Below are 72089 nucleotides of genomic sequence, written 5' to 3' on the forward strand. Positions count from 1 at the left end.
CATACACACACACACACAAACACACACACACACAGAGAGAGAGAGAGAAAGAGAGAGAGAGAGAGAGAGAGAGAGAGAGAGAGGTTGCTGGTCACTTATCTGCAACTTCTCTGATCACTCAGGTTCTTACACTGATATCTGATTCCCAAGTCTCAAGTTCAGTTTATAAAATATATTGTAGCATGGCCATAGTAGACAGAAATGGAAGTATGAGGCACAAATTGGCTAGAGATATAAATGAGACACTTAGTCTTACATCACTGTAATTTTAATAAGAAAAGGAATGGTGTCACACTGACACCTGCAATGTTATAAGCATGAGACTAGGAAGAATGTATGGCTGGTTCATTGTTCTCAATATGGCTAGTCTTTTTTTTTTCTTGTCCTTTAGGATTGCTGTTCAATTTTAGCTCATTCAAGAAGATTTCCTTGACCCTGAATAAGCCTGTTCCTTCTCTATCAGAATCATAACTTTATCACGTCACACAGGAACTTTGAGTACATGATTTACCATCCCAAATCAGCAAGTACCTGAAGATGGAGATTGATGCCTTGTCATTGCAAACTTTCTGTGTTCAACCCTTAGTCTAGTATTCATCAACACTCAAGGGTGGGTATATGGATATAGGGTGGATGGTGAAGATGTGTGGATGGATGGAATACTATTAGCATGCCAAATGAAAAGGGAAAAATGTCAGCATGGAATTAAAATGTGGGTTCAAAGAATTTCAGGAGTTTAATTAGTTTGTGCTACAAGGATGTGGGTAGAAAAGTAGCAGGTGACAACCACTGGAAATAATAGGTGTCAGTGGTTTGAGAGGATCTTTCAAGCCAGGAATCAGACTCAGGATTTAATTGACAATGGAAAGCATATGAAACCAGAAGAACAGGATGAGAGGCAGCCAAAACTGTATATTAAGGATGCTAATTAGGAAGGCAGGTTTTCTTACCTTTGGCCAGAAATTTTATCATTATAAATTAGTCATTAATTAACAATATTAATGAACAAGGAGTTATTCTTGTGGTGTGGGGGTTAAGCTGCCTATGCTGTAAACATCCCATCTACCAAAAGAACCCATATATATCAGGTAATATTGTCTTGAAGGTTTTGTTAGAACAACCTCATAATTTGGATGTTATACCTTGAGATTATCCAGGCTTCTCCCTAAGGCCCATCATGAGCTACAAGCAAATGTTCAGACATAGTAAGAAACATCACTACCAAATTCTAATTAAGATTTTCTTAAAAAGCCACATATATGGGAGGACAAAGATTTCAGTTGTTCACTAGAAATAATTTTCAAAATAAAATTTGATTAAGTGTTTGAGAATTTCATACATGCCTACAATGTATTTTGGTCATATTATCCCCCTTCCTTCCCCTAATACCTACTAGACCCACACTCCACTCCTATAGCCCCTCCCAACTCTTCTTAATTTGCTATAATCTGAGTCCAATTTGTCCTGCCCATATGTTAATGGGTATGGGACCATCCCCTGGAGCATGATCTACCTATCAGTGTCCTCACCCTTAAAGAAAATTATCTCACCTCCCAGAATCCACTAACTGTCGATAGCTCTTCAGCTAGGGATGTGGGCTGGTGAGCCTCTCTCCCCACCATGCTGGAATGGTGACTGGTTTACTCTTATGCTTGATATATTTTTAAATAATACATTAATCAAAAAATCTTCCAACTATATTGAAATAGTTTTATGTTTGATATGCAATTAATAACAAAATTGAAACACTACAAATTAAACTATAATCTTTTGACAGTTGCATGTTTGCATTTTAATGGCCATTAGCCAGTTCTGTAACAATGTTTTTATGCCAAATAAGCAAAAAATAATTTTAACCTATTTCTCTTAAAAGTATAAAGCGACATAAGCATCATCATTAAATGTGAGTCAGATTAATATTTTGTTTTTGTAAGTTTTATATCTTTGATTTACTGAATTTAATGCTAATTAGAAAAATCATTACAATGAATACAAGACTAATGAGACAGTATTACTGAGAGAAATGGTAAGGAAAAAGTAGAGTCAGATACTAACCAAATGGGCTTCTGTTTTTAACTATATAGAGACCATCTGTTCAATATTCAACATGTCAGAAAAGGAAAAAATGACATTGCAATTAAAATATTTTGAATTTAAAAGCAAGCCACATCATTACAAACAAATCATCTTCTACCTTTGTCTGAACATGAAAATGAATTATCAAGTATATATAAGCTTCACACATAATTGAAAACAAAGTTGACATATGGATTTTCATTTTCTATATTGCTCTATGGCTTGAGAAATCATTTTTTCTTTCCTAGAATGTAACCCTGTGAATGAAAACCAAATAAATAGACAAACACAACAAAGCAATGATGGATAAAGAAAACAAACTCTCTCCTTTCCATACTTGTAATATAAACTTATTTAATGATTATGATGGTTATAATGAAGAATGCTGGAAAGTATTCAGTGATGGATGGATGAATAGATGTCTATCTAGAAAGCACTTGTATGCACTGGCCTTCCAACACGTGATCAATTTTGAGTTTTTCCAAGGCTTGCTATAAACTTCCCATTAAAATTTAGGTAAGTCCATTCCATTTATCTGGTCTAGAATGCTTTTTTTAAAAAAAAAAATCAGTAAATAAGTTTATGACTTTCCCTGATAAGCTAGTCATCATGGTTTCAATTTATGCTGTAACAAGCCAGCAAAAGAAATCTCTTCCAAGTACTTACAAGTACTAAGCTCACATGAAAACAGCATATTTGGTCCTGTTATTCCTCTGCAGCTGAATGTATACATGCAGTTTTAGACTATCCAAATTTCTATAAGTTCTGGTTGCAACATATTTAACTCATATGCATATAAACACATGGAGGCCATTAAGTTTCATGTCAAGGAGACTGAAAAGATGTTTATAGATAACATAAGCTGTATAACCAAAGGGTACATTATCTATCGATATATATTATTTTAAAAAACATCTCTCTTAAAAGTTTTGCATACTAATCCCTGGTCTAGGTAAACACTTGCCTCCTTTGCCATAGATTGTTACCATGTAATCTACATACAGCTGGGCTGGCATCTCAACTCCCTTTGTATTTATTTCTCAAGTAGAGGAATGATTTGAAACTCAGACATGTTACAACTTATTCTCTTCTGGGAAAACTTGGAGCAGGATCATATATTGCCTCAAAGAAACTAATCTGTTCTCATTAATAGCTGAAGAAGAAACTGGATTTTATAAATAAAAATTTATCAATTTTGTTGATTTTAGTTCCCATAATCCAACTTATAAGAAGAGTCCTTCACATCAAAAAAAAAAAAAAATATCTTCTAAGAATTTGCTAAAGCTTCTATTCCCAGGGAAGCTTTCAGAGCAGTAGTTTCTTCATTTCTTTTATTTCATGTGTATTAGTGTTCTGCCTGCATGTGTATTTGTGTATAACATGCTAGCCTGTTACCTAGAGATGTGAGAAGACAGGATTGGTTCCTGGAATTACAGTTAGGAACAGTTGTGAGCCACCATGTAGGTGCTAGGAACTGAACCTGGGTCTTTTGGAAGAGCTGCTGGCACTCTTAACTGAGTTATCTCCCTAGCCATCACAGCTGAACTTCTAACAAAATAGAACAATTTATTTCAGGATGAGAAAAGATTTCCTGTGTCTGGCCCATGTGGTTTTATTTAATGTAAACTGAAGCACGAATAATAAAAATCACCGAGACTGAGATTGGGGTTTAAGCTTCAAGCTAAAGATCAGAAAAGCAAAGCAGCCAGTAGATCTTACCTCTACCCACCTGAAATAGCAATCCTGTCTCCACAAATCTTCAGAGGCAAAAGGCTCTGAATTCCTGTCTCCTCCTTCTTTTGTTCCTTTTCCTGCCCAGCCATATCACTCCTTACCAATGCTGGGATTAAAGGTGTGTGACCCCAAATGTTAGGGTAAAAAGGCCTGAGCTCTATTACTGTTAACTCTTGTGAAGGTCAGGGTGGCCTTGAACTCATCATAGAGATCCATCTGCCTGTCTCCTGAGCCCTGGAATTAAAGGTGTGTGCCACCACGGCCTACTTTCTATAGGTAACTAGTGTGGCTGGCTTTGAAAACTGATCTCCAGTGTCTTAATAAATGATCTAATAAGATCACAAACAATATATCACCACAATAAACACCTAGAATAGATACTAATTATTTAAGAAAAATATTCATGAGACATGCTACTACCATTTTTATAAATTCTGCTTATTTGTATGCTTTACTTTAAAATGCTAATGAATTAGTTTTCAATTTCAATAAAAAATGGCATTTTAATCCATGTTAAATGGCATTTCACAGAATGAGATTTCATTCACGACATTAACCTTACACTAGTATGGCCACCAGCTAATAATTTCCCCATAGTAGTAAGCAGCTGCTTCAGAAGCAACCTGAAAGGAAAGGTTGAGCCAGGCCATCATCAAACTCTGCATGTCACATGGGACTCCTAACTCTACTCATCCAGAACTGTGGACACTGTGGTGTTGTTGAGCTCACTGCTCACAGAAGCTGAGGTCAGCTGGATGCTCCTGTCTACAGTGGGGATTCTCCCGCCAACAGTTTCCTCAGTGTTCCTCTTTGGCCTCAGCAAAATAATGAAGCACCTGGGAAGAAATATGCACCCTAACAAGCCATAGCTGGATGCCAAAATGGCAAATATTTCCACGGCCACTTTGAATTTGCCTTTGGTGCTCAAGTAAGCAGGGACAAAAGAGATCCAGACAATGAAGAAGACCAGCATTGCAAAGGTGATGCATTTCCCCTCATAATAGTTATCTGGCAGCCGGCGAGCCACAAAGGTTGTAAGAAAACACAGCAAGGCCAGAAGGACATCAAACCCAAATATGGAGCACAGAAACTCTATAGAACCTTCATCGCATTCAAAGATGATTTTGACATTTTGAGGTTCAATGTTCTTGTACACCCTCGGAGGCTCCAACAGCAAGTAAGCTGAGCATACACCAATCTCCCCTAAAACACAGATCAGCACAATGAGTTTTCGAATACTGGGGTGCATGGATATAAGCCTAGTTTTGGACTTGGAGATCCTGTAGGCAAAAAAGAGTGAAATAGTCTTTCCAAGAATGGAAGACAGACAAAGGCAAAAGCCTACTGCCAGAGTGACCTGGCGGGCCATGCAGGACCAGTTCAATGGCTTGCCTATGAAGAGCATGGATGAGAGGATTGTGATGACCAGAGACATCTGAATGAGGAAGCTCAGCTCCCGGTCATTGGCCTTTACCAGGGGAGTGTGCCTGTGCATCCCATACACCACGGTGACTGTCAAGACCACAAGTGCCCCAAAGATGGAGAGGATGACTAGGGTGAATCCCAGGGCCTCCTCATAATCAAGGAACTCCACCTCCTTTGGCACACACTTGCTCTTCTGTGCATTGGACCAGTCATCTTCCCCACATGCATTACATTCCCTTTGACCTATTGAGAAAGAGCAGAGAATTGACTGCAAGAGAATCCAGTTGTCAATTTTAACTGTGTACAGTCCAGGACAGCTAAACACTTGAACAAGGTATCTCCCCTTCCCTTTCTTTCCTCTTTCTTCTCCTCTCTCTCTCTCTCTCTCTCTCTCTCTCTCTCTCTCACTGTCTCTGACTCTCCCTCTCTCTCTCTTTCTGTCTATCTATTATGTTAAAATTAGCAATGAGATAATCGCCTTGGTGTCTACAGATGCTGTGACAGATTGAGAGTTGTTTTCAATTTTAGGAATTGAGCATTTCTTCCCAATCCCAACTTTCTTGAGTTGGTCTTTTCCAGTGATGTTTTCCGTTCTTTCTCCTCTACCTGTCTATTGAGGAGAGAGGCATGTGTCCTTATTAACTCCAGAACCATGCATCAGTGAGAAATTTACAACCACTGAGTGCTTAGATCTTTAAGACAAGTGGGTGACTCTTCTCCAACTGTAGTTAGTGTTGAGACTATTTTAGAAACAATAGTTTTAAAATTTTTATGAATCTATTGATATTTCACATTTTATGTATATTGTGTGTGTGTTCTTGTGAACTTCATGGCGGTAGTCTTTTTTGACACCAGAAGTGAAAACTAATATTTTCCCTTATTTATACTGTATATTGGATAAATTTAGGGGTTTCATGAATTTTGTTGTAGGCTGTTTATATATTTTTATAAAATGATTTCATGGATCTCACTGACAATGCTCCGTTAATCTAATTGTGTTACTGCCCATGAGAAAATGACCTCCTCTACCTGGTTTCTCTGACACATATCCATCAGCACACGGGATGCAATCAAAGCAGCATATTGGTTCCCCATAGCGAATCCCCTTCCTGGTCCCTGGAGGGCACAGTTTTGTGCAGACTGACTCTGGAAGCTAGCAAAGACAAAGACAGTAGGTAAAACAAAACCTTATTTGTGAAACCATGAAAGTTCTCAATTGTATTTCCAGGGAAACATGTGTCCTTTACATAAAGGAGATGAAACTAAGGATAGTGAGTGAAGATAGAAGATAATCATGACCATATGGGGAGCCTAGAATTAACTGCTACTGAAGAACAATCTTGTTATTGACTGTGGAAATGCCTCACTAACTCTAATGTCATTTCATTGTAATCATGTTGATCAAGACCAAACTAATATACCATTACATGCTGGATATGGGTCAGTTTGCTAAGTCTATTTTTTAAAATGAGGCCTATTTCCCTAATAGTTATTGTCAGCTCCTGAAAGATATTTATTGTCAATAAATGCATCCCAAGATTTTTTTATTATTATTATAGTTAGACATCTATCATAAGTAGCTGGTAGAAAGGAAGATAAGTAAGTCTGTTCCATGAGACCAATCATGAAGGTCAAAAGATAATATAGAGAGTGCATATCTTGGAATGTTTTCCTGCTACTTATATTTAGAAATTTCAGTACTAACCACAGGTCTCTATATTTTTATATTTTACATTGATATGCACCTTGAAATCCAGAATAAACCCAACATTTGTTAATCAGTTACATTTTAATCTGAGTAAATAATTATTTATAGGACTGATAAAATATGTTTTCTAAGCCAAACATAATGACAGCTTGACTTACATAGTAAGACCCCCAGCTAAAAAAGAAACAACAAAACAAAAACCTAGAAAATTTAAAAATACAAAACCATATGACACATTGTATGTATTTTTGGTGGTATTGGTAAATTTAAATTTGTTTTGATTTGCCTATAAACACCTTTATTATATAAATACAACTTCATTTAATAGATAAAACAAAACTATTATGTTTCATTGAAATATTCACAAAATACTAATGCATTACTAAATTATGTTAAAATTGTCATGAATTTGGGTGTAACAAGGATTCTTTAAACTCTAAATAGGAAAACAACATCAGTAAAGAAACTGATTTGAAATATAACAAATACTTTAGCTGCGTTGCATTCATTTAGTACCTGAAAGAAAATTCTCTGTATAAATAAATAGAAAAAATATGGCAGACCAACTAACCCTTAAAGATTCAGTGTTCCAAAATATCACTGAATTATTTGGAAGAACAAGTTCAAAATTTGATTGTTGAAATTTGTATTCTCCAACCTTGACAAAGATGATTTCGCCAGTATTATCTAGCTGCCAGTTGAGAATATCATAATATCCACTTTCCAGATCTCCATTCCTATTCCACTGTATTTTTTTTCCATCATGGGTAGTAAAATTCACCCCCCTTAAGTAATACAATAGCTAAGAAAAAGCGGGGGAAAAACATTGTTATAACCATTTTATTATTTAGAAAAATAAAGATTTATAAAGAAAGTATGTAATTATGGAATTTTATTCTATTTTTGTTAACATCTGTGATAACCTCTAGCCACAGGTATCAATTCAAACACAAAATTTGCTTTGAATTTAATATGTATCCTGGGTTATAAAGATTTAATAATATTGGAAACTGCCCCATTAATAATTTCACATTATTATTTTAATATTATGACAACACATCAAATTATGATAACATGTTAAACAGTATTTAGAATACTGAATTAAATAATTTGCTTAATTTAATTTTAGTCATTTTTCTTAACTTTGGCCACTGGGCAACTTTAATTTATCTTTAATGTATATTTGTTAGAATAATGTAAGACTATACTAAGGCTTAGCAGTATTATATCTCTATATTAAGAGACAGGAGAATATTATAATATTTTTCATTCTCTTTTCCCGACTCTCCCTGTGTAATGTTGCAAAGGTCCACAACTATAACCTTCCTTTGAAAAATTTCAGTCTTGTGGAGAGTCTAGACCATGAGGAACACAAGTAAAATTCAACAGAGTTTACATCTTTATTGTGTAACAGGGTCCCCCCACCACTGCCACCAAATTGAAACATTTCAACCTTGTAGGTAAGCTCCTTAAACTGGAAGGTAAACAACCTTCTGGGGAGTCCCAGAAACTGACAAGATGCACTAGCTCCCTCTCTGCCAGAGTAAGCAGTAAAAACTGAGAGTTCTGGTCAGACTACTTGAGCTAAAGTGTAAAGAAGACTCCAAGAAGCCAAGCTGCAAAGAAGACTGTCCAGTCCTCCTGCCTGGAAGAAACAAAATCCAGCTGGGCTGCCTGGAAGGTGTTTAGACCACTTTCAGAAGGACACCCCTTTGTGCTGACTGAACGTTTTAGGATATTTGTACACTGTGTGAAATTGTATTGCTGTGATTGGTGTAATAAAAAACTGAATGGGCAATACATAGTTAAGAGATATATGCTAGATTTCTTCAAAGAGAAAGGAAAAGGAGGAGGAGGAATCTAGGCATGCAGGAGATATCAGGAGGCAAGAAGAAGAAAGAGGATATGCAAGATGGAAGAGCGCTAACACCTCATGATAGAATGCAGATTCATTTAAATGGATTGATTTAAGTTATAAGAGGTAGTTAGGAGTACACCTAAGCTATAGGCTGAGCTTTCATAATTAACTAGAAGTCTCTTTTTTTTTTTTTTTTTTTTTGTTATTTTGGATTTGGCTGGCAGGACAGATTAAGATGTGTTACATTTGGTGCCAAATGGGGTGCATGTAAACAGAGCTGTGGCTCTATTAAGAGGCCCTGCTATGAGAAGTTAGCTGTATTCTGTAGCAGGAGAATAGGTACAAACACCTGTTGCAGTATTTACCCTGAAACTTCCCAGAGCTGGAACAGACACACAAAGTTCCAGGCCAGGTTGGTGGGCATGAGACTCAGCTCTCATTGATTGGAGGGAGGTGCAGAACCAGTGGCCAGGGATATGTGCTGTAGTGAAATATCCACCCTGCCCACACTTGTTGTATTGACCATGTCTATTGGGTCATGAGGACAGATGTGGGTTTGACTAGTGGAGTCTAGGTCTGGGTCCTAAAGGATGTGCTCTTTTACTTCTGGGTTGGGGACAGAGAAGATCCAAGGACATCCTTGGAGAAGGAACCTGTGGTAATCATCTGTTTCTGTGTAAGTGAATTCTCCCCGGATAAACCTCAATCAGCCAGTAGTGTGTCCCAGAATCTTATTACCCACTTTATCTGGTATCAGGAGTGGGATTTAGGTTTCACAAAGCCAGAAGTCTGTACCGTCACTTCCCATTCCCCCATGCTGCACTGAGATTGCTGCTCCATAGCCCCAGGCTTGTGCTGGTTCCTTTCCTCAGTGAGGTTCAGTGAGTGACTTTCAGGCACTCACACACGCCCACTTCCCCACCTTCTAGGCTCCAAGGGCTGCTTCCCTGGTGATGCTGGCAGCTTGGCACCAGCAGTTTGAGCTCTGATTTGCACATGGCAGCAGAGCAGACTATTCATGCAGTTCCTTCGGCTTCCTGGCTCAATAGGTTACTGTGATTCACACAATTTACCTTTCTCCTTTTCGGACAAAATTTCACTCTTTTTGAATTTGCCAAAATTTTGCTTAGAATTTATAGGATCTAACAGATTATGAGCAAGTCAGTTGGAGAGCATCTACCGCGGACCATGATTAGCAGTACACCTACCCTACCTGTTGGCCAAACATAGTTACTACAAGCTAAGACCTACAAGTGAAACTACAATATTGTGACTAAAAGAATACAGGTTTCTACTTCAAATAACTATTGCATTCTTTGCATTTTAAGTTAGTAGTAATAAATAGGTTTAACTACTGTATACTAATGGCAGATAATCTCACAATGTTTCCTATAAGTATGGGGTTTTAGAAGAGGAGTATGATCTACCCACAATGTACATATTCTTGATAATGGTGATTAGTTTCATAATCCATATAATATCCTTAAAGAAAGGGTCTGAGAATAGAATCAGGAATATGGAATTTGGTTAAACCATACAAATTTTAGAAAAGCTGATTAAGAATATTGAAAATGGCAACAGATATCTAACAAACTGAATGCAAAACATAGAAAACAAAAAGGGTTCAGAAGATTGAAAATGGCAGTGGAGGTCTGACAGGCAGAATGCAAAAACATGGAACATAAAAATAAGGAACTAGAAGGCAAAATTTGTTCCGTGTCCACTGCTTCAAGGACCAAAATAGAAGCAATTCATGATAACATTAACATACTGGCAGAAACAGCTGATTACTTGTTTGCTGACTCGAATAATATGATAAAAAACCTGGAGCATCAGATGGAAAACTGCCAGACAGCATATGTTCCATGTCTGAGGATAATGGCAAGCTAGTAGATAGAACATTGTTTCTGGGAGACAGTTTACATGCCATTTAGATAATATCTAAGGATGAGAATATTAAATGCATAGAATCATTCGTAGTTAAAGAAAACAAAAGACTAACTGATTCAATGAAGTTTTTGGAAACTTATGTAGCTCAAGAAGTTCATACACTCAGAGAAACAATGGTGACTGGATTATAGGCCTTAGAAGACCTTCTGTCTGATACACCAGAAGAAGAGGTACAAGTAATAGGGGAGAAAAGAGACTTAAAATTGCCTCCACCCTTCAGGATCTGGGAAGACCTACCTAAGGTCATTATGCCATCACCTATGGCTTTCCCTGTAGCTGTTACTGAAAATCAGCAATGGAAACACAGCCAAAAGGTTTCAATATGTATCAGTGAGAACCAATACATATGAAAAATGTAAAAGGTATAAAGGAAGCAGTAATCTTTTATGGACTGCACTTACCATATGTAAAGTAATTAGTAGAGTCATGGGCAAAGATTAATAGAGTGACTCCTAACGATTGGGATCAATTAATATCAGCTGTCTTTGAAAATTCATGTCAAATAGGATGGCAGGCTTTATGGAAGGAAGAAGCAAAAGCTCTTGAACTTCAGGGCTTAAAGAAAGGTTATAAAGCTCCCCAGCATAAAATTCTTGGTGGCGGTCTTTATGATGATCAACAAATTCAAGCTGCATAAAATGAACACATCTTGTATCTATGCAGTACAGCATCTTTAAATGCTTGGGATAAGGTTCATGATCCAGGAGAAAGGATAAACCAAGGTGAGGCAGGAACCGAGAGAACATTTTAATACATTTCTACAAGGAGTGTCTAGAGCAGTACAATTAAAGGTAGCAGACCTAGAATCTAGGTGAATACTCACAGAATCCTCAGCTTACGAGAATTCTAAGCCACAATGCAAACAGGTGCTTTGGCCCTTAAAAATCAGATCAGCAGCGTTGGATGAATGGGTCCTGTTTACAGCCAATATTGGGTATAAAGACAATGACACTGAAGCTTGGGTATGAGAAGAGATATTCAAAGGTTTGAGAAGACATCAAAATACCAAATGTTTTAATTGTGGTAGAACAGGATATCTAAGAAGAAATTGTAGGCAAAGCATTCCTAGAAACAACATTCATTATAGGAATGAAACAGAAGGCATCAACCTTCTGGATTATATAGAAGATGTGACAAAGGCTGACACTGGACCAGTGAATGTAGATTGACCAGAGATAAGCAAGGAAAATCCTTGGGGTCATTTTAAAGACCCCCAGGTCAAAGTAGTCTGGTCATTCCCAGTCATTGAGGAGGACAATCTTCCCCAGGGAGATTAAAAATCAGTCTATCAGAATGCCTCTGTTACAATTTCCCCAAAATTCTGCATGCAGAACAACTTTAAAGCTGCTAGCTGAGATGCTCCAGCCTCACACACTACACAAGCAAGGACTTCAGATAAGCCTTGCACTTCCCCATTACACTGAGAGTGGGCAACAAATAATGTTGCTACCTGTCCCAGGGCTCGACCATTATCTCAATTTTCTCAGGGTCCATTAAAGATGCTATTGCTCCCACAGAGCATGAAACAGTGTATAGAATATGAACCTCACATTCCCAAGAGTTGGAATAGGTGGTCTTTGGTCAATTTGTGAGTTATGGATGTTTGTCATCACTTAGGGGAGTTAATTTCACATTGTTATTGGTAATGGTCAGAAAAAATCTGAACAAAGACATTAGATTTAGGGATCTCTTTCTGAAGGGAAAAGGGGGGTGTAGTATAGAAATGATGGATAAAAGGGAGAACTTTTGAGTATTTTTAAATAACCACTAGTCTCAAATATATTATGTTGGTATGCATTTTGTATATTGGTACAAATTTAAGGTTATTTTTATTTCAACATACTGTATATATGTTTCTACTGTGTTTAAGATATCGTTCCTATTCAGTTCATTTAAAAATGTAAGGTAAACTTTTAATCCTTGAAAGTTATTTAGTATAATAAGGAAAGACAAGTTAATAGTCATTCATAACAATCAGAGTTATCATATTAGGTATGTTTTCAAGGTCAAACAGAAACATATTTTAAATAGATTGTCTTCAAACAATTCAAAGACCAACAGCATTGGCATTTAAAATTTTTTAACAACATAAGGCTTTTCATGTCAGTGAGACTTCAAAAAAGGATGATAAGCATTGAAGAACCTCCATATAGGGTGCTTTCTATGTGACAATGTTATGCACTGGTCAAAGAAACTGTGCTTGCCTCCCCTGCTGACATAAGGATATGCAAACTGGACAAGCAGGACATAAAAGAACGTGACTGCCAAATATTGCCCAAACAAGGTAGCACAGTCCTTCAAATCTCCTGCTTTACAATAAGTCTGTCAGATATTCTAGGCCTGTAGGCTGAATATGTGTATCCAATTTTTAAGAGGAACCTTGGATGATGATCCAGGCAGACAGGTGCTTCTTTCATTTCTATTGTTTTTAAAGTTGATTGCTAGGACTTCCTGTTTACTCAGGTAATATTATATCCTTCTTGGATCTTTGATGGGGTTGAAGAGCAGATTGTTATAGTTACAGTTTTCCTTGTTTCCAAACTCAGAAAAGGGACTTACATAGGAGATGTAAAGCTTATAAGTTTGAGAAACATAAAGGCTTAAGTTGTTTATCTAAGAAGGCATTTTAAGGTGTTAAAAGGTACTTTTAGGATGGTAATAAAAGTTATGATAGAAAATGGTTTAGATATAAAACAATGGACTCACTAAAATAGGATAGATAATATAATATTTTCTCTAATTTGCCAAATATTGTGAATATAATTCTTGCTTGATACTTGTTCTTATTGAATATAGATTTCCTATGTTAGAGTTAAATCTTACCTTTGTATTTATGCAAAAAGGAGGGAATGTTGTGGGACATTTGCATACTGTAAAAGTGTATTGCTATGATTGTTATAATAAAAAAAGCCAAATGTTTAATAGCTAGGGAGTAGGGACAGGCAGGATTTCCATAAAGCGAAAGGAAAAGAAGGATGATTCTAGGCATGTGGAAGATGCCAGGAGACACAGAGAGGAAAGTGGAGGTACAAGATGGAAGAGAGGTAATGCCAGGTGATAAAATATAGATTAATATACAGGGGTTAATTTATATTGTAAGAGCTAGTTAGGAAGAAACCTAAGCGTCCATAATATAACAAGTCTCTTTGTCATTATTTGGGAGATGCCTAGAGGGACAAACAAAGACTCATTACACGTGAGTGCTGTGCCATATGCTCTAGGTCCCTATTTTTGTGAGTTGTCAGCCATGCTGGGGTAGCCCTTGGTTATGCAATTGTCTTTGTGTCATTTCTGCTCCAGTAAGCAACCCCTCACCCATATTCCCTTAAAAAACCTTGGTAAAATTCATTAATTCACTAAGTTAGACTTTGGAGATATCCATGCTCTGGTCTGTTGTGGGCTTCCTATCTGGAGTGAGTAGATCTATGTGTTACATTTCCCCAGGAAAAGTTTTTTCACACAACAGTTGCTACTGTAGAAAGAATGTCTAAAGGACATAGGGCGAGACATTGACTAATTAACTTAGGAAATTCTTCATTTCTCAGTAAGTGTTCAGTGTAGTTTGGCTACAAAAGTTTAGTAGGAAATTGCCTTGAGTGTATGTCTCTGTATTCTAGGGTTCTATAGTGCAGTAAAGGACATGGGCAGTGGTACAGCAGTTCATGGAATTGGTGTTAAACCTACAGGGTCAAAGATAGACATTGGCAAGAATTCTATGAGAAAATAATGTTTCTCTAACTCAGGCTTTACCTTATTGACTTTGGGTCGATAATAACATGCTTTCTTTAGCATACTTGTAGCCCATCATGTGGAGCACTTGGATTTCACATGGGGCCTAGTGTTGTCCCCATATCTCCACAGACCAATATGTCTGCAGAAACTGGAAGAAAAAGCCTGGATGATGGTGTCTGAAAATCTGATGTCTGTTAGTTCTCTTAAACGTCATGACCCTAAATAAGGCCATATACTTATTAAACATTATTTTGCCTGGTTTGTGAAGAGAAGATAATTATTCTTCCCAATCATTGTCATAGAGATTAAAGCTACATACCTGAAAAAAATGTATTAAATGAATATACTAAGAAAGTGTTTTAGTCATTCACCCCATTCACCCATGGGGTTACCTTATGTCAACTATCCTCTAATTTCTTTTCCTGTCTATTCTTCTCAATTCCAATGAAATGCATATCAGAAATTATGAAAATTTGATTTTTACTGCCAATTTCATAAAATATTCTCCCCTCCCATCATAGATTCAAGCAAATAAATGGCCAAAGGCTTTCATAGTTTGACCATTTCCTAGACCAGCCTTCCCTCAGTTTCCCTTGTTTGTCATTTTTGTATGGTAGGACACATCTCTTACATCATACATTTCTCAAGAATTTAGAAATGCCAGGTGAATATTGGGCACACATCTAATCCCAGGTACTTGTCTCAGAAGGAAAAGAGGGATGAAGGATCAGAAGAAAAACAAGGAGAAGATTGAAGACAGAAGGACTTGGGAATGTCCAACTAAATAACAGGTTTTTTTAGTCATGTCTGTTGGTGTACAAGCTTTAAACATAAGTAGACTGTATATTTCTTTTGCTTTTGTTAAACAAGTACTTTATATTGACACATTTACTAGGCTTTTCTGTTTATATATTTTTCTATACTATAAAGGCCAAATTTATTTAACTTGTTGACATATGGTTCTATGGAAAACCCTTGCTATGGACAACTAGTGACTTTCATCTCGACACTATGTGGTCTGTAGATCATCTTTAAATCTGTTTCACTTGTAATAATTGTCTCTTTGAGCAAATTTAAATTTACCATTCCAGTGTTCAGGTAATCTATTGCATCACCATTCAGCATGCAAGAGTATTATTTATCATGACAAAGGTACTTAAAGAACTGTAACATGGTATCTTTGACATCTAAAATATAATGTAATTTATCATTGGATATTTATCACATCTTTCTTTGTACCAGTGAACATATCTGTTGTTCTATTGCTGTGACAAATATCATGACCAAAAGCAATTTTGAGGAAGAAGAGTTATTTGATTTACATTTCCATGTCACAATTCACAGTTGATGGAAATCAGGTTAAGGACCTGGGATATGATGAGTTTATATTACTTATAAAGTTCAGTCTCACCTGCCTGGAGATGGTACCACTGAAAATGGACTGAGCATTCCCACAAGAACCATCAGTTAAGACAAAATCTTGCAGATGCAGTGCAAGTTGATCTTGGAAATTCTTCAATGGAGGGTCCCTTTTTTCAGGTTATTTTTTGTTGGATCAAGCTGATAATAAATTCTAATCAGCATCCCTAGCATCCAGATCCTTCTTTGTTTCCAAGTTCCATGATAGGAACTGAAAACAGCACACACTACTAAAATACCTGGCATTAAAGCGGGAGTAGAGGAAGATGAAAAAGGCAATATACAGCAAGCCAACAACCAACAGCAAACTAAATGGAGAGAAACTCAAAGCAATTCCACTAAAACCATGAAAAAGACAAGGTTGTACACTTTCTCCATATCTATTCAATATAGTATTCAAAGTTCTAGCTACAGTGATAAGACAACAAAAGGATATCAAAAGGACAAACTTTTCCTGTTTGCTGATGATATGATAGTTTACATAAGTGACTCCCAAAATTCTACCAGGGAACTCCTATAGCTGTAAAGAACCTTCAGGAAAGTGACAGGATAAAAGATTAACTACAAAAAGATCAGTAGGTCTCCTATACACAAATAATAAGCAGGGGGAAAAAGAAATCATGGAAATACCATGCATTACAATACACACAAATATCATAAAATATTCCATAGAAACCTAAGCAAATGAAACAACTATATGACAAGAACTAAAGAATACACCAGAAAATGGAAAGATCTCCCATGCTTTTGGATAGGTAGGATCAACATAGTGAAAATGGCAATCTAAAAGAAATCTACAGATTCGATGCAATCCCCATCAAAATCCCAGTACAATTCTTCACAGACCTTTAAAGAAAAATACTCAACTTTATATGCAAAAACAAAAAACAAAAAACAAACAAACAAACAAAAAAAAACAAGATAGCAACGATCCTGCACAATAAAGGAACCTCCAGAGACATCACCATCCCTGATTTCAAGCTCTACTACAGAATTACAGCAATGAAAACATCTTGGTATTGACATTGACATAAAAACAGATATGTGGATCAATGGGATTGAATTGAAGACCCTGATACTAATCCACACACTTATGAACATCTGATTTTTGACAGAGAAGCTAAAATTATAAAATGGATAAAAGAAAGTATCTTCAACAACTGGTTCTGGCATTACTGGATGTCTACATATAGATAGATGCAAATAGATACATAATTATAGCCATGCACAAGTTAAGTGGATCGAAGATCAATTACACTGAACCTGATAGAAGAGAAAGTGGAAAGTAGCCTTGGATGTATTGACACAGAAGACTACTTCCTAAATATACACTAGTAGCACAGACACTGAGATGGACAATTAATAAATGGGACCACCTACAACTGAGACACTTCTGTAAGGGAAAGTACATGGTAAATAAGATAAAATGACAGCCTACAGAATGGGAAAAGGTCTTCAACTCCACATTCAACAGAGGGCTGATTTCCAAAATATACAAAGAACTCAAGGAACTAGGCATTAAAATACCAAATAATTCAATGAAAAAGTGGGGTACAGATCTAAACAGAGAATTTTTAACAGAAGACTCTGAAATGACCGAAAGGCATTTAAGTAATTGCTCAACATCATGTAGCCACCAGAGAACTACAAATCAAAACATTCCCAAGATACCATCTCACACCTGTCAGAATGGCTAAGATCAAAAACACTGATGACAGTTTATGCTGGAGAGGATGTGGAGTAAGAGTAACACTCCTCCACTACTGGTGGGAGTGTGAAGCTACTTTGTAAAGCTACTTTGGAAATGAGTATGGTGGTTTCTCAGAAAGTTGGGAAGCAATCTACCTCATGACCCAGCAATACCACTCTTGGTATTGGGAATGTACCAAAAGGATGCTTAATCATACCATAAGGATATTAGCTCAACTATGTTCATAACAGCAGTATTCATAATACCCAGAACCTGGAGACAACCTAGGAGTCTCTCAGCATAAGAATGGATAAAGAAAATGTGGTTTACTTATACAATAGAGTACTACTCAGAAGCAAAAATAAATAAATAGATAAATAAATAAACAAAAAACAAAAACATGACATTTTGAAATATTAGGCAAATGGATGGAACTAGTAAAAACAAGCCTGAGTGAAATAATCCAGACACAGAAACGATCACTCATAAGTGATTATTAAGCTTAAATGAAAAGATAACTAGACTACAATCCATAACTCCTGAGAAGCTAGGTAACAAGGACTCTAAGAGAGACATGCATGGATACTTATGGAAAAGGAAAATAGATAAGATCTCCTGAATAAATTTGAAGCAGGGAGGCGGTGCAGAGGGGGCTTGGTGAAGGGAAGGGGAGGGAGAAAATAAGGGAATGGGATGTTTGTGTTGGTGAAGGGACAGAGAAGGAGAGCAAGGAAAGAGAAATTTTGTTAGAGGGAGCCATCATGGGGTAAGAGAAATCTGCTGCTAGATAAACTCCCAGAAATCAATAAGAATGACCCCAGGTAAGATTCCTAGCAAGAGGGGAGAGGGTGCCTGAACTGAACTTCCCCAGTAATCATATTGATGATCACCCTAATTGTCCTCACAGAATCTTCATCCAGTAACTGATGGAGGTAGAAGCAAAGAGCACAGCTAAAACAGGGCCAAGTTCTGTAAGTCCAGTTGAAGAGAGAAGGAGGGTTATGTTAGCAAAGGGGTCAAGATCATGATGGGTAAACCCACACAGACAACTGACCCTAGTGGGATCTCACTGACTTTGGACTGATAGTTGGCAAGCCTGCATAGGACTGGATTAGGCCCTCTCAATGTGGGTGACTGTTCTGTGTCTTGAACAATCTGTGGGGCCACTAACAGGATTTAGCCCTAGTGCCTGACCTGACTTTTTGGAAGTCATTCCAATGGAGAAATACCTTGCTCAGCCTTGATACAGCAGGGGAAGGTCATTGTACTGCCTCAATTTTAAATGCCAGACTTTGTTGGATCCCTTTGGAAGACCTTAACCTTATTGAGTAGTGGATGGGGGATTGGACGGAGGAAGATGAGGGTAATCACTTGGAGGGTAAGTAGGGGGAATTGTGGTTGGTATGTAAAATGAAAGAAAAAATTAAATAAATATATTTTTTAAAAAAACCTAGGGCAGAAAAAGTACAAATGAAGCTGTATTGTTTAGAAGTTTCAAAAATAGGTAGTTCTTAGAAATAATAGAAGGAATTTCAATAAAAAGAACAAGATCTGATTCAAAGTAATTTCCAATAGTCAAACCTGTGAGCTCTTGGCAGAAAAATAAATAACACTCATAATGGAAATTTGCTTGAGTCTATCTTGATATCCAGAATTTGTAGAGGAAAAGTAGAAGTCCAGATAACATGTGGATAGAATAAGGAAAATGACAAAAAAAATTGTTTACAAGCAGCAAAGGTATAGGGGTTTAGAGCAAGAATTATTTTAAGTGGTTGGTTTAAAAGGTGGGAGAAAATAAGATGAAAAGCAAATTAGTTTTACAACTGAAAAATACTCTCTGGCAAGATAATTACTGTTGTTATGTTGTTTTGATTTTTGAAAGATGACTTTTCTTGATATCTCTGGTGCACCTATAGCTAGAACTGAAGCCATGGCAATACTGTCTCAGATAGAATAGATGCATGAGTCACCACACTTGATTCCCACAAAATAACTATTAAAACAGGAGAGAAACTTATATTTATCTTGAGAGAAAAGTGTTAACATCACTCAACAGCAATAATGAAAGATAATTATATCATTTGAACTCTGATATGAAATATTTCAAAAGGACACAATTAGAGCTGGAGAAATATCTCAGATATTTATAGAACTTGTTTATCTCAAGGATGAGCAAGATTTGATTCCTAGAGTTGACATGGCAGCTCATAATTACCTATACCTCCAGTTCTAGGTGATCCAATGTGGTTTTCGTGGACAATAGTAGGGATGCATGTAGTATATATATGTATATGCAGACAAAACATTGAATCCCCAAACAGACATATTATCATCTCTGTTATTTTTTCCAAACAATGTATATATGTTCAACTTAATCATGATAAAAATTAAGACACAGCCAAATTGAAAAATCATTCTAAAAGTACCTGGTCAATGCTAAAGTGTTAAGGATAAGGGATTGGTATTTAAGAGCATTTGTAGCTTTTTAGAGGTTCCAGGTTTGGTTCCAAGCACCCACATGGTGCTTCCCAATCATTTGTAACTCTAGTCCCAGGGGATCTGAGCTCCCTTTTCTGACCTCTGTGGGTGTAGCTATGCTTGTGGTGCACTTAAATGAACATGGGTAACCACTTACGTGCATTAAGTAAAGTAAAATGAAATACCACTTTAAAACAAAGTATCAAGGATAATAAAAACAAATAATAGTCACAGATTGGATGACCACAGCTGGAGGACTAAGAAGAGCTAGCATGTAATGCAGTTGACCAATTTGAAAACGAGTCAAGGGGATATGCAAGGGTCCCAGCCACTGTGACATCTGTTAATTTGATAGCATGTAATACAAGAGTAAAGTGATGACGATCAGGCAAGGAAGAAGGGACAAGTTAGAGATGTTAAGAGGCTTCCTACAGGGATAATAGGGCCAGGGTAGGGAGGCTCAAGCCCTATGTTTCTAGAAAGAAGTTCAGGATGGAAATAAGCAGGGAATCGTCCATGAGACCACTCAAGCTACTGGAAACCAACATGAGTTGTTTGATAGGAGATGAAGGATGGGCAAAGTGGATTTGAACTTCTCAGATAACTCCATGTGATCTTTACCCCCAACTTCCCTGTTTTGTGTGGCTTCTCCTATATTGTACAAAGAGTTCATCTTCTATTTTTCCCTTTAAAATAGATATGTAAGAATAGTGACTAAAACAAAAGTTGCAGTGTAAGGAAAATTGTTTATATGTCCAGGAATCATCATAAACTAGAGGAACACACATGTATTTGCCCAACAAGAACATGATGTTTTGGAACCCAATTGTTATCTTAGATTACAAGTCCCATACAGGGAACAGAAGAAAAAAAATGAAGAAAACAGCCAATAAATAGTGTTCTACTGCTAGGTAATTTTAAATGTAGTGTATGCAAGGAAAAAGAAACTATTTTGTAAAAGGCATTACTATAATTTGTTTTGTGGGAAGGGTTTTTAATTACTGACAACAAACCTAATAATTTGGTAAAAATTGAGGATGTAAAATGAACAATCAAGCCATTCAGACTGTAAAATGAACAATCAAGCCATTCAGACAAGCCATTATGCTAAGTGTTGCTGCTCTGAAATTGTATAAAAGGAAATCAGCAATTTAATGGTATCAACTTGGCAGCAAACCCTTGATTGTTCTTCATGTTAAATCATAGGCTAAAACAACTTACCTCCTGGGGCTTAAAGTTAGGTATATGTGGACATTGATTATGTGATTTATCTGATTCCTGTTCATCACATCTGCTGAGATGATCCAGGGCATAAGCCATAGCATACACAGCTTGTTTGACATTGTTTGTGGTTCTGAGTTGAGATACATCCAGATAGGTATTTTTCAAATCTTGCAGGTTCTCCTCTCCAGTGCAGAGCTGACCAGACATGTCATACAATCTGTCTTCTTTGCCAGTCATATTCACTCTGTGGTCCACATTGTAAGGCACACTGCTATTGGGCCAGGTACAGTTAAAAGCAGTTTGCCAGAATTCAATGGTCAAGACATCATTTGGATCCTTGCTAGGGTGTACATCATGAAGAAATTCTTTCAGTCCTGGTATAACTGTTCTTGGTATTGCAAATCCAATAGTTCCACCAAAATGTGGAAAGTACTTGGGTTTTGCAATGAGAGCTGAGGTAATCCAGGCTTCGCTGGCTATCCAGGTCCGGTCAGTTATGTTATGGTGAACCATTTCCAGCACAAAGGGGCTGAGGTCAATGTCAGAGGTATAAAGCACAATGATTTTGGCAGTGGAATTCTTCACTGCATTGACAGCCTTTTGCATTTTCTCATTGGAGTAGATTTTGGGAATGGTTTCAGAGAAAGCAACACAGATGTTGGTATGTTTTATTTTTTCCTTAAATATTTTTACTCCATATTTTCCATAATCATCATCAGCTGCAATAGCACCCACCCAGACCCAACCAAAGTGTTTGATGAGATTCACCATGGCCTCAGACTGGATCATATCACTGGGTATTGTGCGAAGATAAGATGGAAACTGGTTGCTGTCACTAAGAATTGGGCAAGAAGAAGTATAACCCACCTATAATTTAAAATATTTATAGTTATTAGGAATCTAGCACAGAATATTAAATGACAGTTTCAGAATATTCTGAGGAGAAATCTGATCAATTCTCTCTTGGCCCTCACATCCTTCCACAAACAAGGACTTTCTATGGGTGCTTTTTCCTGGTGGGTGAGAACCGTTCTGGGTAAAACTTTGGTTACCCTATCACCTTAAAAGGTGTCAGGCCTTTAAGAGGAAGACCACCAATACAATTTTTTGGAGGGGCACAGCATTGTTAGGGAGGCCACTTCCACTTTCCTTTATCCTTCTAGACATTGGTGGCTTCTCCGGGTCCGGATATCAGGACTCTTCATCAGCTTTAGCATCTCATGTGCAGAGATGATGGACTGAATCCATGTCTTTGTCTCATGTCATCTCCTGCTCTCACATCTGCTTCTTTACATCCCTTCTGTTCTTTCTACTCTCTGTTAGTTTCCTTCTGGAGGTCTCCTGAGTACATAGGTCTTAAAACTTTCCCTGAGAGATGATAGAAGCTGCTAACCAACCAGAAGCCAATAGAGTTATCAGAACTCTCTTTTTTATGTACAAGTCTCAATAAATAAATAAATAAATAAATAAATAAATAAATAAATAAATGGAAAAAGTAAAGAAAAAGTGTGCTTTCCTCATTTGGTCAATAGTCCTTGTTTGTATTTAGCATTTAGGGGGACCTAAGCATGGAGATCAAGGACACCCATGTTCCTGACAATCTATCATGTATTTTCTCTGTAGTCTACCCTGCATGTTGATGATTTGCACCTCAAAACATGATACTCTTTCCCTATGCAGTCTCTCATGTCAGTAACACATCACCTCCAGGGTGAGCTTCTATAATTCCATAGCCCCACCACAGTCAGCTGATCATGCAAAAATGTTGCATTATTCCTGTTCTGTTTTCCCCCATCAATTTTCTTTTAACTCTTCTTATTTCACTGGGTAATGTTTGTATTCTCCATTCTAACTGCACTTACAACAGATTCATGGGAGATTTTATGTAGGAAATGACATCAGATGTCAACAGTTTGCTAAATTATGTATCATATAAGATGTTGTTACTTGGACTCTCCAGTCTATGTTTCCCCAGCAGAAAATTCACATAACAATAATGTAGATTTAAGGATTCTTAATATCAAAATAATAAACAGAAGATTTGTTTTATTTCTTCCTTTTCAGATTTGCTAAAAGACTTCATGGATAAATACATCTAGAGGTCTCTAGGCTATGCTTGAATTTTACAGGGGTTTAGTGGAAGTCAGTGCTAAAAGCAGTTGCAGTTTGGATGAGTTACATGAAGTTCCCCATCAAGATGCATTCAATGTCACCCCCCTGTCTTCATGTTCTGTTTTCAGTTATCTTCCTGTTCTTCTCACACTCACACTTGAAGCTCTCTAAGTAAATATTATTTTGGGCTGTGAGTTGTGAGTTCTTAGTGTAGCATTTGTCTACTGTGAATAACTCCAGGATTTAGTTTCCAGGATCACAAGACAGAAAGAGAGGAAGAAAGGAAAGGAGGGAGGGATGAAGGGAGGGAAAGAAAGGATGGAACAAAAGAAGGGAGGAGGGAGGGAGTGGCAGAAGGAGGGAAGAAAGGTGAAATAGTATGTGTGGGATACTCCCATTACTTGTAGCACCAATAAGGTTGTTTGTTCATCATTCATATTAATACATCCTGATACTTGAATAAAATAGCTATTGAAATGATTCTAGATGATTTTATTTAATAATATTTCATGCTTTCCAATTACTTACGCTTGTGTTGACATATGCCACCCTCTCTGGGTTTAAAATACCTTATTAGGTTAGCTAATGTGTAATTCCCAGACCCATTTTAACATGTTAGTGGGATGACTTTGCTCAAGACAAACAAGCATCAACAGACACCCAAACAAAAACCAGTTACTTTTCCAGCTATCAATCTACCACCAAGTATTTATGGATGAGCTCTGCTATGCTCCACACCATGCATGGAGCACAGTGATTAGTGAGTGTAATATCTAGACCATTGCATCATATATTAGCCAGTGCAAGGATAATGCTCCAGGTAATTAAGCAATCTCCACTCACCTCTAAAAAGGCCATAGTGTGCACTTCTGGAGCTTGTCTGAACAGAATAACAAACCAACTAGCCCATTCTGTTTTTTCTACAGTCTAGCCTCTCTGCTTTCTGGACCTCACTGCTATTTGCAATAATTTCTGCATAATATTTACTTCTTCCTTCCCTTTACTTCCCTCCCTTCCTCCCTTCTTCCCTTCCTCCCTCCCTTCCTCTCTTCCTTTCTTCCTTTCCTTTACACAGGGATTCTCTGTATAGCCCTGGCTGTCCTGGAACCTGGTCTGTACTTGGCTGGCCTTGAACTCACAGAATTATGTCTGCCTCTGCCTGTTGAGTGGTGGGAATAAATGCATGTACCATCCAACCCAGCACAGCATTTGTATTTCTTTCTAACGACAGCACAATATTCCAAGATACCTGAGGCACATAATACAACCCAAGAATTCTTGAAGCAGCAACTGACAATGACGATCCCCCAGCTCCAATAATTCCTACTAGATACTTTCCAGTGCCATTTCTAAAATTGGGCTGGTATTCTTCCTGCCCTGTAAGAAATGTAAAAGCAGTCTCCATTGTTTTGGAGATAGTATAGCAGGTGTCAAAGATCTGATAGCCCAGAGTGTGGTTGGGCAAAATGTCCTTCCTCTCGTTAATCTCTTTGATGGTGTGGATCATGGTTTTCATCCATCGGAATCCCCGGAAGTTAAACCTGGAAAGCAAAAACTTTTGTGAGGCATTGGTCACTGGGGTGGGAGTGGGGGGTAGGGGTGAAAGTAGGGGTGAGTGTGAGAGTGGGGCTTGGGGGTGGGGGTGAGAAGGAGCTCCAGTTTCATGAATGGTTACAGCCTTTTGCTTCAGCAGCAGGTACCATAGTTGTCTGCATCTGTCAAATTTTCATAAATGACATCATAATCTTAAAAGATCCAAGTATTAGTCATATTTAGTATATAAATTACTGTTTTATATTTTCTTGCCTTATACATCTCTTATACGTTTCAATATTTTCAAATTTATATTCATTTATTTTCAAAACGTGTTCTTTTATTTCTTGTGACTAGTTCTTCTAGCCACAATTCTCATTACTAAAAACACCCTATAATCCCTTTAGGTCATGATGTCTCATTTCACTGCAGAGCCCTAGGGACATGACTCTTCTCTCCTCTGTGACTTATTTTCTTCTGAACATTAATTATAATGAAAAAGATAAATAATTTTAATACATTAATGCATGGCAGAAGTTATAAAAAGCAGTATGTAAATTATTGTATACTATGACTAATTTTTCTTGTATTGTTTTTAAGGCCTTCATGAAATAGCACAAATAGCATGAAATAGCACAAAACACCCTCTTCTACTCCCTTTCACCTGACTCTGGCCATACTTTAACAAAATTCTGCAAAACATTTATGAGTAACTGTTCTCTTACTACCTACCCTCTGTAGCTAGCTGTAGTAATGAACTTTATATCCCCAGCTTTGTAAGTATTTTAAATTCAATACCTAAAAGTAATTATCTCTATGGACAATTCAGAATTTTCCTTCCTGACTCTGTATATGCATATTTTGATGCTTGTTGAGCTGAGATGTCAATGTTACCCTTCTTTCTCAGTCACTCTCTGCCTGAGACAGGATCTCTCACTGTACTTCCATCTTGACATGGCCAGTACAGCTGGCCAGCAAGCCCGAGTAATCTTCTTGTGTCTGTCTACTGAGCACTGGGATTATGGAGTGCCACCACACCAAAATTTTTTGTGTAGGTCTTGTGTTCTATAACTCAGGTCCTCATTTTTGCAAGGCCAGGCCTTTACTAAATGAGCCATTTCCCTTGGTCACTCTATTTAATTCATGTTCTGGCTTAGTTTTGCTTTTCATTTAGTACAAACCTGTGGTGTTCCTCTGTAAAACACTATAGATATTGTAATGAAGAGACTGTTCTCAATTTGTTTTCCCAGAAGATGTTGACTTAGGTAAAGAAAGAGAAAAGTAACCGAGCAAAGTAATTAAAAAAACATCATTGACAGTAGGACAATGAGCAACAAAATACAAAGTTCATGCAGCCAGAATGAATTAAGAGCAATACCATGCTCTTGGGTGGCGGAGGGATGAAACCAAACAGCATGAGGAGTGGGCTTCAGACAGACATACAGACAGCATGAATAAGGACAGGGCTGCAGACAGACAGCTGGTGAAAAGTTACACAATCACTAAAGATAGTGTAACATCCAAGGATGGAAAAGACCAGCATTTTGGGAATGCAAAGTAGAGGAGGTAACATAGTTAAAGAAAAGTACCAAACACAAGGGACCAGACACAAAAATCTTTACCATACTGTTCCTTATTTTACAGGTTCACACTGATGGCAAGAATAGCTTCAATATAAGCACAACAATGGTATCTTTTAAAGTAAACTAGCTTTTCATTTCAAGCTAGAAACATATCCACTTGCTTTGAGCCTGTAACTGTACCTTTAAATTAGCCAAAGAAATTCTTATTTTCAGATAAAAGGAAAAAGCTATCTGCAACAAACTGAATTTTTATAATATTAAAAAACTTCTATGTCTAGTGGTGGTTCATCTGCTGTGTGGGAATACTGTCCATAATTTAAAAAAGAAACTCAGCTTTTGTGGAAAATAAACTTCAAGAGGTCCAGTAAAGATTGGAGACCTAATTAAGTAATTCAGTTCATGAAAGATTAGTGTGGTTCATTATGATAAAATCTAAAGTGAAAGCTGTGATTAAGTGATGATCTGCTGCTATGATAACTAAGCAAACCTTCAATTCTGCTTGACCCTTTTGCTTCCCTATGAGAATGGAAATGAATTACTGGGATGAAGAAAGAGATAATTGCAGGCTCACAAATTTTCACTTTATCAACAACATTACAGAAGATTACTCCTTTATAAAATTACTCAAACATAAAGCATGGGATGCTATAAAAGGAAAGAAGTTGTGATTGGTATCAACTTAATTGGGAAAGAAACAAAAATATTTAAACATGCCCCCTACAGCTATAATGACCACACAGCATCATGGAAAACCTGCTGTGTTAGACATATGTCCAATATAAATAGTGCCTGTGTGTCTTTCATACTATTTAAAATCATAGGGTTATTTTTTTAAAATAGATCCAGAAAGGGACATTAAAATTTAAAAAATGGTCTCTTGCCTGCAGCACAGGAACAGCTTCCTGGGACCAAGAACCTGCTGGAGTTCATCTGTCTATGTTTTTGTTAAGAGCTATTCTTCAGGGAGCAAGATCAGAAGGATTGTCTGCTGCTAGATGCGATTTGGTGGGGAACCTACAGGCATTACCACCACAAGCTGAGTTCAACAACTAAATCTGTCAAAGTTCCAGGACAGCAGAATTACACCTAAGATCTCTGCGGGTCCACTTGGAGTTCCTGCGGGCAAGATCCTTGACCCCCAAATCCGGGCCCCTGCCAAAGAACAAGGTCTCAGCTGGAGAGCGCCAGTTTCCAGTGAGATCCCACTACCCTGCAAAACCTTCTCAAGTTCCAGCCCAACCCTCGTCCTCTTCTGCCGGCTATTGGCCAGAGAGAAACCTCCTAGAGAGCTTGGACCACACAGAGCTACAGACATTGAATCTTTGATCCACATAAGCCCATTGGGGAAGGACCATAGAGAGAGGGAAGAGACCCCACCAACACCTACTGGAAGAAACTATGGGAAGAAGGCAATACAAGAGAACACCTAACAACAGAAAGACAAACATGACACCACCAGAATCTAGGGAATCTACACCAACTAGAATGGAACACAACAACAAAGCAGAGGAAGCAGAAGGGTACAACTTAAAAATCACCATCATAAAAATGATAGAGGCCCTCAAAGAAGATATGAGAAAATCCCTTAAAGAAATGGAGGAAAAAACAAACAAAAAAGTGGAAGAAATGAACAAATTCCTTAAGGAAAGTACAGAAAGCCAAGAAAAAACAATTAACCAGGTGAAGGAAACGGTTCAAGATTTGAAAACTGAAATTGAGAAAATAAAGGCAACACAAATGGAAGGAAAGCTGGAAATTGAAAAGCTGGGCAAAAAATCGGAAACCACGGACACAAGCATAACCAATAGAATTCAAGAGATGGAAGAGAGAATCTCAGGCGCAGAAGATAAACTAGAAGAAATAGATTCATCGACCAAAGAAAACCATAAATCCAACAAATCCTTAACACACAACATCCAGGAAATGTGGGACACCATGAAAAGGCCAAACCTAAGAATAATAGGCATAGAGGAAGGTGAGGAAGCCCAGCTCAAAGGTGCTGAAAACATATTCAACAAAATCATCGAGGAAAACTTTCCAAATCTGAAGAAGGACATGACCATGAAAGTACAAGAAGAATACCGAACCACAAATAGGCTGGACCAAAGAAAAAAGACCCCTCGACATATAATAATCAAAACACCTAGCATACAGAATTAAGAAAGAATATTAAGAGCAGCGAAGGAAAAAGGACAGGTAACATATAAAGGCAGACCTTTCAAAATTACACCTGACTTCTCCATGGAAACTCTCAAGGCCAGAAGGTCCTGGATAGATGTTCTAAAAGTATTAAGAGAACACGGATGCCAGCCTAGGCTACTATATCCAGCAAAACTCTCAGTCAATATAGATGGAGAGAACAAGATATTCAATGACAAAACCAGATTTTCCCAATACGTATCTACAAATCCAGCCCTACAGAAAGTATTGGAAGGAAAATTCCAACCCAAGGAAGGTAACTACACCCACAAAAATGTAGGCAACAGATAATCCAACTACACCAGAAACCTAGGGTGAAGCAGAACAAATATATTCACAATACCACTGCCAACAACAAACCTAAACCAAACAAGCATCAACAATCAATGGTCCTTACTCACCCTCAACATAAATGGTCTTAACTCACCTATAAAAAGACACAGGCTAACAGAATGGATACGAAGACAGAATCCATCCTTCTGCTGCATACAAGAAACACATCTTAGCTCCAAAGATAGACATTACCTCAGGGTAAAGGGTTTGGAAAAGATTTTCCAATCAAATGGAAATAAGAAGCAAGCAGGCGTAGCTATCCTAATATCTAACAAGCTAGACTTCAAACCAAAACTAGTCAAAAGAGATGAAGACGGTCATTTCATATTCATCTCAGGAGAAATCCATCAACACAAAGTCTCAATTCTGAACATCTATGCCCCTAATACAAAGTCACCCACATTTGTAAAAGAAACACTACTAAAACTCAAAGCTCATATAAAACCTCACACACTTCTAGTGGGAGACTTCAATACACCACTCTCAACACTAGACAGGACCACAAATCAGAAACTCAACAAAGAAACAAAAGAATTAACAGAAGTTATGTCTCAACTGGGGCTAATAGATATATATAGAACATTCCATCCACATGGAACCTTCTCTAAAATTGACCACATACTAGGAGACATAACAAACCTCAACAGATACAAGAGAATTGGAATAGTCCCCTGTATCTTATCGGACCACCATGCTTTAAAATTGGAATTCAACAACAACACAAATAGCAGAAACCTGCAAACTCATGGAAACTTCACAATCTGCAATTGCACCACTCCTGGGTCAAAGAAGAAATAAAGAAAGAAATTAAAGACTTTCTACTATTCAACGAGAATGAGGATACAACATACCCGAACTTATGGGACACCTTGAAAGCAGTGCTACGAGGGAAGTTCATTGCACTAAGTGCCCATATGAAGAAAACAGAGGATAGTCACATAAATGAATTAACAGCCCAACTGAAAACCTTAGAACAGAGAGAAGCGAATTCACCCCGCAGGAGCAGACGCCAGGAAATAATCAACTTGAGGGCTGAAATCAACAAAATAGAAACCAGGAAAACAATACAAAAAATCAATGCAACAAAGATTTGGTTTTTTGAGAAAATCAACAAAATAGATAAACCTTTATCCAAATTAACGAAAAAGCAGAGACAGAACATGCAAATTAACAAAATCAGAAATGAAATGGGGAACATAACAACAGACACAGAGGAAATCCAGTCAATTTTCAGGTCATACTTCGAAAATCTGTATTCCACAAAAATAGAAAATTCAAAGGAAATGGACTAGTTTCTGGATAACTATCACTTACCAAAATTAAATCAAGAACAGACAAACAACTTAAATAGACCTATAACCCGAAATGAAATAGAAGCAGTCATCAAAAGCCTTCCAACGAAAAAAAGTCCAGGGCCAGATGGATTCAGTGCAGAATTCTACCAGACAATCAAGGAAGAACTAATACCACTACACCTCAAACTGTTCCACAAGATAGAAACAGAAGGTTTATTGCCAAACTCTTTTTATGAGGCCACAATAACTTTGGTACCCAAACCTCACAAAGACACAACTAAGAAAGAAAACTACAGACCAATATCCCTGATGAACATCGATGCAAAAATACTCAATAAAATAATGGCAAACCGAATTCAAAAATACATCAGAGAAATCATCCACCATGATCAAGTAGGCTTCATACCTGGATTGCAGGGATGGTTTAACATACGAAAATCTATCAACGTGATCCACCATATAAACAAACTGAAAAAGAAAAACCATATGATTATCTCCCTAGGTGCGGAAAAAGCCTTCGATAAAATTCAACACCCTTTCATGATAAAGGTATTAGAGAGGACAGGGATAACAGGAACATACCTAAACATAATAAGAGCAATATACAGCAAACCAACTGCCAACATCAAACTGAATGGAGAGAAACTTAAGCCAATTCCTCTAAAATCAGGGACAAGACAAGGCTGTCCTCTCTCTCCATATCTCTTCAATATCGTACTAGAAGTTCTAGCTAATGCTATAAGACAACAAAAGAAGATCAAGGGCATCCAAATTGGAAAGGAAGAAGTCAAACTGTCTCTATTTGCAGATGATATGATAGTTTACATAAGTGACCCAATAAACTCTACCAGGGAACTCCTACAGCTGATAAACACCTTCAGCAAACTAGCAGGATACAAGATAAACTCAAAAAAATCAGTAGCCCTATTTTTTTCAGACAACAAAGAGGCAGAGAAAGAAATCAGAGAAACATCACCCTTTACAATAGCCACAAGCAACATAAAGTATCTTGGTGTAACGCTTACCAAACAAGTAAAAGATCTATATAATAAGAACTTTGTGACTCTAAAGACAGAAATTAAAGAAGATACCAGAAAATGGAAAGACCTCCCATGCTCTTGGATAGGTAGGATAAACATAGTAAAAATGGCAATCTTACCAAAAGCAATCTACAAATTCAATGCAATCCCCATTAAAATCCCACCACAATTCTTCACCGACCTTGAAAGGATAATAATCAACTTTATATGGAAAAACAAAAGACCCAGGATAGCCAAAACAACCCTATACAATAAAAGAACTTCAGGAGGCATCACCATTCCTGACTTCAAGCTCTACTACAGAGCTATAGGAAAATGGGAATTAGTTTACCACAGGACCCGGCAATCCCCCTCTTAGGCATATACCCAAAGGATTCACATCAATGCAACAAAGACATCTGTTCAACTATGTTCATAGCAGCACTATTTGTAAAAGCAAGAACCTGGAAGCAGGTTAATGAAGATGTGGCACATCTACACAATGGAATACTACTCTGCAGAAAAAAATAATGGTATCTTGAAATTCGCAGGCAAGTGGATGGCACTTGAAGAAACCATCCTGAATGAGGTAACCCAGTCACAAAAAGAGAAACACAGTATGTACTCACTCATATATGGATTTTAGAACTAGATCAAATGATCACCAGCCTATAATTCACATCACCAGAGGAACTAGGATACAAGTTGTATTCTAAGAGATTCATATAAAGTCCCTCACAGAACTGGGAAGGGACAAGTCCCCCAGACCTCAGGTAAAGTGGGGGAAGACAGCTAATGGAGAGAGAAGTAGGAGAAAATGAGAGGGAGGAGAGGAAGGCATGTGCAACCAGGAGGATTGAGCCTGGTTAGGAATGGAATATAGGAAAGAGAGAGAGAGAGAGACAGAGACAGAGAGAGAGAACATAAAAGAGGGAGCCAATATTGGTTTGAAGATAAAGTTGAACACAAAGAAAGGTCGAGGGAACTACAAGACTGCTCCCAACTAACAATCTCAGCTTCCGTGGAAAGGCTATCATAAATGCCCTTCCCGGAGAGTGAGATCAACAACTAACTTCTCCATGGAGTCCTCAACTAATGCCTGTTGAAAACAGGAGCAAACACCCATACATAAACACTGAGCCGAACTAGAACCCAGAAGAAGATGGAAAGGACAAGACCATGCGGTAGAAGTACATAGAGACAGCTTACCTGAACAAGGAGGAGCTAAGGGCCACTAGACTGATAGCTGGGAAGCCAACAGGGGACTGACTCGGACCCCCCTAAATATGGGTCTCAGCCAGAAGGTCTGAGCAGTCTAAGAGACCTCAGACAGTGGAGCCAGGATGTATCCCTGGTGCACAAAAGGACTTTGCAAACATATCCCCCATGGAGGGATAACTGCCTTATTCTAGAGATAGGAGAGAAGCCCTAGTCCCTACTTCACAGGACCTGTCAGATCTACATGACCCCAACTGGATGGCATTCCCCTACATATGGTATTGTGGTGGGGGGTTGGGAGGGGAGGGTGTTTAGAGTGCATGGGAGAGAGCAGAGAGGGCAAAAGGGAGGGAAGGAGGGAGGGAGGGCTGGAGGGGAGGGAGGGAGGAAGGGAGAGGGAACTGGGATCGACATGTAAAATGATAAATTAAAAAAAAAAAAAAAAAAAAAAAAACGCTTTGACTCCAAAATTTAAGTTGAAGAACAAGTTACTGGGGAAAAGTATTTCTATTTTTGTTTCCACAGAAAATGAAAAGATGTGGATTCCTTACAGACTAATGTGGTTTGATCACACCAGACCACCTGAAACAGAGTACAAGCTGATCCTACATTCCAAACAGCTGGACAAAACAGCCCTACAGACTACAGCTAGGATATCTGAATCTTCTTCGAATCCCCCAAGACAGCGCCCCTTACCAGCAGGAAGTAGTTTCGAAAGAACGACGCCCAAATTCCCAAATATTGTGTATAAATGTTTGTTTTCATTTAATTGGACTTTGTTATATAAAATTAAATAAAAAAAATAAATAAAATAAAATTTAAAAAATGCTGCTATTATTTCCAATGGAATTGTAGATGATTGTTTGGTTTTCTTTTAAATTCTGGCATATATCACCCTACATGTAGAGTTGGGGGGGAAGATGGGAGGGGAGGGTCATTGAGGGGCATGGGACGGTGGGAGAGAGAGAAAGAGGAAGGGAGAGGGCCCTGGGATGGATATGTAAAATAAAAATAATTGAAAACAAAACAAAACAAAAAATTCTGGCATATTTCACATCTAAGCTTTCCCCTTCTATCTCTTTCTCTCTCTCTCTATCTCTCTCTGTGTGTATGAGAGATACATATGTTTCCTGACATCAGTCATATACCAATTTTGCTTTTTTCACAATGGCATCAGGGGTTCTATTTCTTTATATGATATGTTGGAGGAGTCAGCAGTAGGGACAGAAGATTTTCTGTGGAACAGAATCTTCCCATGAAGCTTGCCCTAGAAAGAAGTCAGAATTTCCACACTGTGCACTTGGACTCCAGATTGTAACAATTGACAGTAATTGGTAATGTTACTGTGTTCCTGCCTCCAAGCTCTGTAGCTTCTGTGCTTCTCAAACCTCAGTGTTCTTGTGAACCAACAGAGGTCCTCTGAAAGTATAAACTATTCAGCATTTGTGGCATGCACCCCCTGAGCCTATTTGTATAATAGGAGTTTAGATGATCCTGCTCCTGACCCAGAGAGAACCCTCTAGTAGCAATTTAATGAGGAGAAACCACAAAACATCCCATACTCTGTAATCAAAGATAAAGCCAGAATCCTAGAACTTCAACTGGAGTCGAGGCCCCATGCTTACATTCTTCTCCAGCCACCCAAATTAATGAAAGAAAGAAAAAAAATTAAACAATGGCTTACCCTTCACACATGGCTGATATGGGTTCTCCATCATGGTCTGTAGGGATGGTCCTAGAGTGGATAGGAAATAATCCTCCAATAACAACTGAATGGTTTTTGGTTTCTACATACCCAGTCAAATTAAATTTGCCCAGTAACCTGCATTTCATATTCTTGTTTTTATTTTGGGCATGTAATTCAACCCATAAAAATGCAGTTAACACCAGAACTAAATACTTTTTTCTGCTCACCATTTAAGATGGTAAGTTTGAGGATAATGAAAGTGTTGAAATTGCACACCTTTTAAGGAAGCACCTAGATGGAGTGTGTATGTGTCACAACCTAGTGACCTGCTTGCTGCTCCCTGCTACATAATTTCACTTCCCTGTCACAGATCTCCCAACCACTTCCAATTTGTGGATCTGGACTAGGAGCTGAGCCATGGTCTGTAAAGAGACACCTGAATATCCTAAATGCTTTGCAATGCTAAATATTGACAGAATCATGGATTTTAGTTGAAAGGTATTGTAATTTTTTTTTTTTAGAAATTGTCTTTTGTTGTTTAGCACTGTTCTGAGTCTCATTGTAGCCAACTCTAAGGTCTTCTCTACCCCAAAGAAGAGGAATAGTATCCTGTTTCATCATTAAGTACCAAAAGAGGTGACAACAGTCCAAGCATTCTCTTTTAGGTACAGAAACAACTGAATAGAAAACTATCAGAAGTAGAAAAAAAAAAAAAAAAAGACTTCAGAGCAAATCTGTGTGCCTCCATTTTTATTACCATGATGCTAATTAAGTCTCACAGTTTCTGTGCTGCAGTAACCTCAATGGCTAAGTGAACTTAGACAAATCCTGTTCAGTCCCAGGACTTTGTGCCTGCCAGGTAGGCACCATGCTACTGCCTCCACCTCCAGACACTCAAACACAAATCTTATTAGATCAATTCATCATGATTCTGATCTCCCTGTCACCATCTCTGCTCCTTCTCAAACATTCCCCAACCCTTAGAATACATGGCATAGCTCATAGTCAGTAAAATTCAGCCCAAATATCTGGATCATGGAAAATGTGCAGAACATTTGATTATACAGTTTTGCTCAAAGAACATGCTGAGGAACCCGTAGAGATCTTTTAAAAATATCTTTTGTGTATAAGTTTTACTTATAAAACTAAAATTTATAATAAACTAAAAGCATTACATAGGCAATTTGGCATCAGGTATAACTTAGTCACCCGATGGGGTACCTGGTCCTGTAGACCATATTTCTGAAATCACTCACTGGCCAATGAGATACTCCAATACAAACCAAGTGAAACTAACAGCTATCAGTCATAGGGTCAAGGACACTAGAACAGGTCCCACAGAATCATCCAAGAAGGGTTTATAGGGCCTTGCAGAGACTGAACCCCAGAGCCTACATGGTTCTGCCCTAGTCCCTCTGCATACATACTGTAGTTGTTTAGCTTGGGGTTTTTGCAGGATCCTTACAGTGGGAGAGGGGTAGAGGTGGGAGTGGGATTCTTACCCTTTTACCTGCTTCTGGGACCCTTCCCTCCCACTGAGTTGCCTCATTCATCCTTGTTATGAAGGTTTGTGTTTAGTTTTACTGCATGTTGTTATGTACTATTTAGTTGATATCTCTGGGAGGGTAGATCTTTTCTGAAGGGAAATGGAGGGACAGATCTGGAGGAGAGGGAGACAGGGAAGGGAGTTTGGAGATGTGGGGTTAGAGAAGCCTGTGTTCGGGATATATTATATAAGAGAAGAGGAAAGAAAGAAATGAAGAAAGGAAGGAAGAAGAAAATAGAAAACAAAACACTTAGAAATAAACCCCAAATTTCTAAAATTTACTAGTATTGTATAGTTCCTCTTTTATACAGTGTCTTTAAGAGGCAGATAATGATTCCTGTGAGATAGCAGTCTAAAGCAGAGAGCTTTCATTTTTCCTCTTGTTTTAAAGCCTATCATCTTTGTGTTTCATATTTATTTTCAGGTCCAATCAATACTCACATAACTCAATGGAGGGCTGGCTATATTTTGTATATATTTATTACTCTCAGATTTCTCTATATTATCTTATATAATATGAGCAAATTGTTTACACTTCCGGGCAGAACCGGGATCAGAGGGGTCCTCTGTGGCTGCATGCTATTTGGTGGTACACCTTCAGGCATAACTACCACAAGCTGAGATCTACAACTAAAAGCTTCAAAGTTCCAGGACAGCAAAATTACACCTAAGGTAATTGTAACATCCTTTGCAATTTAAGCTGGTATAATATCGGAGAACAATTGTTCCATAACTATGGCAGATAATTTTACAATGCAGGACTTTAGGAATTATTTTACTTCATATATAGAAGGAATTTTAGCAGAAGAAAATTATGACTGGACCAATATGTACTTTTATTTTATAATAGCAATGGGTTTCATCATTAACATGATATTCTTAAAGAAATGGTTTGAGATTACAGCAAACAATAAGGAACTTGTACAAACCATGGGAGACTTAGTAACAAGGATTCGAAACATTGAAAATGATAGAATTCAAATCATAGAAAGTATAGAAAGAAAGGTTCAGAGTATTGAAGATGGCATTGGAGAGCTGACAGGTAGAGTACAAACCTTGGAACATAAAAATGACCAAGTAGAAAACAAAATTTGTTTCATGTCTGATACTTCAATAACCAGAACAGAAACAATGCAATGCATTAACACGCTAGCAGAAACAGCTAATTCCTGGTTAGAGGAAGCTACTAATGAGTTTAAAAAACTGGAACATCAGATAGAAAGAGTAGATGATAGAATCTCTTCCATGTCTGAGGATAATGGCAAGCTAGCAGATAGAACATTGTTTCTGGAAGGCAGTTTACATGCCATTCAAATAATATCTAAGTATGAGAATATTAAAAACATGGAATCATTTGTAGTTGGAGAAAGTAAGAAACTGGCTGATGCAATGAAGTCTCTAGAAAGTTATTTGATTCAAGAAGTTCAGACACTAAAAGAAACAATGGGGAATAGATTTCAGGCTTTAGAAGACCTTCAGTCTGATACATCAGAAGAACTACAGGTAACAGGACATGAAAAAGACTTAAAATTTTCCACACCATTTAGGGTCAGGGAGCTTTCCCTGTATCTATTAATGAAAAACCAGCAACGAAAAAACACCCAAAAGGTGTCATTGCATATCAGTGGGAAACAATACATATGAAAGATTTAAAAGTTATAAAGGTAGCAGTAGTCTCTTATGGCATGCACTCACCACATATGAAGCAATTAGTAGAATCATGGGCAAGGAACAACAAGGTAACCCCTAAGGATTGGGATCAATTAATATCAGCTGTCCTTGAAAACTCCTCTCAATTAGAATGGAGGGCTTTATGGAGAGAGGAAGCAAAAGCTCTTGAACTTCAGGGCTTAAAGAAAGGTTATAAAGCTCCCCAAGATAAAATTCTTGGTGAGGGTCTCTATGCTGACCCAGAAACCCAAGCTGCCTATGATGAACATATCTTGTCTCTATGCCATACAGCAGCTCTAATTGCTTGAGATAAGGTTCATGAATTAGGAGAGGATAGAATCCTATACCAAGATAAGGCAAGGACCTAGAGAACGCCTTAGTGTCTTTCTAGAAAGTGTATCTAGGGCAGTACAATTAGAGGTAGCAGACATAGATTCTAGGCGAATACTCACAGAATCTTTAGCTTATGAGAATGGGAATCCTCAATGCAAACAGGTGCTTTGGCCTTTAAAAATGCGATCAGCACCCTTGGATGAATGGGTCCTATATACAGGCAACATTGAGTATAATGACAATAAGAATGAAGCATGGGTAGGAAAAGCCATATCTAAAGGTCAGACATCAAGATAACAGAGTTCTTTACTATGGTGACTTAGAAGCTTGGGGAGGAGAAGCCATCTCCAAAGGTTTGAAGAGATATCAACATGTCAGATGTTATAACTGTGGTAAGATAGGACATCTAAAAAGAAATTGTAGGCAAAGCTTCCCTAGAAATAACACTCCCAGGAATGAATCAAACAGAAGTCCTCAGCCTCCTATGTAGAAGGTGTGGCAAAGGTAGACACTGGGCAAATGAGTGTAGATCGACCAGAGAAAAGCAAGGAAACCCTCTACCATCAGAAAACTCCTTGGGGGCGCTTCTCGAAGGCCCCCACGTCACAGATGGTCCGAACATTCCCAGTCACAGTGGCAGACAATCTCCCACAGGACAATTAGAAAATTCTGTGCCTATTATAAAATCTCATACCGCTCTGGATGACAAACTAGTGACAGAAGTTGAATCAAACATGACAGAAGGAAATAAACGTTTATTTTGGCAAACCTCTATAAATAGCCAAAGGCCTAGATTGATAGTTAAGATGAATAATACATTGTTTAACAGATTACTTGACACAGGGGCAGATGTAACTATAATATCTAATAAATCTTGGCCTCGAAGATAGGCCCTGCATGAGGTAAATGTTCAATTCTTAGGGATTTGGAACACTGTCTCAGGTAAAACAGAGCACAAGATGGATTGACTGTATGGGACCAGAAGGACAGAGAGGAAGGTTGAGACATATGTGGCTGATATAGTGATAAATTTGTGGGGTCATGATCTATTACAGCAATGGAATACACAGATTAACATTCCTCCAGAATTAGACAGGAACCATAAACGACCTCATGATTGTGGAAAAAATATTATAAAGTACTATACAAGACAGATACCAAATATCCAGGCTGTACAAAAACAGAATACAAGTGCTGAACAAACAGAGGAACCAAAAGCCCTACCGTTAAAATGGCTAACAGAGGAACCTGTCTGTGTAGGACAATGGCCTATGACCTCTGAGAAGTTAGAAGCTTTAGAAAGCCTGGTTCAGGAACAGCTAAATGCTGGACATAACAAGGAATCAACCAGCCCTTGGAATTCTCATGTATTTGTGATCAAAGAGAAATCTGGTAAATGGAAAATGCTTACAGACCTGAGAGCCATTAATAAAGTTATCCAGCCAATGGGCTCTCTACAGCCTGGAATGCCCTTGCCTTCTTTGATACCCAAAGAATGGCCTATTATAGTTATTGATTTAAAGGATTGCTTCTTCAGTATACCTTTACAAGAACAAGATAAAGAGAAATTTGCCTTCACGGTACCTAATTACAATAATTATCAACTGGTGAAGAGATATCAATAGAAGGTTTTGCCACAGGGAATATTTGTATTTTGTACAAAACCTGGTAGAAATAATTCGTAAATAGTTTCCACAATCCATAATCTATCATTACATGGATGATATATTGTTAGCTGACTCTAAAGGAGAAATATTAGAAAAAATGTTTGAGAAAGTAAAGGAAGTTTTACCTCGCTGGGGATTACAAATTGCACCTGACAAAATACAAAAAGGAGAGTCTATCAACTACTTAGGATATAAAATGGGTCTACAGAAAATTAGACCACAAAAAGAACATATCAGAAGAGATCGCTACCAGACTCTTAATGATTTTCAAAAATTACTAGGAGAGATTTCTCAACTGCAAACCATTATTGGAGTGGAAGGGCATGATTTGAAAATCTTGCAAATGGCCCTAAAAGGAGATAAGGACTTGAATAGTCCATGAATACTATCAGCTGAAGCTGAAAAGGAATTAGAATGTGTAGAAAAGAGGATACTAGAAGCACATGTGGACTGTTTGTATCCAAACCTAGACTGTATTCTGGTTATATTACCATCTAGAGAGTATCCTTCAGGGATTTTGATGCATAGAGTAGATATCATACTAGAATGGATATTCCTACCACATAAACAGAATAAAAAACTAAAAACATATATAGAAAAGATCTCTGACTTGATTATAAAACGTAAATTAAGACTTCGTTAACTAACAGGAAGGGACCCAGTAGAAATCATAGTACCTTTAACTAATGAGGAATTTTTTTCCTTATGGAAAGATAATGAATATTGGCACAGAGCATGCAGTAATTTTTTTGGGAATGATTAGCAACAATTATCCCAAAACTGAGATGTAAGGGGTACGGTTTTTCCACCCGCCGCCTCTGGTCTTGTTCCACAGCCCCACCGCGCCAGCCCCAATTAATGCACAGAGACTCTGTATTTGATATTATGCTATTGGCCACATAGCAGTTTCTTATTGGCTAGCTCTGCCTTAATTATTAGCCCATTTCTATGTATTTCCATGTGATCTTACCAGGGAGCGACAGCTGGCGGTTCTACCTTCTCCAGACTCTCCATCTTGATTCTTCCTTACTACTTTCTCTTTCCTCCTCGTCTCCTAGTCCCTCCTACCTAACTTTCCTATTGGCCAACAGTCCTTTATTCATTAACCAGCATGAGAAACATATACAGAATGACATCTCCCATCACTGAGAGAATCAAATTCACAAACAAAACAATTTGTATCCTTCCACGCATTGTAAGAAAAAAATCTATTTCTGGAGTTCCTATATTCTACACTGATCCAAACAAATCAGGTAAGGCAGGATATAAATCAGGAAAAATTAGTAAAGTGGTTCAAAGCCCTTACAAATCTGTACAAAAGGAAGAATTTTATGCCATTGTCATGGTACTTATGGATTACTGACTCTAAATACACAGAGAGAGTCATTTTACACATTGAGACTGCAGAATTTATTCCTGACAATACAGAATTAACTTCATTGTTTATACAGTTACAAGATACTATTATAAAGAGGTCTCATCCTAAATATATAACACACACCAGATCCCATACGGTTCTGCCAGGTCCTCTAGCACAAGGCAATGATGAAATTGATCGGTTATTGATAGGAAGTGTATTAGAAGCCTCAGAGTTTCATAAGAAACACCACGTGAACAGCAAACGTTTAAAAAAGGATTTTTCTATCACTTGGCAACAAGCCAAGGAAATAGTAAGGAAATGTTCTACTTGCTCATTCCATAACCAAACTCCTTCACCACCAGGCAGTAACCCTAAAGGTATACATAAGAATGAAATATGGCAAATGCATGTGATTCATTTTGCAGAATTTGGAAAACTAAAATATGTACTTCCCACTATAGATACATTTTCAGGGTTTCAATGGGCCACTGCTCTTAGCTCTGAAACGGCTGATTCTTTTATCACACACCTATTGGAGGTAATGGCCATAATGGGCATACCTGCACAAATAAAAACTGACAATGCTCTAGCATATGTCTCCAGAAAATTGAAACAGTTTTTTTTTGAGTATTATAACACAAAGCACATAATTGGTATACCACACAATCCTACAGAACAAGAAGTAGTTGAGAGATCCAATGGTACTTTAAAAGAAATGTTCCATAAACAGGCAGGAGGAACCAAGACACCCAAACACAGATTACATAATGCTTTATTAACATTACACTTTCTTAATGCTGATGAAAAAGGAAAAACAGCTGCAGAAAGACACTGGACAATAGAAAAAATTTCTGCACTAAATCAGCCAGTGTACTTCAAGGATGTATTGACCTCAGAATGGAAATCAAGATATGTGTTACCTTGGGGTAGGGGTTATGCATTTGTATCTACAGGAGAAGAAAAACTATGGATACCATCTAAGTTAATCAAGATCCGAGTTGAACAAAAGAAATATCTTAATGAAGAGAAATGACAAGTCACCCAACAAATTAGGTCCCATGAAATGTGTGGAGACCTCTCAAATGTAGGGGAAGTGTTCTGTTCTTTTTATTACAGGAAAATGTAGAAAACCTATCATCAAACAGCCAAAAGACACCAAACATGTAGGTACATACAGAAGAGAAGACAGCTCTCCAGAAACAATCAGTTAATGAAGCAGAATCTGATATATGGTAAAAATGTTTAATTCTAGTAAACTATTTCTATACAGAAATCTATTTCTCTCTACTATCTAGTATTCCTGAAGTCCCAATTTATGTAAACCAATGCTAGCTTTGGAGTTGGATTTGGCTTTCCTTCTCTAAATTCAAGCATGGTGTTAAGATTAAATTCATGGTTTCTGCCTTAAATCAATAATACAATTGGTGTAAGGCAGAAGAAAACAAAATCTAAGGACTCATTTCTTATATACAATGTTCTCTCTGAAATCCTATTTTTCATACATACGTTTTAATGCTTATTGTTGTCTTTCCCTAATGCATACCTTAAAACTTGAAATTTTTACTTTAATATTGATATTTAAGTTTTCAACAAGGAATAGTAAAAATTCCTAACAGCAATCTTTGAACTCTCCAGAAAGAAGATGGTGCCCCATGTTGTCATTTCCACTTGACTCAACCTGATGCATCTGGACTACAAACATCACCCTAAAACTGGTTTGAGACTGTTTTCCTTTAGACAAGTCATGGCTAGGTAGCTATAATGGTGCACCTTTTTATTCCACCCTGGCCAGAGTTTCTACACTCAAGCATTTTTTGTCACACAGTGACTAGCTACATATGTCACAGCCAGTTCTGTTGAGAAATTTGGTTGCTAAAATTTTTCTTCCTACAGGATCCATTGGAATAATCATCATCCCATTTCATCAGGAATAAACCTTAAGATAACAAAGCCCCCTTTCTCTACCCTTGAAATTTTGGGATAATAGTCATCTTCTTTGGGTTGGTTTTAAATATTTACGGTTGGGTATGGAAGGTGATGCTTACACTCAGGTTTTTCTTTTAGACAGGAATAGGGTATGGTTGGGAAAGGTATTGTTTATATGGGATATAGGTAGATTAGCCTATTTTCTTGTGAATTTGACTAAGAGTGAGATAGTATTTTACAGATTACATTGTTATATATTCTTATATGTGGTAAGCTATGTAAAATTAAGTTTATATTTTGTTATATTGTGTGAAATCTTTCCACTTATGCACATTATTTTTACCATATTCTATGTATTGTATACTTTTACTTATATTTAAGACATTTCGTATATTGATACAATTTATGCACATTTATTCTTGTCATATTCTATGTATGTATACTTTTCTTGTATTCAAGACATTTTGTATATTGATACAATTTGGGATATTTATCATGCTGCCCTTTATAGTTCTACCTCTTGTCTTGACATGTCTACTCTACCTCTATTATAGGGATTTATATGTATGTATATGTATATAGTTATATTGTTTAAGTAATATATTCACTAATATATTCACAATACCACTGCCAACAACAAACCTAAATCAAACGAGCATCAACAATCATAGGTCCTCACTCACCCTCAACATTAGTGGTCTTAACTCACCTATAAAAAGACACAGGCTAACAGAATGGATACGAAGACAGAATCCATCCTTCTGCTGCATACAAGAAACACATTTAAGCTTCAAAGATAGACATTACCTCAGGGTAAAGGGTTGGGAAAAGATTTTCCAATCAAATGGAACCAAGAACTAAGCAGTCATGGCTATCCTAATATCTAACAAGTTAGACTTCAAACCAAAATTAATCAAAAGCGATGAAGAAGGTCATTTCGTATTCATCGCAGGAGAAATCCATCAACACAAAGTCTCAGTTCTGAACATCTATACCCCTAATACAAAGGCAACCACATTCGTAAAAGAAAGGCTTCTAAAACTCAAAGCTCATATAAAACCTCACACACTTCTAGTGGGAGACTTCAATACACCACTCTCAACACTAGACAGGGCCACAAATAAGAAACTCAACAAAGAAACAAAAGAACTAATAGAAGTTATGTCTCAACTGGGGTTAACAGACATCTATAGAACATTCCATCCTAAGACAAAAGAATATGCCTTCTTCTCTCCTCCACATGGTACTTTCTCTAAAATTGACCACATACTAGGTGGCATAACAAACCTCAATATATACAAGAGAAGAGGAATAGTCCCCTGTATCTTATCAAATCACCATGCTTTAAAATTGGAATTCAACCACAACACAAATAGCAGAAAACCTGCAAACTCATGGAAACTTAACAATGTGCAATTGCACCACACCTGAGTCAAAGAAGAAATAAAGATATTAAGCACTTTCTAATATTCAGCGAGAATGAGAACACAATATATGCGAACTTATGGGACACCTTGAAAGCAGCGCTACAAGGGAAGTTCATTGCACTAAGTGTCCATATGAAGAAAACAGAGGATAGTCACATAAGAGAATTAACTACGCAACTGAAAGCCTTAGAACAGAGAGAAGTGAACTCACCCCGTAGTAGATAGCAGGAAATAATCAACATGAGGGCTGAGGATTTTAGACCTAGAGCAAAGGATCACCAACCTATAATTCACAGCACCAGAGCAACTAGGATACAAGGTGTATTGTAAGAGATTCATATAAAGTCCCTCACACAACCAAGAAGGGACATGTCCCCAAAGCACAGGGGAAGTGGGGGGCAGCGAATGGAGAGAGAAGTAGGAGAAAACGAGGGGGAGGAAAGGAAAACACACGCCACCAGGAAGATTGAGCACAGTTAGGTATAGAAGACAGGAGAGAGAGAGAGAGAGAGAGAGAGAGAGAGAGAGAGAGAGAGAGGGAGGGAGAGAGAGAGAGAGAGAGAAAGAGAGAGAGAGAACATAAAAGAGGGAGCCAATATTGGTTTGAAGATAAAATTGAACACAAAGAAAGGTCTAGAGAACTACAAGACTGCCGCCAACTACAATTTTGAGCTTCTGTGGAAAGGCTATCATAAATGCCCTTCCAGGATAGTGAGATCAACAACTAACTTATCCATAGAGCCCTCATCTAATGCCTGTTGGAAACAGGAGCAAACACCCATACATAAACACTGAGTCGAACTAGAACTCAGATGCAGATGGAGACGACAAGACCAGGTGGCAGAAACACATAGAGACAGCTTACCTGAACAAGGAGGAGCTAATGGGCCACCAGACTGATAGTTGGGAAGCCAGAATGAGACTGACTCAGACCCCCCTGAATATGGGTCTCAGCCAGAAGGACTGAGCAGTGTAAGGGAGGACCTCAGACAGGGGAGCCAGGATGTATCCTTGATGCACAAAAGGACCTTGCTAACACATCCCCCATGGAGGGATAACTGCCTTAACCTAGAGACAGGAGAGAAGCCCTAATCCTTACTTCACATGACCTGTCAGATCTACATGACCCCAACTGGATGGCATTCCCTTACATATGGAATTGGGGTGGGGGGGATCGGAGGGGAAGGTGATTAGGGTGCATGTGAGAGGACAGAGAGGGTAAAAGGGAGGGAAGGAGGGATGGGGAACTGGGATCGACATGTAAAATAATAAATTAAATAAATAAATAAAAACTTTTTTTTTTTTTTATGACAATGAGAAATGTCTGTCCGTGGCAGTACCAGGATTATGGGCATCAAAGAAACTCCATGTGAAATTTACATTCTTTGTGGCAAAAGAAAGCCACTGGACAAGAAAATGCTCTTTTCTCAAATATTGACAGTATACTATACAATATGGTCAAGCAGGACATAAAAGGAAGTAACTGCCGAACTTTGTTAAGACAAGGTAATACAGCTCTTCAGAACGTCTTGCTCAGTTATTCTAGACTTGAGGGCTAAAGATGGATACCCCAACAATAGAGAAAATTGTTGAGTGACTGTCCAGGCATCCATCTGCTTTTGTAATTTTTTACATTTTTTTTGGAATTTGTTTGCTTGTACTTCCTGATTACCCAGGTAATATTATTTTCTTCTCAGTCACTGATGTAGCTGAAGACTTTACAGTTCTAGTAATAGTTTTCCTAGTTATCAGATTCAAAACAGAAATTCACTGAAAAAGTGTCAGTGTATAAGAGTGAGAGACATAAAAAAATAGTTTTGGAATGCAAGTTAGAAAAGAAAGTGAATTAGGTCTAATCCTTTCGACTCACCAAGATAACATAGATATTTTCTCTGAATTTGTCAAATGTTATGGGCTAGACATTGTTGTATTCATTGCCTGTGCATATTTTATGTAGTTATTGTACTTGTATTAGTTATAACTTATTTAGTTTAGACAACAAGGGGGAATTGAGGTGGTATTTTGTTTGTGCTCTAACAAATAAAGCTTGCCAAAGATCAGGGAATGTCTTGAGTCATTAGTTAATCATAGAGGCCAGGTGTGGTGGCACATAACTTTAATCCCAACACTTTGGACTTCATGCCTTTGATGCCAGTATTTGGGATTCCCAATTTTCTGACAAACCACCATACTGATTTTCAAAGTTTTTTCACTCCCACCAGCAGTGGACGAGTGTTTCCCTTACTCCACATCCTCTGCAACATAGGGTTCATTAATATTTTTGATCTTGGCAATTCTGACAGGTATAAGATAGATTACCAGAGTCATTTTGATTTGCATTTCTGTGAAAGATGTCATGTGGAGGGTGTTGGGTTCACAGGGGTTGGTTAAAAAAAGAAGACTAAGAGACACTTTAAAAAATGAACTTAGACTTTCTAGACTGCAAGAGTCTTCAGCCTTGATGGACTGATTCACTTTCCCCTTGCCCTGGGGTATTTTTATTTTTCTCAATATTTACACTTTCGTCAGTTGGTTACCATATGGTCAGAGCAACTCGAATGAGGCTTCCAAACATACAAGGCTAAGTGCAAATAATCAATTCATCAGGTACCACAGTTGTCTGGGTTTCCCAAACCAAGTTTTGCCTAGGCTTTTTATCCTTTGGAAACTTCTAAACAAGGTTCACATAGGGAGACAAAAGGTATCTGCTAAAACAAGGATGGATTGGGGTAGGTTCTAACACTTTGAAGCTAGGTCAGGTATAGCCCAGTGGGGATCTATTTGCTAACACTCAGGCTGCAGGCCAGCAGGAATTCTGCCACCCATTTTCCTGATCATTAAGGACATCAAACACTTCTTTGAGTGTATCTTGGACATTCAAAATTCTTCTGTTAATAGTTCTTTGTTTAAATCTATATCATATTATTTAATGTGATTATTTGATATATTGATGTCTAGTTTCTTGAGTTCTTTATATTCTTCGGAGATCAGTCCTCTCTCAGATGTGGTGTTGGTGAAAATCTTTTCCCATTCTGTAGGCTGCTGTTTGTCTTATTTACCATGACCTTTGCTTTACAGAAGCTTTTCAGTTTCAGGAGGTCCAATTTATTTATGATCTCAGTGTCTGTATTACTGGTGTTATATTCAGAAAGTAGTTTCCTGTGCCAGTGTGTTCAAGGCTACTTCCCACTTTCTCTTCTATCAGCTTCAATGTAACTGGAATTATGTTGAGGTTATTGATCCACTTGGACTTGAGTTTAGTGCATGGTGATAGATACGGATCTATTAGCATTCTTCTACATGTAGACATCCAGTTATGTCAGCACCATTTGTTGAAGATGCATTCTTTTTTCCATTGTATATTAGTAGCTACTTTGTCAAAAATCAGGTGTTCTTAGGTGAAGGTCTTTGATTTATGTCAGGGTCTTTGATTTGACTCCATTGATCCACATGTCTATTTTTATGCCAATACTAAGACATACTAAGCTGTTTTTATTACTATAGTTGTATAGTAGAGCTTGAAGACATTGATTGTGATATCTCCAGAAGTTCCTTTTTGTATAGGATTTTTGTTTCCTCTCTCTCTCTCTCTCTCTCTCTCTCTCTCTCTCTCTCTCTCTCTCATTGTCCTGGATATTCTTGAATTGAGTATTGGTCTTTCAAGGTCTGTAAAGAATTGTGTTGTGATTTTTTGGGGGATTACATTGAATCTGTAGATTTCTTTAACATGCTAATCCTACCAATTCTTTAGGATCAGTGATTTTTTTTTTTCATTTTTCTGATCTCTTCCCAAATTCTTCCATCAAAGACTTAAAATTCTTGCCATATAGGACTTTCACTTGTTTGATTAGATTTATCCCATTGACATTTTTATTACTGTGGCTATTGTTTCTTTGTTTTCTTTGTCAACCCATTCCACAATTGTATATAAGAGAGCTACTGATTTGTTTTTTTTTTTTTTTTTTTTTTTTTTGAGTTATTCCTGTATTCAGCCACATTACTGAAGGTGTTTATCAGCTATAGGATTTCCCTGGTAGAATTTTGGGGGTCAACTATTTATACTATCATATCATCCACAAATAGTTGAAGTTAGACTTCTTCCTTGCAATTTGTATCCTCTTGATCTCCTTTTATTGCCTTGTTGCTCTAGATAGAACCTCAACTACGGTATTAAATATATGTGGAGAGAGTGGACAGCCTTGTCTTCTCCCTGATTTTAGTGGAATCATTTTGAGTTTCTCTCCATTTAATTTGATGTTGGCTGTTGGCTTGCTATATACTGCCTTTATTGTGTTTAGGTATGTTCTTGTATTCCTGTTCTCTCTAGAATCTTTGTCATGAAGTTGTGTTGGATTTTGTCAAAGAATTTTTCTGCATCTAATGAGATGATCATGTAGTTTCTTTTAATTTGTTTATATAGTGGTTTACACTGACATATTTTAATATGTTGAACCTTCCCTGCATCTCTGGGATGAAATGGTGGGTGATTTTTAAGTGTGTTCTTTTATTCAGTTTGCCAGTATTTTATTGAACATTTTTGTATAAATGTTCATGAGGGAGACTGGTATGTAATTCTCTTTTTTTGTTGTGAAGGTCCCAGCCCCTTGCCTTGGCAACCATGGCTGTCTGAACAAAAGATCCAGCAAGACATAGGCCCTGACTCAGGAACATGTGCTGAGCCACCGACCCTGCCCAACCTTGCCCTGATCACCAGGAAGCGAGATATCCTCCTTGTGGCTCTCAGGACTTGCTCCCTAGATGCTCCTCAGAGTTTGGCTCATGTATAAATTATCACACTGGGTAAGTGACCATTCCTCATGGTAACAGCATGGAAATCCCTTCCAAGTTTATGGCCTTAGTCCAGTTTTCTCAGAGTGCTTCAGAATGATTCCTCACCCATGCTTGGCCTCCCTTTCTTGCCAGAAGGCAGCTGTTTCTGGGCAATTATCCTTTGGTTGCCAAGGATACCCCTTGGCAATGGTATGTTTATCATTCATAGTGATTGTCTTATCCTCTAAGGAAATGCTGTTCTAGAGACCATAAAATTACCAGCATATATTATGTTAAGTTACATTGTTATTTTAAAACTAGTATTTTATACTTCCAAATGGTCTCCTCATTCCTTAGTCTTCCTCTAGTTTAGGTTTCCTTTGAGGGTTGTAGAAGCTTCTGATTTTTACACCAGCATATGTCATATCCATTTGCAGAACCTTCAGAACACAGGTATGTTTTTATCAGGCCACAATGTCTGCATCCTACAAGTGCCATAGAATTCCACAAAGATAAAGCAAAGACAACAGAAAACTATCGCTGGGCTCTCACAGGGAGAGTTCTTGTGAAATGCACATTGATGGATGCCCAATGCCTCATTTCCCAACAAACTCCTCTGTTGATATTTTGTTTTTATTACTGTCACAAGTGAAGATACATGAGTTCATCTGTCTAATACATGTTGAAATACAGGCTCAAAAGCCCATGTCATGTTTAGACCCATGAAATAAAGTGAATGAAGTCTAGGATGGTGGGTTCTAGCCTTCACTAGTTGTCTCCTCTTCTCTTGGGATCCCAGGTCCTTTATCACATGGCAGGGCCCTTTATACCAAACAGCCTTGTTTACTTTTCTTATTCTTGTTGTTTCTTTGTTTATATGACTCTGAGGGTCCTAATGAGTCAGGAATGTTCATGTTGTGGTGAGTCTTCCCAAGACTCAAACTCAATAGCACACTGTCACCTAAGCAGCCCAAGCTAGCAGTGGGAATTACCAGCTCTCCAGGTGGGATTGTGTCTTTCACTGTATTCTGAATTTAAGTTCAAGAATCCCTGACTCAGGCAAAAGAGGCCATATGAATGCTGGTGCAAATAGCCATGATGTGTAATTACATGTGAATACACACCCCCAGCCTCCTGGGTCTGAGATATGACTTAGGCTCCTGTATCATGCCTTGCTGTGTTTGATTCTTGCAGATCTCTAAGGGCTCTGGCAAAGGTCAGGCTGTCCTCCAGGAATAGTGACAGATTTTGTCCAGACTTGTCTTTGCCTCTAAGCAAGGAAAACACCTGAGCCCACAACACTCAAATAAACACAAAAAGTATTCAAAGGTTTGAGCAGCCACAGCTTGTCAGCTGTTACATGTCCTTTACGTCCTTTACCTTTTCCCTACATCATTACTTCAGCTTTTTTGGCCATTGTGAATCCCAACAGTATTTGGGAATTTCAGTGTATGCATGAACACACTAACCTTCATTGTGTCTCCTATGCAGAACTGCCTGAATCAGTAGGGAAATGAATACTTACTAGTTATGTGTTTGCAGGTTGCTCTGCTTATTTAGGAATATATTGAGAACAGGTTGTCTCCTGCTCTAAGTCATTCAATACTGTGCAAAACAATGCTCTCTCAGACTTTGCTTTGCCCCCCAAAACAACATTTTATAAGCAGATTTTAGCTCTGCCCCAAGAGACACCATTTTATAAGAGCCTTTGATTCTATTTGAGAATGAATGATGTCTGTGTATCTAGGTGGAAACTGCCAGAAAGGAAAGTATGGCAATGGTTGATTTGGGAAAGTGGCTAACACAAAATTGCCATTTAGAAATTAAATTCATTGAGCAGCCCTTGCAACTTTGGGAGCCATAATTAGGCTTAGAGTTGAGAGAATATTATCCAGGGAGGATATGTCAAACTTGAGACATCATGATGAGGCCACAAAAAGAAAGAGAGAATTCCTTTTTTTAATTTAATTTATTATTTTACATGTCGATCTCAGTTCCCTCTCCCTCCCTCCCTCCCTTCCTCACTTTTACCCTCTTTGCCCTCTCACTTGCACCCTAACCACTCTCCCCTCCCCTCTCCCCCACCCCAATTCCATATGTAGGAGAATGCCAACCTGTTGGGGTCATGTAGATCTGACATGACAGGTCATGTGAAGTAGGGACTAGGGCTACTCTCCTGGAGAGACTTCCCTTCAAAAGCCAGGAAAGAGCTTCATTAAGAGAAATACCTTACAGTAAGAGAATGAGAGCCTCTATAGACAGCGTGTGTCCTGGGTAATTTTTGCCAACGTACCACAACTGGAAAGAGGGAATCTCAATCAATTGCCTCCATCAGATTGTCTTGTGTTCATATCTTGATTTCTAACAGATTAATGCAAACCCATCCCACCAAGAAGAAACCATCCTTATGCAGTTGGATCTGGGCTGAATTAGACAGGTAGCTGAACAAGTCAGGGAGAGCAATCCAGGAGGCAGAAATCCTCTGTGGGCTCTGCTTCATTCTTTACCTTAAGATTCCTACATGACTTATCTCAATGTTGGTCTGTAACCTGTAAGTCAAATTAACCCTTTCTTGCCAATTTGGTATTGGTCAAGTTGTTTACCACCACAATCAAGATGCAGGCAAGCTGGAGCAGGATGACAGGGTGTGGGTGGTGGATCAAATGGTGACTCTGCCTAAGCTTGCAGTGGATTCATGTTTCCTTCTTCATGTGGACCCTCTCAGGCCCCTCTTCTTGCTCAACTTCATTTCTACCTGGAAACCCAGGAGCCCACCAGTCCTAGAGTCAGGTAAGTCATTATGGTAACTAAGTGGAACTTTTACCCCTACTAGTACTATGAGATACTCTGAATGCTACCAGAGGAGAAAGGTAAATCCCAACCCAGTATTAAACAGGTCTGTCTACAATGATGTTGTGGCAGCATGATCATGCAGTAAATTTCTGATGATAATTTATGAGGTAACCCACCAAAATTATGCATCTGATGGAGACAAACTTATACACAAGGTGTTAAGGAACACAGTCTTCTAAATAATTGCCTTTAAATCCCTTGTGAAGCCATAGCTCTCCTCCTATATAGTTTGGGACTCATCCCGTAGCTTCAGCAGTGTATACTCGGTGGCTTACACCCACACTGTGAAATTCTGGTGAGAAAATAAGTCACACAGTCAAAACCTTTCTCACAATCAAATATTTGTTTCATATCCAATATAAACTTGAAAGCCAGCTTTCTGCAATTATCTTTTACAACAGGATATTAGGTCAAAGAAGATCCCAAATGGGACTCTCACAGATAGGCCCAAGGACAGAATTACAACATGTCTAGGCTTGTTGATTCAAGGCTCTCATAGATAAAAGAGACCTGGGTTCCCTGAATTCACCCTTAGCTGATTAGGGGAAGTGAAACCCCAGTTAATTCTGCTTTAATCTTAACAGCCTTTTATAACCTTGTACTTTCATTCACCTTGATTTATTGATATAAGATCTTGAGATTAACTGTTTGTGTCTTAACCCTGAGAGACAACAGAAAAAAGCTGTTAACCATTTGTCTAATTGCAGAGAGAGGTAATCCTTTTTACACAGGCACCATGGGAACAAACACCAGAGTGGCTGGGCAGTGTCAGGCTCAAGATGTTGTACTGTATACTGTAGGTCTCCTCTTTGTTCTAACCACTTAGGGTAAAAGATGTAATTCTTAGATCTGAGAGGTTCCCTTTTAACTAGCTAATATTTGGCAAGTATGCTAACATGGACCAGGAATTTCATGTTTCCTTCCAAGGTTTACTCTAGTTGCCATGGCTACCCTGATGTTCTTCTTAGAGTTGGAGTTTTGGTAGGCCAAGAGAGAGCTATAAAAGGGTCCTTGTCATTGCATTTTGACTCTTTTTACATGATTCTATTATAAGCTTCTATCTTATTATCTAGTCATACCTAGAAATGTGGTATAGCACATGTATTTCCCTTTTCCTTTCTTGTAATTCTCTATGATTTAAAGCTTCTTAATTGACCCTTGGACCTCTTAGAGTTGCCAGGGCTTTCTACTAGCCACCTCTCTTGAGCCACAAAGAAAGCTGATAGTTATTGCTTTGTATAGCTCTTATATGTTTGATGGCCCTGAGAAATTCAAGTCTTATAGCCTGGCTATTGCCAGAGAATTGCTGACTGTATGTGTATATAAGCTGGAAAACTTACAGAATGGCAGGACAATAAAGAAACTGATAAGAAATAGAACAGTGTGCGAAAGATCATTCGTTTACCCTGAGATACTCTATGAAAAAAGCCCTTTATGCTTGTTGTAGCATCCAATCTGAACACTGAAGAGGTTCTGGGACTGGACCCCAAATGCTCTCCTTACAATTGTGAACTGCATGCAAGATATTCTGGTACAATAGTGGACACAAATATTGTGGGAGTAACAAGCTACACTCTGGTGAAATTTAAGGTCTATTCCATGAGACAGAACCCAGGTCTGACACTGCTTGTTTGGTCAAGAACCTGAAAGTAGATATGCCAGGAACCTAGGGGAAAATAATTGTTCTGCTAAAGGAATACAGCTATAAAATTATTACTAATGACACTGCTATACCCATAGTTCAGTGTCTCCTTCAGAGAAATTTCCACCTAAAGTATATGGAAACCACCACAGGGGCCCACAACTGGTCAATGTGCAGGAAAAGAGAGACCTTGAAACACTCAGTTCTAAGTAGGGTGTTTCCATCAAATCCCTCCCCCTAGGCTTCAAGGAGGTTGTGGATGAGAAAGCAGAAAAATTGTAAGAGCCAGTGTAGATGGAAGACACCAGGGAAACAATGCCCTGATTATTTTTGTTTGGCCAGTGTTATCTTCATGGATGTCTTCACAGAGAGAAGCAGAATTCTCCCTTTATAGAGAGAACCCAGGAGCTGACTTGACTAAGCACAACTAGGATGATCCAGCCTATAAATGATGCCAGGGAAGTGACTCCTCAGGCCTTCTAGGAGGCAGCTCACATAGCACTTTGGTCTTAATTCAGTGGACCTGTGTTAGACTTACAGTTTTTTGAAATGTAACTGTATAAGTCTGTGTTCTCTTAATATACTAAATAGAAATGTGTTTGAAGCAGTGAACAGTAAGATAGTGATGAGTTGGAAATAACCTAAAACCCAACAATACGAGTTGAAACTACCTGGAAATCCAAAATTAGAGGTTAATTATAAATGTCTCCAGGATAGAATTACTGGTCAAACTCTTTTCTAATCTTTTCTTTTTATTTATTTTTTTCTCTTGAGACGGTCTCGCTCATAGTTCCCACTAGCCTGGCACTCACTTTGTAAGTCTGTTAGGGACGTGTACATGGTTAGTGTGTTGAGTCCATGGAGCCTAGTGCAGAGAGGAATCTCTAAGGGCAGGTACTCACAAGATGTTCACCATAAACTCCAACTTGCCAATAATGTTCTCGATGAACGTGAAGGGCGGCAGTGGGCTGACCTTCTTCTTCTCAGGAACAGGCATGTTTCCTGCCCAGCAATTTATGTACCACTTTCCTAGAAGCTAAAGAGCAAAACTCTCTGTGAACTCACAGAGATCCTCCCACTACTGTCTCCTGACACTAGAGGTGTGTGCTACCACATCTGCTCAATCTTTTCTTATAGAAGTGTACCTAAAATGATTTTGCAGGCTATCACCAACTCAGGAAAATAAATAATGGGAATGCTTCAAGGTTATTTTTTAAGTGGGCCTAAGGATATATTGTTAATATAGTAATAAGGTATAAATTGCAATAGAAGAAGGCTAAGTAATGAAAGAGTAGCACAAGGAAAGACTTGAATGTTTTAAGAACTAGAAAAACTGACTCCTTACTTTTAGTTTCTATGAATATAGCACAGGATGCAATGTTCATTTAACAGCTTTTCAAGAATGTCCCTGAGTTGTGATTTGTCTGAAGATGGCACATATACCCCTCTGGTCCACATTTTTGCAGTCCTGAGTCAGTGCACATACATGTCAGTACCTCTGCTATGGAAATGGGTTTGTGAGCCCTGAGATACAGTTTATACCCCAAACTGATCGCTTAGGTATTAAGAATAAATAAAACTGAATAACATGGCTGAAAAAGCAGGTGTTATGAAATAAAATACACTATTACATAGCATAGATTTAAAAACAATTGTAGACAGCACTTCATAAAATAATACACAAAGTTTGCATGAAGTTAAAGAAAACACATCAGGGTTCAATTGTGAGTTCAAAATATATGAATTGATAGCTGTATCTAATAATGACATTCCTTATCTTCAGTAGAGGAGGAAACATGATCGACGTTGCTGACTGATAGCAACTCAAAGCTCAGAAGGAATTTCTACTGTCTGGTGGGCATGCCAGTCAGCTTGGTTTTCTGCTTTGGTTTTTGGGTTGTATATATTTGCAGCACAGTGTGATAATGGCCAGCATCTTTTTAGGAGAAATGGGTGTCTGTTTGATATTCCAAATATGTGTGTCATGTGTGGCCATGAAGCATGAAACTATCCATGACTCCAGCTGCTCCACTGTTCATTCCCACACCTGCTCCATTGCTTCAGCTTACAGGCCCCCATTCTGCAGCTGGTCATCATGTCAACATTGACATGATGCAAAAGAGCAAAATTTGGTTGTGTTGAAAAAGCAATAGCTATATTCTGAAGCCTGTTTCAAAGTCACCACCATGTTCTCCCAATGCATTTGTTGAACAAAACAATGCTATCACATGACTACCTTCAACTCCTTTTTTATTAATTGTTTTTGTCTATCTTATATCCTAATTAGAGTTTCCCTTCCCTCCTCTCCCACTGTTCTCTCCCCCCTGCCTCCTCTCTCCTCTCCCCCATCTACTCTGTTTCTGTTTAGAAAGGGGTAGGTCTCTCATGTGTTAACAAAGCATGGCATGTCAAGTTGAGGTAGGACTAATCTCCTCCCTTTGTATACATGCCTGGCCAGGCAATCCAGTATGAGGAATATGTTCCCAAAGGCAGGTCAAAAGTTCCAGACAGGCCTGATCCCACTGCTTACAGTCCCACTAGACCAAGCTACACAACTGTCACACATATATAGAGGGTCCAGGTTCGTCCTACCACATGCTACTCTTTAGAAACTTGATATAGAGAAGTTTTGGCATAGAAATAAATATGGTGAGATGGCCATTGTAATTCAAACTGCACTCCATTATTATTTTCTTCACTATTTGACTCATTTAAATGGTACTGAGAGAAATCCTCAGTAAAGGCAGCTTAGAATACAATGACTATCAACAGATGTACAATTTCTTTATCCTTTAAGAAGTTTTCAGTTTAAACAACAAAAGACCAGAATATGGTTGCTTTTATAAAAATAAACCACTTCCCCAGAAGTTAACAGCATTATTTGTATATTAATATTCAACATTATAGAAATAAAATTTGAAGAACAAAACCAGAGACTGTTCTGTGTGTAAGACTAAAAATGAGACTTTTTAGTATTGGGGTCAAGAGGCAGAACTGGCCTTTCTATTGTCATTGTCTCCTGAGTTAGCATTGTCTGTGTCTTTGTTTTTTGTGCCTACATTGGATGAGTGTAGGAAAGACACCATTAAACAAAGAAAAGTTCTCTGAAAATTCAGGAGAAAGTCCATTAAAGTAAAGGAGGAAACTTGAAAAAAAATCTTTCTATCTGTCCCCATTTCACAGCACTTTTCCTAACTACTGGTACACATACCAGCATTGTCCCTGTACAGTCAATTAACTGAAAACCTCAAACATATGCTTTCTGTATCTTGGTACTTTTTCAACTGTACTTCTGTAATCAGAACTGTGTGGTTCCTTCCTTAATTGGACATGGGTACCATGTTTATTTAGTTTTATGTTTTGTTTTGTTTTTAAGTGGCTGGTGTGCCTTGTCCTGAATGACTCAGATTCTGGTGAAAGAATAAACAAAAGAAAGGCACTAAGTCACTTGTGTAGTGAAGCTAAGGTCATATAGAGTTTTGCTAACATTGCCTCTGCATCCTGGGCCCTCGGTGTGCTTACTAGCTACAGCACAGGGGAAGGTATGTAGTCTTGGTAAGAGGTCTCTGTAGGTGAGCAGTCTCAGGCTATAAACATGTGAGAGGAAGAAGCTGCTGTTGCTAGTCTTTGCACACACAGATCAGTTGCCCATAAACACTCACACTCAGCCTCCTGAGAACAGTTTGCCATTTCTTTTGAGCTGGGTAATTGCTTTGGCAATTTTCCAATGGGTCTAAGGCCTTGGCATCCTGGACGTGGCCTTGCTCATGTTGAAATACATATTCTCCTCAGGACATACCTGCCCAGGCTTCCTCTGTTGCCTATGTATAGCTTCTCATGTTAAAACTTATTAATAAAGAATCTGCTTTCTACCTTCTGTTTCTCCTCTATTTCCCTAATTTTTAATATTTAAGTATTTATTTAGTGTTTACCTTCCAATCCCAGTTCTTCCTCTATCCTCTTCTCCCTCTCTTCCCCACCCCCAATTCCACCTTTCATCTGCTCCTTGGAGAGGATAAGGCTTCCCCTAGCAAGTCTACTAAGTGTAGATGCCCCTCAACCAAAGAATGGGTAAAGAAACTGTGGTACATTTACACAAGAGTACTATTCAGTGGTAAGAAACAATAGCATCCTAAAATTTACAGGCAAATTAACAGACTAGATAAAACCATCCTGAGCGAGGTTACTCAGACCCAGAAAAACAAGTACACTGCTTCCTTAATTTTTAACTTTTCAAATAATGCTCCCCAGACTTTCAGGATCAATACAAACATTGGAGCCCCAATATATCTTACACTGATATGAAAAGTAGAACATGAAAAAGGAAAGAATAGTATAGTTGAGAGATAGCTGACCTTCACCTTTTCTAAATGATCAGCTGAACATGAATGTTTGCTGAGTCCGTTTCTCCTTGTTCCCCTTAACAGTCCATCCCAGCTTACTCTCATGATGCAATTAGGTTTGAATTATAAGCTTTGAGTGTGCAAGTGTGTGTGTGTGTGTGTGTGTGTGTATTTACGTGAATATGTCTCTGTATACACCAGCTGAGTATTAACCCATCCTAGGCAGTCTCCTTAAGACTATGGATAGGAACCCTACAATCCTTCCTGGTAGAGCCTGATCTGGAGTCTTTCTTTTGGCTGCAGGTTACTTCTCTCTTTTTTCATGTAGTTTTTCCAATTCTAAATAGTCCCAATAATGCTATATTAAAAAAAAAACTTGTTGAGTTTTAGTGTAGTAAATATTATGTTTACAGCCAACATCTCCTTTAAGCTGTCTCAAGATGTAGGAGATATCACTATTTCACAGAGGAGGGTATATTAGTATGGAAGGCTGATAATCTAGACTAATGGAGCCCGGAAGCCTGTCTCCTTTGTGTGGCTGCCCTTCTCTCAAGCTTAGCAAGTTGCTCCAAGTTTGCCTTTCCCTTTGCTGAAGTGACCTCTCCCCCTCCTCCTCTTCTTTTTTGCTAAACTTTTACTCTTCCCTGAGAGCTAAGACTAAAATACAAATATTAACCATGCTTCTAGCAGGATCTATGATGTCAGCTTCTGTGTCTATAAACCAGCTTCTGTCTGTTACAGGACCTGTTGTATTCTGTAGTTTTTCTACCTAGATGTCTGTCTGAAGAAGATTTTGAATTATTATGTTATCTTTCTCTATGCCTTGTACAAAGTCTTTGGGCAACAGACATTTAAGAATACCCTTTGATCCTTTAAGAGTCAAGACTATGATGGGAGAACCCATAGAATCAGCTGACCTGAGCTAGGGAGAGATCACTGACTCAGGTTTGACAAATGGGGAGCCTGCATAAGACCAAACTAGGCTCCCTAAATTTAGGTGGCAATGGTGTGAATGGGACAATATATGAGGCCACTGGCAGTGGCTTCAAGACCTAACATTAATGTACAAACTGAATTAGTGGAGTCCATTCTGTATGGAGAGATACCATGTCCAGCCTAAACACAGGGATATGGGGGTGGAGAGGTACCTTGTTCCTGCCTCAACTAGATGATGGGACAGACTTAGTAGGCTTCCTATGGGAGGCCTTACCCTCTCTGAGGAGGTGGTAGGGTAGGGGGGGGGTGGAGGAACCTGGAGGAAAGGAGGGAGGGAGAACTGGGATTGGAATGTAAAAAAATAAATTAATAAAAAAAGAGCATGATGGGAAAACCACAGACACAGCTGACCCTAGCTAGTGGGAGCTCATGGACTCTAGACCAATAGCTGGGGAGACTACATGGGACAGACCTAGGCCCTCTGCATGTGACAGTTGTGTAGCCTGATCTGTTTGTGGGGCCCCTGGCAGTAGGACCAGGGTCTATCCTTGGTGCATGAGCTGGCTTTTTGAAGCCCATTCCCTATGGTTGGATATAGCACCTATACTACATTTGTTTCACTAATTGGTGAAGGCCTAGAGATTTAAATTAAAGACAAGACATCAGGTTGTTGGTGTGTAAGACCCTCAGAATGAGGAGTATCCCTCAATGTCCAATCCAGTTGATGCAACAAGCAAGAGGCTTTAATGAACTGGAAACGTTTACGCAAACGCGCCCCTTCTGAACACAGGCTAGAGAGAAGCATCATTCTCTGGGCGTGGGTATTTTTAAAGGCAAAACCCACAAGCTTAGGGAGGGGTCCTGACCCTATGACCATTGAGTACGTGACCAGAGTCATGCTCTTTATCTTTTTAGATGGTCTCTCTGTTTAGGGTGTGCTAATCAATCTTGCCTAAGCAAACGGGTGTTGCAGCTATCTCTTTGTTTCTCTAGGTCCCATCTGGAAATTGTTGGTATCTAGCAATCTTAGGGCCTTATAAGGGAGAGGTTGCAGGTGGTTAGCAAATTCCAGGAACTAAGGCCCAGTCAGAGTCAGCTTTCTGGGTCAGACTACCCTGCATTCCAATTATTTGGGCTCCATTTCATTTCTTTGCTAGTTTAAGTCTTTCATGTGCATCAAGAATGCTGGAATACTGAATGCTGTTTATTGAGGGGAAGGAACAAGCTTATATAATGACTCACAGCACAGGGGAAAACAATCAAGGTTCAAGAGTGAAAGTTCTCAGACTTACTTCCTCCCTAGCAGATGTGTGTTAGCAAATCAGGAAGAGTACCAAGAACTACTCTGGAGCAAGATGATCCAGCCAATAGCTTCAGGCTTGCTCCAAGTGCTGGGGGGCTGGGGGGGGAGGTCCATGCAGGGCCTTACAGTTGGATTCCTTGATCAGCCTTGATGCAGGATGGGGGCTGGGAGGCTTGGTCCTGCCTCACCTAATGTGTCAGGCTTTGTTGACTGGGAGGTCTTACCCTTTCTGAGGAGTGGATGGTGGGTGGGTTGGAGGACGGTAGGGGGAGGGGATGGAAAGGGAACTATGGTTGGTGTATAAAATGAATAAAAACTTTTTTTTAAGACGAAAAAAGTATCCTTTGAGTTTTTTTGCATAGGAGGTCAAAGTTGTTCCCGGGCCAATGATAGTGCCAGTGAGAAGGGCAACAGTTTTCAGCCTAAATAGTATTGTTGAAGGGAGGCTGTAGACCACTCAAATGTGTTCTTTGAAAGACTACACCTTCAGGTAGCATCAATGACCCTGGTCTCCTTGGGCACCTACACACATATATGTAAAATTTAAAAATTCTTTTATTTGTAAAATGCCAATATACAAAAATTTTAGCAAGCTAATTTAAAAATTAATCTGTTGAGTTTCTTTTTTTCTTACTAATGAATGCAAACTAGTTTTGCATCCTCACAGTTGACAATCTAGGATGTTTGTGTGTCTATTCCTAGGCACCTGCACATTTCATTATCTATCTAGACCTCAGATTTGAACAGGCCAGGGATGACACACTGCTTCAACAGCCTCCACCAGATTTCTTATCCCAGCTAGGGCTGTATTTAGAGGCTTGGAGAAGTGGGTGCTTATATATTTCTGTCTGTAAGGAAAAAATGACCCCAAAGACAATTTCATTTCAATGTAGATAAAGTCTGCAAGTGTCCCATTATACCCATATTATCATAATTGTTATTCTTGTCCATATTGTTATTCAATAGAGAACATATGGTCTCTGTTGAAACCATTTGATGCCATCATGTGGCAAGAAGCTACCAAAGATGATATGTCAGTTACTGGGTACTGCCATATTCCAAAGGGAATTAATTAAAGAGTAGATGGTAGGTCATTTTGAACAACTAGCCGTGATCTTCCAATGTGTGGTAAAGAATAATCATTTCCTCTGAAGACAGAAATTGGTTGTTCTGAACATGTGGACATCTGCTTAGAGGTATGTATCTGTATTGCCTATTAGAAATGTTAATAATTGTTGCTCAGAGCCTCCTCAGGCCTGGGGACTGCACACACACTGGGGAACCCATCCTGGAGGACTGGCTTTTCAAGACTCTGCCAGCCTCCTGGTCCAGCCTTTACCCATAGAAGGAGCCTCATGGAGACTGGGGACTGGGGATTGCTCACTGGGTAACCGGTTCCAGCTGACCAGCCCGTCTGCAGTCTGGATGCATCCTAGTCCCACCTCCACCCAAGGGAGGTGGTAAGCATGGGTCTGTTTCCAGGCTTCCAGGGCCCTGCTTGGAGCCTCATTAGGCCTAGGGACTGCACACACACACACACACACACACACACCGGGGAACCCCATCCCAGTGGCCCAGTGGTCTGGCCTTTCCAAGTCTGCCAGGGTCCGGGTCCACATGCAGGATGAATTCAGCCACTACCCACTAGAAGAGGAGAGCCATTCGAGTATTGGACCTACTTACAACCACCGGAAGACCCTTGGTCCTGTACCTGCCAGGAGAGGGAGAGACCCTACTGGTATGCACTAGAAGAAGGGATGGGTAGACGATGGTATAAGAATACAGTCAACAATAGAAAGATCAATATGACACCACCAGAGTCTAGGGACTCCACACCAGCAAGACCTGAGTGTCCTAACACAGAAGAAGCAGAAGAGAACAACCCTAAAAACAGGAAGATGATAGAGACCCTAAAACAGGTAATAAGAAAACCCTTTAAGGAAATGGAGAAAAAAATTCAAGAAAAGGAGGAAAATACAAACCAAAAATTGCAAGAAAAATTCAAACAGTGAAAGGGTTGAAAGCTGAAATAGAGGCAAAAACCAAAAACAAACAAACAAACAAAAAACAACAACAAAAACAAAACACAGTATGAGGGAATTCGGGAAATAGAAAAGCTAGGCAAACAATTAGGACCTACAAATGCAAGCATAACAGAATACCAGAGATGGAAGAATCTCAAGCATTGAAGATACACTAGAAGAAATAGATTCATTGACCTAAGAAAATCTTAAGTCCAACAAATTCCTAACACAAAATATCCAGGAAATATGGGACACCATGAAAAGGCCAAACTTAAGAATAATAGGTATAAAGAAGGCGAAGAACCCCAACTCAAAGGTGCAGAAAATATATTCAACAAAATAGTAGAAGAAAACTTTCCCAACCTAAAGAAAGACATGCCAATGAAAGTGCAAGTAGCTTACAGAGCACCAACGAGAGTGGACCATAAAAAAGTCCCCTCACCACATAATAATCAAAACACCAAACACACAGAATAAAGAAAAAATGTTAAGAGCAGCAAAGGAAAAAGGCCAAGTAACATAAAGGCAGACCTATCAGAACTCCAATCCAAGGAAGTTAATTATACTCACAAAAACATAGGCAATAGATAATCCCACTTTATCAACAACAAAAAGAAAAATGGGGGAAAATCAAACATGACACCCACCACCAACAACAAAAAAATCCAAAAAAAAAAAAAAAAAAAACAAGAATAACAAGAATAAGCAATCAATGGTCATAAATATTTCTCAATATTAATGGTCTTAGCTCACCTATAAAAAGACAGATGCTAACAGAATGGATGCAAAGACAGAATCCATCCTTCGGCTGCATACAAGAAACACACCTCAACTTCAAAGACAGACATTACCTCAGAGTTAAGGGTTGGAAAAAGATTTTCCAATCAAATGGACCCAAGAAACACACAGATATAGCAATCCTAATATCTAACAAATTAGACTTTAAACCGGAATCTATCAAAAGAGATGAAGAAGGTCACTTCTTATTCATCACAGGAGAAATCCATCAAGATGAAGTCTCAATTCTGAACATTTATGCCCCAAATACAAAGGCACCTACATTACTAAAACTCAAATTGCACACAAAACCTCACACACTTACAGTAAGAGATTTCAACACCACATTCTCAACAGTAGACAGGACCACCAGACAGAAACCTAACAAACAAACAAAGGAACTAACAGAAGTTATGACCCAATTGGGTTTAACAGACATTTATAGAACATTCCATCCAAACACAAAAGAATATAACTTCTTCTCAGCACCACATGGAACCTTCTCTAAAATCGACCTCATACTCAGCAATGTAGCAAACTTCAATGGGTAAAAAAAAAAAAAAAAAATGGAATAACTCCCTGTATTTTACCAGACCACCATGCTTTAAAGTTAGAATTCAACAACACAAATTGCAAAAACCCTACAAACTCATGGAAATTGAACAATGTGCGATCACACCATTCCTCAGTCAAGAAAGAAATAAAGAAAGAAATTAAAGACTTCCTAGAATTAAATGTGAATGAAGGTACAATATACTCAAACTTATGGGACACTTTGAAGCAGTGCTAAGAGGAAAGTTCATAGCACCATGTGCCCACATGAAGAAAGTGGAGAATAGTCACAATAGAGAATTAACAGCACGACTGAAAGCTCTAGAACAAATGGAAGCAAACTCACCCCAGAGGAGTAAATGCCAGGAAATAATCGAATTGAGGGCTGAAATCAATAAAATAGAAACTAGGAAAACAATAAAAAGAATCAATGCAACAAAGAGTTGGTTCTTTGAGAAATTCAACAAGATAGACAAATCTTTATCCAAACTAACCAAAAGGCAGAGAGAGAACATGCAGAATAACAAAATCAGAAATGACAAGGGGGACATAAAAACGGACACCAAGGAAATCCAGACAATTATCAGGTCCTCTGTACTCCACACAATTCAAAAATTTAATGGAAATGGACAATTTTTGGATAGATATCACTTACCAAAATTAAGCAATTTAAGTATGCCTATGACCCCTAATGAAATAGAAGCAGTCATAAAAATTCTCCAAACCAAAAAAGCCCAGGGCCAGATGGCTCCAGTGCAGAATTATACCAGAAATTCAGAGATTTAATACCAATACTCCTCAAAGAGTTTCACACAATACAAGCAGAAGGTTCATTGCCAAATTATTTTTCCTAGGCTACAATTACCTTGGTACCCAAGCCACACAGAGACAAAACTAAGAAAGAGAACTATAGACCAATATCCCTCATGAACACTAATGCAAAAATACTCAATAAAATACTGGCAAATAGAATTCAAGAACATATCAGAGAAAACATCCACCATCCACCATGAGGCTTCATCTCAGGGATGCAGGGATGATTCAACATATGAAAATCTACCAATGTAAATCCATCATATAAACAAATTGAAAAAGAAAAATCATATGATCATCTCACTAGATGCTGAAAAAGCCTTTGAATAAATTCAACACCCATTCATGATAAAGGTCTTGGAGAGATCAGGGATAAGAGGAACATACCTAAATATAATAAAAGCAATGTACAACCAACAGCCAACATCAAACTGAATGGAGAGAAGCTTAAGGCAATTCCTCTAAAACAGGAACAAGGCAAAGCTGACCACTCTCTCCATATCTCTTTAATATCATACTTGAAATTCTAGTTAGAGCAATAAGACAACAAAGGTAATCAAGGGGATACAAACTGGGAAGGAAGAAGTCAAACTCACTATTTGCAGGTGATATGATAGTTTAAATAAGTGACCCAAAAAATTCTACCAGTGAACTGCTACAGTTGATAAACACCTTCAGCAAAGTGGCAGAATACAAGATTCAGCTAAACACTGAGCTAAACTCCAGAAATCCAATTGTAGAGAGGGAGGATTGATGCACAAAGGGATCAAGACCAGGCTGGAGAAATCCACAGAAACTGCTGACCTGAACAACGGGGAGCTTATGGACCCCAGTCTGATAGCTGGGAAACCAGCATAGGACTGCCCCAGACCCCCTGAATGTGGGTGTTAGTTAGGAGGACTGGGCAATCTATGGGGCCTCTAGTAGTGGATCAGCATTTATCCCTAGTGTTGGAATGAACTTTGGGAACCCATTCCATTTAGAGGGATACTCTCTCAGCATAGATACATGGGCAGGACCTAGGCCCTGCTTCAAATGATAAGACAGACTTTGAAGAGTCCCCATGGAAGGCCTCATTCTTCCTGGGGAGCAGAAATGGTACGGGATGGGGGTTGGGGGGGAGGAGGATGGGAGGGTGAGGGAACTGGGATTGACATGTAAAAAAAAAGCTTGTTTCAAATTTAAATAAAAATTATTTTTTAAAAAAGAAATGTTAATAATCAGAGGATGGCACATATCAGAATTGTCTGGCCAGATCATTAAACAGAATACTAGGTTTCAGATCCGGTATTTCTGAGTCAGAAGGTCTAGGTTGGGGCCTGGAACTTTGGTTTTCTCATGGGTTCCCACATGATTGAAAGCTGCAAGGCCCAGGGCACATTTTTTGGGACAATTGCCAAATAATCTTTTCTCTATATATAGGATCTTCGGAGGGGCCTTGTGGTCCAAAGAGCAGAAAGCAGGGAATAGAGGGGCCAGGATGGGGGGTCAGTTAACTCCTTGCTGGGGTGAGGGCAAGAGAGTTCAGGAAGGGAAGCCAAGGTTGTTGTGGCCTGGTGAGGAGCTCTGGAGTTGGTGTGGACAGGAAGTTCTTCGGTGAGGAAGACTTCCAGAGGGCTACTCTGCCCTCCGTTGCTATATTTGGCTAGGATAATATCTACTATAGCAATACCTGCTTGCATTCAGCCAAGGGAAAGACGAAGGGAACTTTTAAGCAATGTGAGTTAGACAAAGGAACAATCTACATAGACAAGCCGACTGTGAGAGGATGCAGCTTCGCTTGTTAGGCAACAATGTTCATTTGGAACTGACTCACAGGATGTGCAGTTACATGGACTTCTCTGAAATATTGCGGGTTCTTTTCAGAGGTGAGATAACATCCTAAACCCCTGTTTCTATGGGTAAATTAGATCTATTTTGACATTGCTATTTACAATAATTGTAAAATTTGAAACATCTGTTGTTCCAAAGCTTTGGGGCAGTAAGAAGAGTCTCTCTCTCTCTCTCTCTCTCTCTCTCTCTCTCTCTCTCTCTCTCTCTCTCTCTCTCTCTCTCTCTCTACCCCTCCCTCTCTGCTCCCTCATCACCCCCATGTGTGTGTCTTCCTGAATTTAGTGATAGGCAGACTAATTATATTAAAAACATGAAAATCCAGGTTTGTGTGAGCAAATGGTTATATCAAAACCATGACCAAAGAAAGGACATAATTCCATCTTTACCAGAAGTCTTCTGAGTAAAAATCAAGAATAGGGATTAATTTTATCAGTTAAGAATATATCAAACAAACTTCCAAATGTCTTTTAACTATAACAAGATTTAAAATGATCAGAGTAAAAATTTTTTCCTTTGGTTTGGAAAGAGTTGTCTTTTATCAGAATCTTTGCTCCAAACAGCATCCCTATATGCCACCTACACCTCAAAGCACTCTTGTGCGGCTGCATCATATGGTCCAAGTGGGGGAGTAGTCTATACAGCAGCCTGGACCTGTTGAAGACCCTGTGTGAGTCACTTGGTAAATGGGCTTGAGTAACACACTCAAGTGAGGAGTGTGCTTTCTTTAGAAACATGGTACTTCTTTCTTGATGGTGGGACAGGCAAGGTGCAATAACTTTTTATTTCACCTTAGAAGGAATATCTATGAATACCCCACACAGAGCTAGATGGTTTTGGTTGGATTTATTTCCTATCCTCTGATGTGCTTATGTGTTACCAACAAGTCCAAAGTAATTGCTACCTCCTGCTTACTTGCTTATGCCTTCACAGCCTGCTCGGCCAGATCATCTATATATATCCCAGACATTTGATAATGGGCTGCTGCTGTATGCATCTTACTTCATGACTTGGTGGATCAGGTAACACCCAGCACATGTTGAGGAGCTCAGGTGGCATAGTGATGTTGTAGCCCATTGTGGAATGTTCATCTTCCACTAAGGTCCAATAGCAGGCTAAGAACTGTTTCTCAAAAGGAGAGTTGTTGTCTGCAGATGATGGTAGAGCCTTGTTCTAAAATCCCAAAGATGTTTTTTTTTTCTGTGATTCATATATATAAACAGAAAAAAAGAAAGAAAAAAATATATATATACATACCCACATACATATATGTACACACACACACACATACACACATATAAATCAAAGTGAGTTATTGAAATGTTTCAGAATGTTAGAGGCTTTCAAATTACACCTTTCACTATGACTGGCTAATTAAGGTTTCCCCCTAATTAAAATGAGCCCTTTCTGTTTTACATACTTGTTTTTAATTAGTCTCCTCTAATTTACCTTAAATATAAAATATATAACCTCACTTCAGAGTTTTCCTTTTGCCATTAGCTCTTCTATTTACATTTAATCCCCCCCCTTTGTCTTTTTGTTTTTCTAGGCCAGGTTTCTCTGTGTAACCTCAAACTCACAGAGATTTGCCTGCTTCTGCCTTCTGAGTGCTAGGAGTAAAGGCATGCTCCATCACCACCCGGCCCTCTCCCTTTTTCTTAACTAATTAAATTTAAAATTAATTTCCAAACCCTTCATGGGCATCCTCATCTCTACTTGTAGTTATCCCTTTAGACAACTGTTTTGGTTCTTGAACCAAAGGCCCCTCTCTAGTCTCTGTGTTGACTCAGTTTTTGCAGACTCAATTCAACATGCTACTTGGACTTCTATGATGTCCCCGGATACATAAATCTAGATACAAGCTTCTGACCCAGAGACCAACATCTGACTCCCTGCTATGAGATCAGGAGGCCCCATCTTAATTCTGCTACGTCTAGTTCATCTCTAAGAAACTAGGGACTCTAATCTGGCACCCATCATTCCTTGCATCTCCTCATCTACTTTCCCTTTCATATAAAACCTGCTCTTCTATTTCTTTTTCATATGAACAAAAAAGGTGAGACATGCTAGGCTACATTAGAAGTCAGCTGCTTCTCTCAGAAATCAGGCCCCGCCATCTTTCCAGCTCTGTCCCTATGGCAGTTGAGTGTTGCAGAGGCTTGTAGACAAGTGTCCTTCCTTATCTCTGCCACTCTGAGCAGACAACTCTGATGCCTTTGGCTTGTTAGAAAAGTAAGGGATTTCTCAGAAGTTAATCTCTCTCCTCTCTGTCTCTCTTTACCCTCTATTTCAAGTCTCCCCATTTTGTACATGGTGGCCCTCAATTTGTTGGTTTGAAGCTATTCTTTTCTCATGTTCTCATAAGGCCTAACTACTCTCCCACTTTTAAGCCACAGCCACAGCCCAGTGGTTATGAGGCTTTCTCTCCTAATAAAGCTTACTCCAAAGGATAATTGGTCAATCTTCTTCTCCTGGAACCAGCTGAAGCAACATCCCATTAACTTGTAGAACAAATGAAATGTTTCCTGAAGTAAGTCTGTTCTATGACTTGCCTAGCCTGAAAACAAACCACCCAATATCAAACACCCTCCAAAAGACAGGGTGCCTAGTTTTCAGAACAGGTAAATTCAAAGCATCCTGAGAGGGACAGACTGGAAACCTGGAAGCTATCCAGTAGCAGAGCTGAGAGGCTCAAAACCACCATGGGGAAGGACAACAATGTTTTTACTCCCATCTCTGCTCATGCCTACTGAGCTGTCCACAGAACCAAGATGAAATGGAAGGATTTTTTTTTTTTTTTTTTTTTGGCTAACACATTTGTTGGAAGCACAGTTTTGAATAAACATTGAAGAAACCAGAATTGTCTATTATGTGGGCCTAACATTTGTTGGAAGCATAGTTTTGAATAAACATTGAAGAAACCAGAATTGTCTATTATGTGGGCCTATTTTTGTCAATGGAAGGAAATGAATGCTGTCTGATCACCTGGAATGCTAGAGTGAAAAGGTCAACCTGATGACCTTTTGGTATTCTATGGAACCAGCCTTCCTGAATTCCTCAATATCCTGGGCATTGTTTTGGCCATATCCTTGCAGTGAATGGAATACATCCCTCTGAAAGAGACCCCATGTACTTTGCATCCATCACCAATAGAATCTGTCCTTAAGCTTATCACTGATTTTTCCTCTGGGCCCTAGCCCTGAGCTCTGTTATTGTAAAGGCCACAGGTCTCAAGGTCTACTATGTTTAAATGTGTGAGAAAAGTAAACCATAAGGTCAGTCTCTGGAAGGTGTGAGCCAGTGTCTGCAAAGATGGCACTGTCCCAAACTTCATTCTTCCTTTTGCAAGGATCACCAGCACTCCCACCCCTCAGGAGTCTCTGACACACTCTGAAATTTTTAAGCTTCTTTTTAAAGAACAGGAAGTGTTGAGAGCTTGCTTGTTCTGACTTGAGCCAGAACACACAGAAAGAGCTCAGAATCTGACTTCATCAAGGATGCATCAGTGTGAGGTATAGAGAACTTCTATCCACAGTGATATCACCAGAAAGAAGAAAGGGGGTTCACGGGTTGATCAGCTGTCCAAGTTTTCCCAAGGCTAAGGTGCTCAACAGAGTGTGGGATTCTCAGTGCTAGCCTTGCTAAGTTGTAAATTAACTTACAAAAGTGTATCAAGTGTGCAGGAGGCTTCCTGACTGCCAACCTAATCATGATATGGAGACATTAGTTATGAATCCTTGGCCTTGTCTTATGCTTGTCCCACTAGCTCTTATAATTTATTTAACCTGTTTCTCATTATCTAAATTTTGCCTCGGGCTTTTTAAAAAAAAATCATTTTTTTCATTCTGTATGACCTACTTTTCCTGCTTCTTACATGTCTATCTGTCTGTCCCTGGAGAATCTTCCTCTTTTTCTCCACCATTCTCTTTTTCTCTCTCTATTCAAGCCTAGATTCCTCCTCCTACTTAGTTTCTCTGCCCAACAGCCCCTCTTGTCTGTCCATCCTTTGTCTAGCTGTTGGGCATTTGGCTTTTTATTAGACCAATCAGGTGACTTAGACAGGCAAGCTAAACATAGCAACACATATTTACATAGTTAACAACATAACATAAATAAATGTAGTACATCATTGCCTAGTTAATGTAATATTATACAACAAAAGTGGCCCATGTAAAGATGATGATCATTCTGAGATTTTTCCCAAAGTAGTTTCCAGGCATCAGAACATAACAGGATCATTTTCTCCCTTGATGAAATCCACACCAGCTAATCTGTGGTGAGGTATCCACCAGAGGAGACTACTCAGACATAGGTAAGCCAATAGAAAATTTTATTAGCTGGCTGGTGACCATAATGTGTTTTTGCTGAGAGGATTTTGCTGCAGAAGAGTATCTTGGTGATCAGAGCCAAGGAATGCCACAAAAGTCACACTGTATAACAGATCTCATGGAAGAGATTTATTGGGAAGGGGAATGCAAAATGGCTGCCTCTGAGTGGGGATGGAAACAGTGATGCACCAGGTGTATGGTGGGCTTTATAGGGGGCACAGAGCATACACACAGGGAAAATTCAGTGGCCACGGTGGAAACCTGTCATATTGGCCGTTAGTGATGATGGGGCTGTTGATAATGAGTCATTGAAAGTAGGGTGGGGGATAGGGTAGTGCCTGATCCTAGAATGTGGGTGGTTCTTAGTTGACTACATCTGCTAACCCAATAAAGCCCCAAACCTTTCTCAGAGTAAGGTTTTAAGCACACAAGTCATATCCTGGGTTGACATATTTCAGTTAACAAGAGCAGTTAGACAGAAGTGAACTATAGAAGTCAAAAGGCAAGGTTAGCATTTAGAGACTTTCCTAGAACTATGGACTTTGATAGATTAAATCTTTGTTTTTATTTTGGCAGGTGGTGCTGTCTATGTGCTGAATTTTTATAGCTTGGATGGTACTCCCATCATGGAGTCACTTGTGCTAAGGTCTGGGGACTTGTTATACTTCTGCACTTCCATAAAGCTCAACCTTAAGGAAATTCTGAACAAGTTGATACTCTAGCTTCCCTTAGCCCCATGATGAAGTTAGTACCAGCAAAGTGGCCACTGCTTGCTGCTTTAAGCTGTTCTTGAGATGCCATCCATCTCCCAAACCAGAAAGACTCAGGATCTCAATCAAGTCACCAGGCTATGTAACCAAAGAAGGTGTCTAAAAGATCATCTACTGGAGGCTCCAAGAGGTTTGGTATGCACTATTTTTTCAGAGTACAGACATCTGCTCATCTTAGCTATGTGCTGTATTATCGTGGTTTAATAAGGGTCAGGATAAACGAATAGGCCGAATAGATGTTTATTCAGGGAGAAACAACTTACAACCTAGACAGATGAACAGCAGGTTCCACTGGATGCTTTCTTCTCTGCACCTGCCAGAAAGGGAACGTTCCCTGGCTCCTCCTCAGACCTAGTTCCATAGGTCATTTCCGCCCTTGGCTCCACCCCCAATGGGCATGGTCAGTGCCACAGAAGCAAGGTGAATGCACTATTTTTTCAGAGTACAGATATCTGCACTATTTTTTCAGAGTACAGACATCTGAGCTATGGGCTATATCACTTTTTATCAGGCTCCAAGTCCATTACAGAGAGGCAGCTGTGCTCACTGGCTCCAGGGAATCATGATGGGCTGATTCCACTGCAAGAGTGGAAAAGCAACTTTGGGCAGTCTTACTAGATAGGGGTGGCAGTCCAGTACCTCCATCAAGAAATGGTGGCTCTTATCCCAACTCAGTGGCCAGAACAATTCATGTGACCCTACCTAGCCATAAGGGGACCAAAGAGACAAGTATTTCTGGTTCCTGGAGAGATGGGATAGGAAAGTATTGATGAATAGCCAAGAAATATTATGGCAAGCCTATACAATGGAGGCTAAAAACTAAAACAAAGAAAATAGACAGAATGACATTCAGGATGGGATATCATTCAGTGGTAAATCAGTGGTTTAGCTTGAGCAAGTTTCCTGGTTCGAACCCCGGGCCTAAAACAGGAAAATGAAGGCTCT

The 72089-nt window shown here is 38.7% G+C and overlaps 1 protein-coding gene across 1 annotated transcript; it reads right to left on the reverse strand.

Annotated features, from left to right (window-relative positions):
* Nucleotides 1–4495: 4495 nt before the first annotated feature.
* Nucleotides 4496–34503, reverse strand: LOC127232806 (vomeronasal type-2 receptor 1). Its single transcript, XM_051199071.1, has 6 exons — nt 34271–34503; nt 24656–24947; nt 21292–22161; nt 7515–7745; nt 6265–6388; nt 4496–5478 (listed from the first exon to the last, which is right to left on the reverse strand). The coding sequence occupies exons 1-6, from the start codon at nt 34501–34503 to the stop codon at nt 4496–4498; spliced, it is 2733 nt and encodes a 910-aa protein (XP_051055028.1).
* Nucleotides 34504–72089: the final 37586 nt, after the last annotated feature.

This window comes from Phodopus roborovskii, unplaced genomic scaffold, assembly GCF_943737965.1.
Source record: "Phodopus roborovskii unplaced genomic scaffold, PHOROB, whole genome shotgun sequence".
Taxonomy (NCBI): Eukaryota; Metazoa; Chordata; class Mammalia; order Rodentia; family Cricetidae; genus Phodopus; species Phodopus roborovskii.

What these genes read in the sequence shown, in the direction of transcription:
- LOC127232806 (XM_051199071.1), bottom strand. Translation starts at nt 34,503, where the DNA reads ATGGTGAGCAGAAAAAAGTATTTAGTTCTGGTGTTAACTGCATTTTTA. An exon ending in GGTTGTATTATGTGCCTCAG is followed by an intron (nt 22,162 to 24,655) that starts GTATCTTGGAAT and finishes TTTAAATTATAG; the next exon opens with GTGGGTTATACTTCTTCTTG. An exon ending in CTAACTTTAAGCCCCAGGAG is followed by an intron (nt 7,746 to 21,291) that starts GTAAGTTGTTTT and finishes GCTTTTTCTTAG; the next exon opens with CTATTGTATTACTTAAGGGG.